The sequence below is a fragment of the Benincasa hispida genome, chromosome 11 (assembly GCF_027475165.1).
Source record: "Benincasa hispida cultivar pf3 chromosome 11, pf3_genome.v1.1, whole genome shotgun sequence".
Taxonomy (NCBI): domain Eukaryota; kingdom Viridiplantae; phylum Streptophyta; class Magnoliopsida; order Cucurbitales; family Cucurbitaceae; genus Benincasa; species Benincasa hispida.
In genome coordinates this window covers 590633-662721 of record NC_143488.1, presented here as the reverse complement: position 1 = coordinate 662721, position 72089 = coordinate 590633, and the positions used below count along the sequence as shown (strand labels likewise).

Genomic DNA, 72089 nt, shown 5'->3' with positions numbered 1-72089 from the left:
TAAAATCGAAAACAAAATTGCAAGGCGATCTCATGCTTCCGCTTGGGATTCGATCCTTCAATATCTAAGGCATTTGTATTAGTCTTAATGTAGAACAACCTACATGTATGTATGTAAGGTTTAAATGAGGAAATATTCTAAGTATTCATGATGATAACACTGTTTATAAGGTTGTGAAAATATGATGAATATGTAGGTGTTTTTAAGGGGGAAGAAAATTTCTAAGTGTTAAAAGTATGACTCTCGGGTACTTCAGAAGGCAGTAAAATATTCTAAGTATGGAAGGATTAAGCTCTCAGTGAGTAAGGAAGAATTAACACTTAGAGGGAAAACAGAGATGCCATGCGATGAAATCATGCCAGTTCATGTGACCAAACCTTCCAAATGACATGCGACCAAGTGTTTAAGAAAGAAAAGGAATTATGTCTAAGAGTGGTCGTGGGGTTTTGAGAAAGTTATGAAGGAAGTTAAGTTAAGGGTTGAGTAAGACTTTGGCTGAAGCGAGACAAAGTGATATACGATCAATTTCTTATTACCATGCGGCTAAAATAATAGTCAAGTATGAAGTAGGTTATAGAAATGGATAAGGGTCAGTTATTCATGGAAGACTTACTAAGGATGTCCAAGGTGTGACAGTACGAAAATGGCCCGGTTACACAATTGAGCAATGAAGGAGCCTAAGTGATCGCAAGCCCCATACGATGGAGATAAGTTGAGAATTTTAGCCTTAATAACTTGTTAGTGAGTGATGACGGGAAATTAGATGTCAATTTACTCGACAACTAAAATCCCTTGGACGCAATATGCGATGCATGTTCTTAGAGTATGCATTGATAATCATGCGTCGATAGACATGCGTTGGAATGACTATGCATTAACAAATGTATGCGATGACCATGCGTCCTGTCACAAGTTTTCTTGCGCTCACGCCAAGTATAACGTGAACGCAAGTTTCTCGGGTGATCCGAGGTCGAACTCAGGGACTTGTAGCAAAATGAATGTGGTAATGTGCATGCGCCGATTGAATAAAAGAATGGATGGGGATGTTTCTGAGTTAATACTACTCCTACTTCTAGCTAACAAACAACGCAATGAGAATATGCATGAGAGGTAGAGACACGACAACTCTTGACATGAAACAAATGAATGGGAAAATAGATAAAATGCGGAGATATTTTCATTGTAACTCTTAAGAGTGACTGAAAGGGCAACCTTAGTCAATGCAAGCCATGCGATCATGCTACACACACTAAAAGCCTAAATCTAGGACGTATGCGGTAGGTACGCATAAATGTTGAGATAACCGCACACAACCACCATATCCTACTTCCTGGACACATGCAATATCCTATCCGTAGGGCGCATACGTTGTGTGAAAGCAAACGGAGCCTATCTCTAAGTTCCCCATTCTTGCTTATGCATTCCAATCCGCTCTCCCGAGTCTTAGATTTGGATGTTAGACTACTCTTCTAAGTATGCCTAAGTGATGAATGATGCGCTCATAAGACAAGGTAACTGTATAAACTTAGTTGACGCAAGATTATTTCTATCTCTAGTGAACAATGACTTACATTGCTTAATGCGACCAACCACTTACCCTCCCGAGCAGTTGGCTGTTGCTGACTTTACTCATAGACAAGTAATGCGTTTCACACTAAGCAAATAAGATTTTCTCACATACTCGCACAACGTACACCTCTCGATGGTTTGCTACATGCTTCATATCCCTAATCCATATGACTAAGTATGTGATACTCAAGCAATCTCACTAAGTGATGCAATAAATGTAAGGATGCTAAGTAAAGAAGATGGAGATGGAATCGAAGGAACACGGAAATGCATTGAAAACATAATGTATTAATCCCTTAATCACAAAATTTCATATAATACAATATAGGAAAAGAAGGGAAAACATAATGCATTGAAAACATAGTGCATCAAGGCTGCCGGTGGTGCCATGGATGGGCGGTGGAGCTAACTCTCCTGAGATCTAGTTCCGGTCGAAGGCTCCGGTCATCACTCGGAATGGAGGAAGGAAGTGAAGAACTCTCAAGCATCTTCTCACGCATTTGTCTAGGTCGCAGAGAAAACCCTGGGTTGCAGGGGTAATCCCAAACAAGTTGGAATTCTGCTCATCGGCTTCTTTATATAGAGCCTGGATCGCTGATAGCATTAATGGACTGCTTTGATTCTGACATTCGATGCATTTAGTCCTTTTTGAACTTCTGCTGCCAACGGCGTGGCAGGTGAAATGTTAACATCATCTTTTGATTTTCTCGAGGTAGATGCGTTGATGCGTTCATTCCACCAACCTTGCATTGATCCCTTTACCATGTGTTATCGTGTAGCCGTAATCATGTAGTGACCGCATTTACTTAATACCGCAACTCTACACATGACCGTAATCGCTTGACGAGCATAACTCCCATGCGATGGATGCATACAGTTGGTTACCACAACATCCATGCATTGATCGAACACGTTCGCCTTTGCGATGGAGAGTTTCTCTGCATTCGGTCATCTATGCGGTGGTCCGGTTTTCGTGTTTGCATCCACTTCCTGCGTTAGATACAAAAATAGAATATTGAACGCATAATAACGCATAATATTGGGTTAGCTGAGATTCTTAATGTTGAACGCCGCAAGCTCAATTTCTCGTGAATTCCTGACATAATTGTCGCATATTTTGCTTAACAGCCCTCATAATTCTAAGTAAAAAAGCCTGAGATGACATGCATTTCTGCATGTCATCACGTCACCCCCAAACTTAAAATCATGCTTGTCCTCAAGCATGCATTATACTCAAGAAATTCTAATTCACCTTCTTTCTTTTCTTTGCGATGACCAGCTTCTCAGAATATAATTTACACACACCTCTGACCATCACTGCAATGCTCTCCTCCACTTTGGCTGCTTCTTCAAAAAGATCTTTTCTAGGCTTATATCCGGCAAGCCTTCGCTCAAAAAATTTTTACTCATTCACTACAACTTTTGTTTAGCTTTTGAGAATGCGTTCGTTCAAAATAGTTCAAAAATTTGTGATGACTTATTCAAATGCGGCGTTGAACCTGGTTACACCCTTCGTTTTGGCTTACCCTCACATGTGTCATGCGGGCATCCAACTTCAGTTGCGTTCCATATTCAAATTAACTCTTGTCTCGCTTGATTTGGCTTACGCCGGACAGAGGAGTTGCACTTATGTGTTGATCCTGGCGACTTACCTTCGTTTTGGCTTGCCCCCACATATGTCATGCGGACATCCAACTACGAGTAAGTACCTTTCACAACTTAACTCTTATCAACATGGGTCTCCCCATTGCGTTGACAGTGGAGTTATTATTCTAAAAAATTCTCAACACCATTTTTTTTTCAAATGATCGCAAAGCAATGAACGCAATTCTCCGAGACCGCTGCCACCCCCAAACTTAGAGGTTGGCAGCATTCTCACCACAAAGCTAAAAACAAAATTAACAGGAATGCGGTAATAAACATTTGGATAAAGGTTTGCACAAAATAAAACTTAAGTTTTTCAAATTTTGAAGAAGCTAATAAAAGTAAGGAGTGTCTTGCGATGATTAATTAGAAGATGCTATGAATTATATGTATCATCATAGAAACATCGCAAAAAAATCGAATCGGGAAAGGAAGAATTTCAAAAGGATAAGGCATATAAGATAACAAGAAAAGAACCTTAGGCGGAATAACGCATGCGATCATGCATTGGAATCCACGCGATCGAAGCCATGCGTTGAAGGATGAAAGGAATTCTTTTGTTGAACTACGCACCGAGGAGACTTATTGTTGCATCTACAAGAGCAAACGTACCATACCCAAGGAAGCAGCCATATATCCAAAATAACAATGAAAATAAAAATAAACTATACTAAGAAAGCAAGTTAAAGATAGAGTAGAAGACGTCCCTAGAAAAATTGGAGTGTTGTCACCGCAAGGAGTCTTCCATGCAGGAGACGAACCTCAATTGCTTGGGTCAAGTTGCCTTGACCATTGGAACTTCCAGCAATTGTTGGGCGCATGCGGCCGTCATGTGCTTAGAATTACCTTCAACTCTTGCGACTGATTGGCCTTCTACCTTGGGGTCAACACTGGCTTTCGGCGCATCGCCTACACTTCAATATTGTTTGCAACCTGATTGCACAAGCTGCAATACTCCCAAGATAGAAAGTTGCCTGCAAAGACACAATACTCAACAAACAATTAGCTGCCAAGTCCCCGGCAACGGCGCCAAAAACTTGATGCGTTATTTTATGATGTGGAATTATGGATGAAATGCGATGATGAAATTGCGTTGAGCACTCAATTTTTCTCAGTGGAATCCAAGTGTAAACCCCACTGAATTCCTGGTAAGTCCAGGGTCGAACTCAAGGACTTGGGAAAACAGGTTACGGTGGTAATTTTCAGAAACTTTGCGGTAACCGGTAACTCAAATAATTGTTTGGTTTTGTTGATTGGGGTAATGAAAAATAAACAAATGCGGCGGATTTGAGGAAAGGTCTTTAGCTAGTGTTACCTGGGAATGCATCAGACTATGCGATCATGCTACAACCATGCACAGTAAGTCATTTTCCAATACAAATGTGGTGCTCCTAAGTCTAGGACGCATGTGTTGAATGCAGAAGTGTCCATAGAGCTTATTCCTAAGTCTCTACTCTTTTCCTATGCGATGATGCAAGATGCACAAAAGCAAGGTGACCGCACACAATCATATCCTATCTCTAGGATGCATGCGACGCGTTAGTAGCAAACAGTGCTTATTCTTAAGCTTCTATCTCTTGATTATGCATTCTAATCTGACTCTCACAAGCCTAGATTCTAACCTGACTTTTCCAAGCCTAGATCATGTCCTTAATCACCCTCCCAAGTATCTCTAATGGGCAAATGAAGCATACATAATACAAGATAATCGCATAGAATGAAGATCCCCAGTTGTGCTAGCTAAGTACTTCTCAACCCATTCAACAGATTTAGCTACTCATGCATAAATAACAGAGAGTGAACAGATATAGAGAAGTAAATTTCATTTCTATAAATGAGTTTGAATACAAAATAATAATGGAAGGTAGAGGTAGAGAGTCTGGTAGCAATCCTTTGCTGACCGAGACTTTTACACTGTCAATCTCTATTCGGTTCAAAAGATATTCCTACTTCCTAGAAGTTGGCCCTCTTTCTGATCTTGAAGCTTCTGGTGCTCTCCCAAGCTTATCGGAACGATCTGTCGGCACAACCTCCTTCTCTCGCTTCTGCCTTAAAACAAAATAAAATCTAAGAACAAGGCTAAACTATCTAAGGAAAAATTCTCTAACTCTCCGAACTGCTGAACCCCTTTTCTGAAAGATGCCTTCGGTATTTATAGAGCTTCCGAGGTGAAAGGTGGCTTCTCTCTTATGATTGCATAGATGAGATGGTTTTAATTTCCTAACTGATGCACCGAATATTTGTTACCAAAAAAAGCTCAATGTACTTGTTATCGTTAGCAGCTGTCAACTTAATTCAGATTCGATCATCATCAGCTTTCTGTCCCATCGTGATTAATTATTCCTTTCACCTAGATATGCCCACCAAGTTGTGTCGACTCTATGCAGAAACCCTTCTTGAGCAGATTTTTGCGAACACAAATCACCGCAAAGCCTTGTGGTGATGTTGCGCTTGTCCGTTGATTTCTTGTGATCGCTCTTTCTGCCTTGCGTCAACGCATATTCTGCATAAAAATACAAAAATCAATGGTTTCTATGCGATGAACGCATGCGACCGCAATGTTATGAATTTAATGCTTTTTGGACGCAATCTAACATATTTTATTAGCGCAATCCAACATTGTTTAAGAACTTAGCACTGTAATAACATGCATTTCTACCCTTTATTAGTGAGCTAAGTGTCAGCTTTAGAATGGGTTAACTAAGAATTAATGAACAGGTGACACTTAATTAAGCAAACTTACCATGAAAATCCTAAATACAAATAGGCTTAACAAAGAAGGAGACTATTTTGCCAAATTTCCTTACGTCCAAGAGAAGTGTGAGTGTTTGTTGAGGCATTGAAGGTGCTGAAGAAATTCTGAGCAAGTTTAAGGAGACTTGAGAAGTTGTTTCAGCTGAATAAAAAGGTTTTGATGCTCAGATTCTAAGGTGAGATAGTTAAGAATTTTTTAGTAAGTTTTATTAAAAGGAGATTTAGTTAATGAATGACTGAAAATAGAATTATGAAGTTTTAAAAGTTGAAATCTGAACTAATGTTATGCATACAAAGAGTAAGCAAGCAACTAACTTGTCCAGGTGTGCGACGATGCACATAGGTGTGAAGTAAGGCATGCGAGGGTTGTTTGACGCATAGGAATAGAAGGGTATGTCTTTACGACCATAGAGCACCCATAGAGAGGGTAGGCAGTCTCTAGTCAGGAAGAGGTAACATGGTTAAGTTTAAGGGATGTGATGAACTCAATAACGATGCGATGAAGATATGTGATAATGTTAAGTTAAGTATTATGTTAAGCTCAAAAGGGAGCTAAGGTAACTAATCAAGGGACCTCTTCTTATTACAAGGCAGACACAAGTAGGAGAGGCTTACAGACCCCTTGGATTAGTAGTTTAAGATTTTGGGAAAGGAAGAGTCATGCATTAGACAAGGGCATATGAATAATGTTATGAGCCTAATAATGTATATGTTATAGGAACGAAGCCACAAGAAGGTGATAGACTTGTTAGGATCTACTAGCATGCAATGGAAGTAAACAGAATCAATAAGCATTCTAATTACATTTAATTTGAGTTCTAAAGGCATGCTTAAACAGAAACTTCATAAAAGGGTTTCTAAACTACATACCTTTGATCAATTCTCCCAATTCCAAATTGCTCTTCACGTGATTCCAGCTCCAATTCAACAATGAACCACCAAAAGATATTCTTTACTATTCTTAACCTTGAATTTGAGTGGTGGAACTCAGATTGGAGTGAATTTGTGAAGGGAAAATGGATTTTGAGATGATGCACAAGCTTTCCTCAGGAAACCTATTTCCAGCAGCCAGCCTCTTGTTCCTCAGCCCAATTGGAGTGAATTTATCCACTCTTTTTGATAAAATGAGTGCAACGTTACTAAAGAAATACAACAGATTTTTATTCGTTTTCTCTGCATTTTTCCTTCTCTGCTTCAGGTTCCACTATTCAGTGGCTAAATGTATATTTTCTCTTTCATGGTTGTTATTATAGACCATTAACAATCTACCATGTGGCTTTTTTATGCTAATAAATAACGTTACATGACGAGCGATACTAGTTGTGAAGGTCGATCGTCTTAATCAATTTCTTCTATCGTTTATGCTCTCTACCAATCGTGTAATGAATCTCTTTTGTCGTCTAAATCCTACCGTGTACTCTCCTTCGTGTACACTTCAACCCTATCGTCTACTTTCTATCGTGTACTTTCTGTCGCCTACACGATCAACCAAATCGTGCAGTCTCCTACCCATCGTCTACATGCTTTCCTTAATCGTGTAGACGCTTATCCTATCGTTCACCTTTTTCCCAACGATCGTATATCTTTTTTTCCCAACAATCATTTAGCCTTCACCTCTCAACGATCGTATAGTCTTTGACAACGATCATCTAGCTACCCTTTCTTCTTCTTCCTTACATGGTATCAAAGATTTAAAGCATCCTGCCCTTTTCTCATGGCGTCAAGCTCAGGCACATCTGAAGAAAATTCTACCCTACCAGTAACATCAAACCTAAGCATACATCCAACTGTGCTACCTCCAACCACCATATCTATATCTTCTCAGTCATTCACCCCGCCCGCTACTCGGCGCGCCCCTCCCCTTGCTCGAAATTCTTTCTACCCTCCGCAACATGGCCCTCCACCATGACCCTTTCACCCTCACTATGCCAGTGTCCCTAACCATCACCTTTTTCAAAATCTGATACCAATTAATCCCTTCCCCACTCTCCTTTCCCCACAACCCCCAGTCGCAAACTTTTCTCACATCTCCCAATCCCTCACCGTCAAGCTAAATGATTCAAACTACCTCCTTTGGAAGAATCAACTTCTCAACCTTATCATAGGCTATGGCCTTGAAAGATTCATTGATGGCACCTATCCTCAGTCGCCGAAGTACCTCGACCCTCAGCAAACTCAACTCAATCCCCATTTCTCCTATTGGCAGAAGTGCAACCAAACAATCATGAGCTGGTTTTATTCCTCTCTCAATGAAGATAAGATGAGAGAAATCGTTGGTTACGAATTTGCACTGGAAATATGGGAAGCACTCCGAATAATCTATGAATCTTCCTCCACATCCCGAATAATGGGGTTTGCATTCTCAACTTCAGAAGATACGAAAGGATGGCATCAACATTTCTCAATACCTTGCCAAGATAAAAGACATTGCCGAATTGCTGCTATCGGAGAACCACTGTCTTACCGTGACCACCTTGCATACATCCTTGAAGGCCTTGGCACTTAATACAATCCATTCGTGACTTCCATTCAGAACAGAACTGATCGCCCATCTATCGCTGATGTCCGCAGCCTCCTCATCACATATGACTGTTGGCTCGAATCCCAGTCTGCTATGGACCAACGCCAACAGATACAAGCCAATGTCGCTCAGCTCTCACTTCAATCTCGATGTCCTCACTGGCCGCAAACTACCAGGTCATCTTTCTGACCTTCTCAAGCTCTTCCAGGTATTCTCCCTAATCCGCCTTTCTCTGCTATGCCTGCTACAAACTATATATCTCATCGACCACCCACCCGAGCTCCATGACCAATAAACCATCAACCATCCCAATCCTCCAATCGACCACAATGCCAAATTTGTAACAACCCCTGCTACAACATCGGCAATCCAAAATAAGAACCATCCAACATCCTCAAGCCCATTTTGCTCAAGCCACACCAACCCCACCTCAGCCGCTATCCTACATTACTACCCCTTGTCCCAACAACAAATCACCCCGATGAAGGCTGGTATATGGATTCTGGATCCACTCATCATATGACCCCTGACCTGCCCAACATCTAACACCCTGTCCCTTATTATGGTGGTGAACAAGTTGTCGTAGGAAATGGTAAGTCCCTTCCCATCTCTCATAATGGTTCCTCTTCTTTCCTTCCATCTACATCGCACACTCCAATTTATCTTCACTCTGTTCTTCACACATCTTTAATATCCTGAAATCCAATTAGCAATAGTCGTTTATGTTATGATAATAATGCTTATGTCGAATTTTTCCATGACTCTTTTATTGTGAAGGACCTTCAAACCAAGAGTCCACTCCTTCAGGGCACACTTGACGTGGCCTATACAAGCTCTTTATCAATCCATCGGCTACACGATCTGTTCATTCCTCATCTCATCCAACTGTCTTCATCTCAACACTCACGGATTTCTCTTTGTGGGATCATCGCTTAGGAAATCCCTCTCCTCCAGTAGTTCACTCTGTGTTGTCCAAATGCAAACTGAAGTACAAAAATAAGTCAAATGTATCAGTTTGTGAGCATTGTCAAATGGCCAAGAGCCATCGTTTACCTTTTCAAGTGTCTAATTCTCGTCCACTCTCTTCTTTTAACTTAGTATATGCCGATGTATGGGGTTCTTCCCTGATCAATTCAGTAAATAGAGATAGATATTTCTTACTATTTATCGATGTTTTCTCTCATTTCACTTGGATCTATACAATGAAAACTAAATATGAAGTTCTACCCTGTATTCTTAAGTTTCAAGCTATGATTTCGAATCAATTTTCCATCACTATTAAATCGATCCAAAATGATGGAGGAGGGGAGTTCAAAGCTCTCTCTCCTATACTAGACAAACTTGGCATAATTCATCGTGTTTCTTGTCCTTACCACCCCAACAAAATGGCACTGTCGAACAAAAGAATAGGCATATGGTTGAAATTGGTCTAGCCATGCTTGCTCACTCCTCTGTTCCACATAGCTTCTGGCCTTTCACTTTTATGGCATTTAATATAAATCATATTTATATTAAACTTAACAACTATGAATCACATTTATAGAAAATATATTTGAATCTCATTCAAATATTTATTTCCTCCAATTAAACTATAGTGTATCAAATACATTATAACAATTATATCATATATAATTGAAACAATTTAATTATATCATATATAATTAAATCCCTCTTATTAATTTGAACAGTTCAAATTAATCCAAGAACTGATTCTCAACTAAATCCTTTTGAGCTACCAATAAAACCTTATGGACCTGTAGCTTGAAGCTTTAACGGTACGTGAATAATTAAGTACGTGAATAATTAATTAAACTCTTTAATTACATTATCCACCATGCGTTAACTATCAGGCACTCCACTAAAGACCAAAAACTACACTCTTTGCACTACAGATATATTTCTGTGTCCATTAGATATAACCAATCAACATTATGATGACCCTTCACAAATTGCTCGTAAGTACAGCTAGGCCAAATTACTATTTTGCCCCTGTAGTTACATCTAACTTCTTAAGTACCACTGATCCCTCTAATGAACAATAGATCATAGTCCTACTATGACTAAACCCCTTTCGGGCCAAAAGAGAGTGTGGCGTCACATTGTTTAAGACCTGACATTAGTTCTTAAGCGAGCAATTTATCTACTTACCCCTACTTTAGGGAAGGAGTGAATTTCATCTTGTATAGTTGTGTTCTCAGCTCCCCAATCAGACGAATCCCCAAAATGGTAGGCTTGTTGAGTCGGCGATCTGGCCACTCTCACCTATACAAATCAAAGGACCATGCTCATAGGCAAGGAGTTCACAACTCATTAAGGATTCATGTCATGTTATCTATGGTCATCTGGTGAAATATAAGTCTCTATTATGAACGGTGTTATATAATGAGACTAAACATTTCGTGGTCCGGTCTTATACAAACTCCTTTAGAATATCCCCACTCGCATGTATAATACATGAATGATTAGGATCAGATCATTTGTAGCACTTTACAACAATTGTAACACTTACAAAACAGGCCATGCTCGTAGTGCCATCAGGATAAGGTACCCAGCCTTATCTATATACTATAGACCATTTAGGTTATCACTTAAACATGATCCACCTGTATGTCTCCACATACATGTTTAAGTTACACTGATAACCTTGGATGTTAGTTTATTGGTTTTGTGGTTAATGTAACTAAAATGTCACATATTTTATAGACAAAGTGAATAAAATATCATATATTATTAATCACATAAGAGTTTGTTCATATAATGTTTACAAACTATAGGACCCTACGAGATTTAAGGCATGAACCCCAACAAGAATATGTTTAACTTTACAAACTATGAGTTTAAGGACATACAATCCAACAATACTCTCACTTGGACTAAAACTCTATTGGATAAATTTATTCAATGTTGAGTACAATGAGAGAAAAACAAAAGTATAAATACAATAAACTAGGGCATCAGATACCCATAAATTCTCCCACTTGCCCTAGTTATGAGTATCTCGTAGACCTAGTCCTACTAGGTGACGCTCGAACACTTTAGCAGAGATGGCCTTTGTAAATGGATCAGCTAAGTTGTCTTGTGAGGCGATCTGTGTGACGATCACGTCCCCTCTGTGTACAATCTCCTTGATAAGATGGTACTTTCGCTCGATGTGCTTTCCACGTTTATGGCTTCATGGTTCCTTTGAGTTTGCAACTGCTCCACTGTTATCACAATATAGGGTGACTGACATGTGCATATTTGGAACCATTTTCAAATCAGTTAGGAACTTTCTGAGCCATACTGCTTCTTTTGTTGCTTCACTTGTAGCTACATACTCAGCTTCTATTGTGGAGTTAGCAATACAACTTTGTTTGATACTCCTCCATACTACTGCTCCTCCATTCAGAGTGAATACTGACCCTGAAGTTAATTTCCTTGAATCAATATCGGTCTGGAAATCAGAATCAGCGTATCCAGTAAGGATCAGATTCTTAGCACCATACACGAGCATATAATTCCTCGTTCTCTGAAGATACTTAAGGATATTTTTAACACCAGTCCAATAATCATATCCTGGATTGGATTGAAATCTGCTGACTATTCCGACTACACAGCATATGTCGAGACGAGTACACAACATGGCATACATTAAGCTCCCTATTGCTAATGCATATGGAATTCGATTCATAATCTCAACATCTTGAGGTGTTGTAGGATTTTGTTCCTTAGATAGATGAATTCCATGTCTGAAAGGCAACATTTCTTTCTTGGAATTTTGTATTTGATATCTAGACAACATCTTGTCTATATAAGATGCCTGAGATAATGATAAAGTTCTTTTCTTTCGGTTCTGAACTATTTGGATCCCAAGAATGTACTGCGTTTCACCCAAATCTTTCATTTGGAATTGTGTAACAAGCCGCCTCTTCAACTAGAAATTCTACTTCATTTCCTATGAGTAGAATATCATCAACATATAGAACCAGAAAAGTGACAATTTTGTTAACGATTTTCTTGTAGACACAAGGTTCGTCAACATTTTGGTCAAAGCTATAAGATTTGATCGCAGTACTTATTGAATTCGAGCATGATTTGAGGCTAAAGTGTAAGAATATAGCTTGGGTTTGTTAGTTTAGTTTGGTTCCAATTCAATTCTTGAGACTCATATTGTAATTCTATGAGTTTTATTATGAATTTATGAGAATTGATCTTGAGCATATTCTTTAATTTTCATATATGGGATAACCTGACAAATAAGCTATGCATGTTTAATTGAATGCTTTGATTGGCCCTAATTTGTAATCGTTAGGTAGTCGTCACCTAGAAGCATGAGTTAAGTAAGTTTGTTGTATTAATTTGGGATTCCAATTTGCAAGCATTTACTTTCTAACATAGATGAATCTCGCTCAATTAATTGGTTAGACGATGAAAATCAATTAATTGGCTTAGCTTTGCCTTGAATCTTAATGCCTGTTGATTGATTGATTGGTTAAGGATTCTCGTTTTTCTGTTAATTAACTTGATTTTATGGACTATCAAGTAGGATTCTAATCGAGTGGGCTAAGTTTTAATTAGAATATTCTCATGCATCTTTTGATTAGTCTGTGATAGAATTGATGAGGAATGAACTAAACTGTAATTACTCAAGCTAAGTATTTGTTCGATTAATAAATTTTTGCATTCGTTTTTTGCATTTATTTACGTTGCGCATTTTTTATTCTCTAGCAATTTATTTCAGAATTTCTCACAAAAATTCCCCCCTTTTGGTTACTTCCTACAAGTTACTGTCTTTGAGAAATCCATATTCGGCTTCTATGGTTCAACCCCGGACTTGCTACTTGTACTACTAATTAGTATAAGGGGTTAGTTTGGTGTATATAAATTTTATTTGTATAGGTGTGGGTTCACAGACGACGGTGAATCTGGTGGCTAACCAGGCACAGTTGAAAAAAAATGTTAAAATCGAAGCATTTTAAACCATGGGGAAGAAACTACGACCTTACTTGAACAGGTTCTATTCTATAGGTTGTACAATTGTGTCGTTGAGTTCCGAAAAAAACAATGGAAAGAAACACTGAGCTGAAACATAAATAACGACAGTAAAACTATGAATTAAGTTCATCACTACTTACAGCAAATTTAGATGTCTCTAGACACATGACAGCGAAGTCAATTCTAATTTTGATGCTTCTGCAGAGTTGCTTCAGCTCCTGGGAAAGTATTATTGACAGGAGGACACCTGATTTTGGAGAGGCCAAATGCTGGTTTGGTACTCAGTTCAAATGCTCGGTCTTATGCAATTGTGAAACCATTTCACCAGCAAACTGAGCCAGAAAGTGGGGATGGGGTATGTTATACGTTCCTTCATGATTGTACCTGGTATTCGTTGATAGTATAGCAAGGTGTTTGAATTCATCTTTTGCTATTCTGATTGCCTTTGCTATGATATACGATTTCTTTATATTTTAGCATCTATCTTGTTGTTGGTTGTGAAGGTTCTTGCTTCACTGAATGTATAAATTCAGAGATGCAGCATGTACACGATTTCTTGAAGTAAAAATCTAAAACTGCTTTTACTGGCTCTACTTTTGCACCATTGACCCTAAACCAATTATTTGGTTATCATCATGCTTGAGTATCATCACATCGCATTATGTTACAACAGTCTATTTTATTCCTCAGGCATTGGTAGATGTGAAGTTGACCTCACCACAGCTCTCTCGAGAAAATCTGTATTAACTATCGCCTGAGAACTTTATGATTCCGCGCGTCTCCTTGAGGTCAGTTTCTTTTCACTTGCCTTCAAGCCACCTGCTCCATGTCCCATCTATCCTGCTAGTCTTTAATCAAATATTTAGTTAGCAATATGCTATAGGATGCATGCAACTTAATCTTAATTCAAGAAGTAAATGTGAGTTGTTCTTTTAATCAACAATTATAATAAAGGACAATTAGAGAAATGAATGATATAAAGGTTAATAAAGGTATTGTAACTGTCAATAATTTCAGTGAGTCAAGGAACCCTTCTATAGAACATGTTGTGTAGTATTCCTTAGCTGCTGCACATGGAATATTTGACAAGAACAAGAAAGATTCACTGCACACAGGTTGCTACTACAAGGTAAAACCAGTATGATTTTCTTCAGTCACTTAAAACCATTAATACTGCAAATTTAGTCGCTAATTTTTAAAATGAGTTAGCTTTTCAGATCTCGATATCACAATCTTAGGATGTAATGATTTCTACTCTTATCGGAATCAGGTGCTTGATAGAGCTTAGATGTTAGCCTATATGGTATCTTTTTCATATATATTAATAAACAATGATATCTCGCATTCTTTTATTCTTTGTTTGTAATTCTCTCCGCTCTCTAAGATATGTAAACATTTAAGTAAAACTAACACTAACTGATGAAGTCAATGAATACCGTTTTTCCCCATGAACAACAATTTATTATTTTCTTCAAAATGTGTTTCTAGGACACTGAGCTTTCATTTTTATGATGGAATCACTGTTTATCGTATGGATGTTAATGAGTTGTTTCCATTTCATAGATTGAAGCACGTGGACTTCCTTTGACACCAGAATCACTGGTTTCTTTTCCACCATTTGCATCAATTACCTTTAATGCTGAACAATCAAATAGTGAAAATTGCAAGCCTGAAGTTGCAAAGACAGGATTAGGATCTTCTGCTGCAATGACAACTGCCGTTGTTGCTACCCTACTTAATTATCTTGGAGTTGTAAATCTTTCCTCATCAAGAGGTCAAGAGAAAGAAAATTATATTAGGGATCTTGATATGGTGCATGCAATTGCCCAAACTGCTCACTGCATTGCACAGGGAAAAGTTGGAAGTGGATTTGATGTCAGTTCTGCTGTCTATGGCAGCCAACGCTATGTTCGTTTCTCACCTGATGTTCTGGCCACTGCTCAGGTAATTCACCGATCTACAACCCATTATTTAGCTTTCCTTCCTCCTTTTCTCTTTATTCTATATTCTTAATTGCTCGTCAGCCTGCCCACAAACTGCACCATCAAACTGAGAAAGACTTGAATCAACGGATTCTATTATTTGTGCACCAATATATTTTCCAGTTCAAGAAACTCCATGAACCTTTGTTTCAATGTTCTGAGCACTTGATGTTTGGTTGCAGGATGCTTTATAAGACAATGGTGCTTCGCATAAAGCACCAGTAATGCTATGATAGTGGCAGCATTGGCTGACCCTAATTTATGTTTTCTATGGAATGAAGTTAGAGCCTTTTTAGTCTCTGAGCTTTTTGCTCGTTTTTATTTGGGCCAAGTAGCTAACGTCTTGGTGATGACAAGTTTGGAATGTGGTTTCTTTTGCTGTTCAAATTTAACTCTGTGGAGGTGTTGGGGGCAAGAAGTGGAGCGGTGAAATCTGAGGAGTTGTGATGTAAAGTTTAAGGAGTTGGCAAGTTCTGAGGCTCATAGTGTAAAGAGTTAATAAAGCATAAAATTGATCTTTTTTAGTCGTGGAGTTCGCGACTCCACATCCCGACTCACCAACTCCGATGGCTTTAGAGTATTAGATATATGTTAATAACTTAGATCATTTTGAAACAATTATGGTATTTCTTTGGAAGTCATCCCTCTTTTCTCAGTGATTGCCATACAGAGACAACTTCAACCGTTTGTGCTCGAAGGGCTAATCTTAATTATTGGGTTTTTAATATTGAGTATAGTACTTCTCAGTGTACATTGTTAAATGAAAGAGTGGGAATGTAGGGAGACTCTTTCAACGAATATAAAATCAAATTTAGAAGGGAAATATTATATTGGGCTTTGTTGTTCTTTCATTCTTAAATTTCTCATGAGCATCTCACTATGAGTTTTCTCCTATTTTGAAATTGCAGTACACATCTTCTGCTTATGAGAATTTCAAACATCGTGAATGTCTTCCTGAACTTGTATTGTCTCTTTTATCTTTTGTATAATTGCAGGCAGCAGTTCAAGGACCACTAGAAGAGGTCGTTGTGGATATCTTAAAAGGAAAGTGGGACCATGAGAGGACTGAGTTTTCCTTGCCTCCATTAATGAATCTTGTGAGCAAAACTTTCTTTATATTATGCAGGTTGTTCTAAAGATATTTAATGGATACCTATCCTCTGAGACTATCTTTCTTCTATGTTCCTTTTTTTTCTTTTCTTTGGATCAGTTATTAGGGGAACCAGGAGCAGGAGGATCATCCACACCATCTATGGTAGGTGCTGTTAAAAAGTGGCAAACGCTTGACCCTCTGAAATCTCAAGAAACATGGAGTAAGTTGTCGGAAGCAAATCTCGCTCTCAAAAAGCTACTAAATTTACTAAGAAAACTTGCAGTAGAACAATGGAATGTGTATAAATGCATCATAAGTAAATGTAGTACACTTCGATCAAAGAAAGTACTTCTCAATCTCCCCTAAATCATTTTAAGGATGCTTATAGAATAGCTTCCGTTGATGCAATGAAGTAAGATAAAATTTGAAGGGGCATTTGGGGCAAAGAGTGGAGTCGTGAACTCTAAGAAGTTGTGAAATCTGTGTTGCTAATTAACTAGCAACAATAATAATAACACAAGCAATTTTAACGTGGAAAAACCTCATTAATGTGAGGAGTAAAAAACTACGGATCGAAGTCAACATCTCCACTATAATCAATACTGGGTTACAATGGGTTTTCCTTAATCACAACTAGAGGCATACACAGCAAATATCTCAAGATTAACAATCTTGGCAACAAACAGCAACAAATTGAGAAGAATAAAATTAGAAACGTCTCACTTGAAGTAGCAATCAATTACCCATGGTATCTAACCGTAGGTAGCTCTAAACAAAACCTCCACCGTCCAAATTGAAGTCTCTCATGTCAAGAACACACTGTCAAAATTTCAGCTCGATTGGACCACAGATCGATCCCCAAATGGCTGAAAAACACTGCTGGTCGAAATGCCAAAAACTCTAATTTTCTTTTGCGGTTTTAATCTCTTGGTTTGCGTAATACCATCACAAAACCAGGGGATGCAAGGTTTTTTTTTCCAAAAATAATAATAATAATAATTTAGCCCTAATGGGCCTTGGGCCTTCACAAAGTAAATAACCCAACAAAACTCCCCTTATTTCACTTTGTGAAGGAACTTGTCATTCCTGCGACAGAATGACAAAACTCTAGCTTCTCTCTCGGTAGATTCTTCGTCAACATATCGGATCCATTATGATCAACATATATCTTCTCAAGCTCAAACAATTCATCATTCAAAGCATCTCTCATCCAGTGATACCTCACATCTATATGCTTTGTTCTGGAATGAAATGTAGCATTCTTACCAAGATGAATAACACTCTGATTATCGTTGTATATCACATATCTTTGTTGCTTGAAGCCAAGCTCCTGAATAAAGCACTTCATCCACAACATCACTTTACAAGCCTCTGTTGCTGCTGCAATATACTCTGCTTCAGTTTTAAAAAGTACAACACACTTCTGCAACATTGACTGCCAAGACACTGCACCACCTACAAATGTCATTAGGTAACAAGAAGTAGACTTTCTATTGTTTAGATCTCCTACCATATCTAAATCAGTGTACCCAACAAGTACTTGCTTTCCACCTTCAAATGTGAGCTTCAAACTGGAAGTGCCTCTCAAATATCTCATAATACACTTGACTGCCTCCCAATGTTGTTTTCTTAGATTGGACATAAAACGGTTAACAACACCAACAACGTGAACAATATCAGGTCTAGTACATACCATGACATACATCAAGCTCCCAACTACTGAAGCATAAGGGATCTTGCTCATATCTTCCTTATCTTTATTTGTAGAAGGACTCTGTTTGCTACTCGGTTTAAAGTGACTGGATAAAGGAAAACTATCGATTTCGCTTTACTCATGTTGAAACGTTCAAGCACCTTCTCCAAGTATTGCTCCTGTGACATATACAATTTCTTGGAAGCTTTATCTCGAATTATTCAAATTCCAAGAATTTTCTTTGTTGACCCCAAATCCTTCATGGCAAAGGATTTGCTCAATTTTTTTTTCAACCTGTCAATTTTTGATACATTCCTGCCAACAATCAAAATGTCATCAATATAAAGCAATAATACAAAAAAATCATCATCAGAAAATTTTTGGACAAAAACACAATGATTATAAGTAGTCTTTTTGTAGCCTTATTCCCCCATAATTGACTCAAACTTCTTGTACCACTACTTCGGTGTCTGTTTCAACCCATAAAGGCTTTTCTTCAATTTACACACCAGATGCTCTTTGTCTTTCTGCTAAACCATCTGGTTGTTCCATGTAGATTTCTTTATTTAAGTCTCATGAAGAAATGCAGTCTTAGCATTTATCTGCTCAACCTCTAAGTCAAGACTAATTATCAGATCCAGAACTACACGTATATAAGACATCTTAACAACTGGAGCAAAAATTTCATCAAAGTCGACACCTTTCTTCTTACTGAACCCTTTGACAACCAATCTCGCTTTGTAACACGGATTTGAGGTATGTTCTTCCTGTTTCACTCTACAAACCCACTTATTTTTCAGTGCAGATTTTCCTTTAGGCAATTTCACAAGCTCAAAAGTGTGGTTTTTTATGTAAAGACTTCATCTCATCTTTCATGGCATCAATCCACTCTCTTTTATGCTCATCTTCTATGGCCTCTTCATAACTCCCAAGCTCTTCCCCATCAGTCGATAATAAATATTCATTAGCTGAATATCTTGTTAATGGACGTTGATCTTTGACAGATCTTCTGAGTGAAACATCTGTAGGAACTTCTGTTTCTAACAACTATTCCTCAACACTGTTATCTGCCTCAACCTGTTTAGAACTCTCATCTGTATCAATAAATTGATCATTATGGACCTCATTTTCTATCTGTATAAAAGGCGGTGTCAAAGAAACTGAACTAAATCAATCAGATCATCACTGTGCTCAGACTCTGTTTTATTTGTCTTCTCAATATCTAGTGTCGTTTGGTCTTCAACAAACACAACATCTGGACTTCTTATGAGCTTTTTCTGTACTGGATCATACAATCTATAACCAAACTCATCTTGTCCATAGCCAAGAAATACACATGGTCTAGTCTTTTCATCAAGTTTCGATCTTTCATCTTTAGGAACATGAACAAAAGCTTTACAGCCAAAGACACGTAGGTAGAATGAACAGAACACTAGTTGAGAGAATGAGATGCTTGCTATTAGAGTCACAGTTATCACAATCATTCTGGGATGAAGCATTGAATACAGTTGTACATATTTTGAACCTCATACCATGTGTTCCTTTGGGATCAGAAGTTTCGAATAGAATATGGTCAAATAAAGATACCACCATAGAGCCTTTAGTGAGCTTCCATTTACCATCATAAAAGGTATTGCAGTAACCTTCATTATCAAGCTTACCTATAGAAATCAAGTTCATGTGAATATCAGGAATGTGCCTCATATTCTTCAAAATCAGCTTAGAACCATTCTTGTTTTCCAAGTGTACATCTTCGATGCCAACTACTTTTGTTGATTTATCATTTCCCATCCTAACACTGCCGAAATCACCAGATGTATAGGATACAAAGAAATCTCTCTTTGATGTAGCATGAACTGAGGCACCACTGTCAATCATCCAACTGCTCTATTGTATAGCAAGATTTATAGCATCACCGTCGAATAAGATGTAAAAATCTTCAGTGGCTACAATAATTGTGTTTGCATTATTGTCATCATCATTCTTCTTTTCTTTGCCTTTATCATTTTTATTATCCCTTTTAAATTTTCGACAATGCTTCTTTATATGCCCTTTCACATGACAATAATGACACCCAACATTTGCAAACTGACCACTCTTACTTTTGCTCCTGTCTTTCTCCGTCGGACCTTTACTCTTACTCCTCCCCCTTCTTTCAGTAACAAGAACATTTTATTGTAAAGAAGAGCCTTGTGAATTTCTTCTCATCTCCTCGTTCAATATGCTACTTTTTACGAAGTCCATACTTAGTACACTAATTGGGGCTGAGTTCGATAAGGAAGTTTTAAATGTCTCCCACGAGCCCAACAATGTACCAAGGATCCATAACCCATGTATCTCATCCTCAAACTTGATATTCATCCTAGATGACTGATTAATGATCCCTTGGAATGTATTCACGTGATCTAACATGGGTGTTCCATCTTGATACTTCAACGCCATCATTTGTTTGATCATAAACATTTTATTATTATCGGTTTTAGGGGCACATAGCGACTCAAGCTTGTTCCACATAGTTCGTGCATGAGTTTCTTCACCAATATGGTTTAGAAAATTATCTTCTACCCATAGTCTCATAATCCCACACATTTTTCTATGACATAATTCCCATTCTTTATCAGTTTATCATTGGGCTCAGAAAAAACTCGAAGATGCAAATCATTTACATATAAAATATCTTCCATCTTTCTTTTCCAAACTTAATAATTTGACCTATTAAGGGTAACCATCTTAGTCGAACTAGTATACATATTCAACACAAGGCAAACCCAATTAACTCAACCTGCCTCTGATATCACTTTGTTGGGATAAACACTATATTTTCGGATCAATTATCTCATTCTTGTGTAAATCTAATAGAATAAAAATAACTACCAACAATAATAATAACACAAGCAATTTTCGTGTGGAAAACCTCCCTCAATGTGAGGAATAAAAAACTACCGACGAAGTCAAAATCTTCACTATAATCAATAATGGGTTACAATGAGTTCTCCCTAATCACAACTAGAGGCATACACAATAAATATCTCAAGATTAGCAATCTTGACAACAAACGGTAACAAATTGAGAAGAATAAAATTAGAAACGTCTCACTTGAAGTGGTAACCTATTATCTACGGTATCTGACTGTAGGTAGCTCCAAACAAATCTCCACCATCCAGAATGAAGACTCACGTACACGTTTTCAAAATTCAGCTCCATGGGACCACGGATCGATCCCCAAATGGCTGAAAAATGCTACTGGTCGGAAGGTCAAAAACTCTAATTTTCTTCTGATGTTTTAATATCTCGGTTTGCGTAATACCATCATAAAACTGGTGGCCGCAAGATTATTTAAAAAAAGTTTGATTTAGCCCTAATGGGCCTTGGGCCTTCACAAAGTAAATAATCCAACAGTCTAAGTAGTTGTAAACTACTCGACCCACAAGTTAACGAGATATAAAATTAATATTTTTTTATTTGTGGTGTCCACAAACTCTATGGGACAAATAAGAACTCCTACCTCCTGGACGATAGAAGGTTGTTTGTTTTTGTATTGTTTTTGTCTGTGTATACGAATTTACTACTTTTATCCATGATTCTGTTGATTGGCCTTAAAATGTTAAAACTTGATATATGTAGTGGATAGAACAAGCCACTGAACCAAGCCAACAACCAATTGTTAAATCATTGTTAGGAGCAAGAGATGCCATGCTCAAAATACGAAATTGTATGAAGCAAATGGGGAAAGCTGCAGGTGTTCCAGTAAGTCCCTTTCACTTTCTTTTTCCAGAAAAACATTTTATCTCCATTACTCTTCATAGATGGAGAGTCTTCAAAGCAACAAATAGGACTTCGTACTCTCAACGTATCAAAACATTTCGGTTCAAATAGTACAAATTAAAGGAATACTAGATTCAATTGTTGGGTATATGCAGATTGAACCAAAGTCGCAAACTGAGCTTTTGAATGCAACCATGGAAACAGAAGGAGTTTTGTTGGCTGAGTGCCAGGGGCAGGTGGGTTTGATGCTGTACTTGCTATTACATTGGGTGATTCTAGTAGCCATGTGATTAAGTCATGGACTTCACTCAATGTTCTTGCCCTCTTACTTAGAGAAGACCCCAATGGAGTTGCACTTGAAAGTGATGATCCTAGAGCTAAGAGCTGTACACCTTCTGTTTAAATCCATTTTTTCTGCTGTGTTTTATGCAGGGTAGGTTTCCATCTCACAGATGGATGGAACATGGATTGTAGTTTTATCATTTAACTGCCCTGACCTTCATGTTTTCTTTAAAATATATATATATATATATATATATATATATATATATATATATACTTTTTGCCTAGTGTCTAACTAGCTTGCGCACAACTATTCTTAAAGTTCATTAATCTATCAAGAATTTTTATGAAGGTACAACTTGGAAGAATTGAAAGACTTAGGTTTTATTTTTAATTAAACCAAATATGAACGACAAAACAAATGTGTATTAAATATCGATATATAATGCACAATGCTAATGGTTGAATGAAGCGAAAAAAAATTGTCAAAAATAACACTCAAAGTTTTTAATTCACAAATAGCACCATTTTTTGTCAATTATTTTAATAGTTCATCCATCCTGGTACATCTCGGCTAAAGATCGATATCGAGACCAAGAAACTATTGATTTTTTTCTTTCTCGATGGAATACCAACAAGGCAAAGATCTAGATCGACTATTGTTCTTACGAAATCTTTCTCAAATCTTACATAAACTTATGACAAAAAGGAAAATCGTAGTCAAAACTGAGACCATAAAGTGTATATTTTTTCTTTACTTATATTTATTTAGCATTTAAACTACAAAAATCCAATGGAGGTATTATGCTTAAATTTAGAAGAAAGAGAGAGAGGATAAATGAAAAAGAAGAGAGAAAGTGGAATTGGCTGGGGAAAAATGGACAGAAAGCTTTATACAATAGAAGATAGGAGCAATTGGCAATAAATAAGCTAATAAGTTTTAGACCAAACCCAATAATTCTACTCTTCCACTCCCCCACTTTTTTGAAAATAATAATAAATACAAAAAGGAAAATAAAAACTTTTTATTTTGCTTTTAACTCATTCTCTCTTTATCTCTCTTGTGTTCTGTCTTAACCTCAGACCTAGTGGGTCCCACCTCCACGCTTAATTACTGCCTTCCACGTGGTTATCATTAAAATCACCTTCCCGTGGGCTCCTACCCCACCCTTGATCATTCAAACATTTCCAAAATATTCGAATTTACCGATCCCTAAATCAAGGTTAAAATCGATGTCAACGAAAATGTGGAAATATTAATTTTATAAAAAAATTTATGGAAATATCGATAAAATTTTTATTCTTATGAATATTTTGGAAAATATTATAAAAACAAAAAAATAAAAAAATAAATTTAAATTAGTAAATAAACGTTTTATAATTTTTAAACAAGATAACATATCTACTATCTATATTATAATTATATAAGGGAAATTTTGTTGCTTAATTAGTATGGTTCGTGGAAATGTAATCACAAAAAAACAAACACACATACGGAAATATGAAATTCAAACTGGTTCGTGGAAATGTAATCACAAAAAAACAAACACACACGTGCATAAAGATTGAGAAATAGAACCATCTGATTTGATCCGTTCTCAATAGTCATGTGACGATTATCTCATATAAGATACTTAAATGAAAAACTGTAATGGGATTCTAAAACCAAAAATAGACAAAGCACATAAACTATAAGATAAGTAAGCTTATTCATAATTTAAATAATAATTTTTTTTATTTATCAAAAAAGTTAGTGGAATTGCTTAATGTTTGTTCTCTCTTTCACAAGAAAAGAAGAGATGAATTTCATGCCAACTATTAAACAACTTATTAGAAACACAAGACAACGACACTCCATGCATGATTTACAACTTGTATCATTCCAGTTAATCCATAAGGATCAAACGCACTTCAAATATTTGTTCTACTTTTGGAAGACCATGCGTTATATCACCCGTTCTATTTTTCCATTGAGGGTGAACCCAAACCTGTGCTCGAAAGGAAGAAGGTGAGTCAATATGCTAATGTTGCATCCTCAAATCAATCCTTTCCTTAAGTTATTGTCCCAATTTTTGGGAAAACTCCATAGATTTAGGAAATTAGTTACTTTTCCCGCCCGCTTCTGATATTATTTTTGAGATGTTCCGTATACGAGTCTCTCCTATGTAATAGGGTGGATCCGCTACGATATTGAGCAGCTCATTTCATCAGAATGAATACTATGATTCGCATTTTGAACATGGAATAACTTGCGTCTTGAAAATTATTTGGTGTTTCTATACGATATATGTGATTACTCTCAATCTTTAATTCGATACATATGCAAGCATGATAACTTATATGTTATTCTATATCACCATGAATGTAGGAAGCAACCGACCAGATCATTCAATACAACCGTATGAACATGATACCAAGGCAAACTCAACTCCTTTGGGAATATTGCTGGAATGGTATTTCTTTCTCATTACTAATCGAAATGTTCTCTGGATTAATTAGAATAATTATTTGTTATCCACGTCAGTCAAATCAAATAAAAGGGATAATTTCTTAGTGGAGAAAGGTATATACGTGATATGCAATCTACTAATTAAATTCATCCAAATACTATAACTATCTCACCAAACACTATGCTTATATTTATTGGATTTGTTTAAAATATCGGTATTAAATCTGAAACCTTCAATTCTCTTTTCTAGGCTGATCAATATTGAATTAATCAAAAGCACATCTATTTCAATTTTCTTTACTGCTCTCGTCTTAGTAGAAAGGCACAATATTCTAGATAGAAAGAAAACGAGCTCATAGGATTAGAGCACGTGGCTGTGAACCACTGTATCAGGGTAGGAAAGGACCATAAAAAATGATTTTAAATTTAAAATGGATCAGTCGACCCCGTCTTCGAATATATTCTAACTATCCACAAATTCCTAGAATTCGAAATAGAGTGGCTCTAGGGTGGGGAACAACACCTTTAATGTACCAAAAAGTTTGCGGTTCTTACGAAATGGATAAAAAAGTAGCTTTGCAATACAAAAATGAAACAACCCTCCCTTAATTCTTTCGAATTGTGTCTTCATGTCTGGTTACTTGATGCTATGGAGGGTTCTACCCCATTTCAACTCTTATACATGCTGCTACAACCCCTAATTTAGAAATCTAATAAAATGGAAATGTTCGCCCACTTTATGAAGATCTCTTCCCTCTCTGGGATCGAAAATCAAATCTAGATTTTTGGATTTTTCGAACAAAGTATCAATTTACGGTTGAGTTTGATCGACAAACTCAACACCATTATTCTTGAACAACTTGGAATTTGGCCTTCCTTATTTTCAATGATTCTCTTTGATAACTTGTAGAAATACAAGTTATTTATGCTGCCTTGTCTAGATATTGCAGCCAAAAGAGAAGGAATATGCGTCGATTGTATGAAAATTAGCTCTGAAATACAATAATTATGAATTATCGCAATTACACCCACTAGCATCATTAAGATGGTAGAAGTAGATATTTTTACTCTGTTTTGTAGGAAACCAAGTCATCACTTGCGATCAAGACTCAACGAGAAACTGAACAACGCATCTCTGTTACATTGTGCCCGTCAATCAACGATGAAGAGACGATTAACGCAATGACGGTGCAATGCGACAGTCGATTCAGAGCTGAATTTCAACCGCATGCGGTAATAAAAACAACACCGCATGCGAGCAACCAATCGAAAGATGCAACTGAGCAACGTAAATGCGGAGGATTGTGACACGTGTACAATTAACCATTGTACATATTTGATGGTCTGATTGCATAACAAAAGGAATATTTATTTCTCCATCTTCGGAATTTCCATAACAAGAAGTGGGGTCTATAGCCAAGAGTCAAAGCTTTTCACCTATAAATACCCCCCATAGATTTCAGAAAAGATATACTTGATACGGGTATAATTGATACGAGGGCTAATTGCTGCTAGATTATTGAGAGAAAAGGCTAAGCTGAGTACTGAACGGAAGAAATCCGGGGAGAGAAGAGACAAGGCCGAGAGGTAAGTATCAGTGCGAATCTGCCATATCCCTGTCGTGAAGCTCTGTGCTTAGATCCCTGCTACCGGTTGAGCAAGCCTGAGATGGAAGCTCATCCATTCGTTCACTTTATCCACACCGGTAAGCAAATCTCCATCCAGATTGGCGCTAAGACGTTGGCACTTGTTTATATTTGTTTCTAACTCTATTTCATCAAGTGTATTCCATCTTCTTAATCTCTTCATTCACAAATCATGTATCAGACGCTTAATAGTTTATTAAATGTCTCGATCACTTTCATTACCACTTTCCTGTCTATTTCCGTTCCTCCATTAATCGATTTCTCCATGAAGTTTTCTTAATACCTTGGTAATTAATATGGATTAAACGAGTAACTTAATCTGTGCTAAAGGGATAAATGCATTTAGCTAAGGCATGCTATACAACATCTTCACCTATGAGAGCAGAAGTGAAGATGTCATTTTGATCTGTTGAGAGAAGGTTAGAATAATGCATTAACTAAAGCAAGTAGTACTTCCAGAGATGGAAGCAACCTTGTGTTCATTACGTTCATCCCTATACACAAATCCTTTATAAATTGAAAAAGCCCTGGTCGCATATATCACAAGCATAACGCAATAACCTAAAACAATCCCTGTGTTCGACCTCAGATCACACCGAGAAACTTGCGGTGAAATTATACTTGGTTTCAACGTAAGGAAACTTATGACAACATACAGCATACTACAAGAACATTTGTTAATAAAGCATATCTAAAAGTAGTATCACATATCATCATCGCATAGAATCTATGTCACAACAAGTGTTTATGGCATGGACATGCATTGCATTGTATAATCTAAGTCGTTACAAGTTTATGGCACCGTTGTCGGGGATTGGTAAACGGTTTATTATTTGAGTGTGTTTGTGGTATTTGCAGGACATATCTCATTGTACTGGCTGTTCAACGTGGAGAGCAGCTTGACGGTTTATGAGTACTGGTGTTGAACCAGAATTCGAAGCTGACCCTGAGATCGAGTGTACCTTTCGTGCACGAACACGTCAGAATCGGATAAGGTGAAAGAAAGCAGCGAGTATGGCAGATAATAACAACAATGCGGTTCAAGTACTAAATCAAAAGGTTGTTAGGCCAATGCAGGATCCTGTTTTCCTGGCTGCTGATCGCAACATCCCCATGAGGAATTATGGCACCCAACCTGTATGATTTTTCGCCTGGGATTTCGAGGCCTACTGTTAAAGAGAACGCAAGGTTCGAAATAAAGTCGGTCATGCTACAAATGATCCAAAATGCAGGGCAATTTGGGGGTCTGCAAAGTGAAGACCTGCATGCCCACTTGACCAGCTTTGTCGAAATGTGCGGCAACTTCTCATTACCTGGCGTAACCTCAAAGAGTATTAGGCTGTATCTGTTCCCTTACACCTTAAAGGACGAAGCCAAGAGGTGGGCTCACTCACTGGAGCCGAACGAGATCACATCATGGGATTAACTGGTGGAGCAATTCGTGAAGAAGTTCTTCCCACCGGCCATTAACGCAAGGCAACGAAAGGATGTTTTGAACTTTGAGCAAATGGAAAATGAGACCCTGAGCACCGCCTGGGAGCAATTTAGAAGATTGGTGAAAAACTGCCTGCATATTGGGATACCCAATTGCATGTTGATGGAGACCTTTTATAACGACCTGAATAGATCGACGCAGGCTGTTGCTGACGCCTCCGCGGCAGGAGGTTTATGGACAAAATGTATACTGAGGCTAAAGTCATCCTTGATCGCATATCGCGGAACATGGATGACTGGATTGATGATGGCTATGGAGGCCGAAGCGCTGAAAGAAAAAAGAATGAAACTACCATTGTCCCTACGGAGACAATGACAACGTTGGCCGCTCAGATGGTCATGGTGATCTCGATCCTTCAATCGATGGCAATCAATCAAGGAGCCATCTCCCAACAATCAGCGCAACCTACTGCACAGGCTTAAGTGGCCGCAATAAGTTGCGTTAATTATGGAGGGGCTCATGTAGCAGAAATGTGCCCATCGAATCTCCAGCAAGTATGCGCCATCCAGAACAACCCCTTCAGCAACACTTTCAATCCTGGCTGGAGGAGTCATCCTAACTTCGGTTGGGGAGACAATCCTAACCAAGGGGGGCCAATCAACGATCAGAGTGGCAGTCGAGGAAATCCTCTTTTTTCACTATAACTCAAACCATGGGCAACCAAGGCAATTGCATAACCAACAACCCTCATCATCAAACACCTCTGGAAGCTCATTGAAGGCCCTGCTGAAATAATACATGGATAAAAATGATGCAGTAATGCAAGCGCAGGCGTCTTCAATTCAAAACTTGGAGATCCAAGTGGGCCAGCTGGCATCTGAGCTAAGAAATAGAGCACCAAGAGTGTTGCCCAGCAACTCAGAAGCCCTGGGATCCAATGGAAAGGAACAATGTTCCTAGGACATTGAGCAGGCAAGCCGAACCGCCTACAGGGATGTGGATTGCGCTCATTCGAAGAAACGCATTCTTTCGGTCCATATCTCACTATTATGTTTAATGCTTTCTTTAATTTCTGTTTTATTGAATCCTTGAATTTTGTCTTTACTTCTGCATTTGATTTGTATCTTGACTTTATGAATTTAATTCTTCATTTATTTCCTTTGCATTTATTTTTATACCGTCTTTAATTCTTTGAACTTTTTTATAATTAATGTGTTAGTCTTTAAATGGTGAATGATTGAGAAATAAAGAGAAATTTATTGCCGCAAGTCTTAGCAACTTGCGTTGATGAAAAAAATAATAAAATGAAACAATCAATATTTATTATGCAAGGTGATAATGGACGCATCTTAAACCAAGCAAGACGCGCTTTCGTTCATCCAACTCAAATGCGTTGAAACCGAGGGGTGTGTTGTGCGCGTATATGTCCTTTGTCCGTCTTTAGCTAAATGCACTATGTTGAGGTATCCTCCAAAAATGTGTTAGTTAAGGGGTGTGTTGCGGGGGTCTATGCGTTGTTGCCCGTCCTCTGCGAAGATGCCTTTGCGTTAGTGAGCACATTGCATTAATCCTTATCTTGTGTCCATTTGAATAAAATATTAAAGAAAAATTCTTTTTGCATTTGAGAAGTCCAATCGTTTCGTATCCCAAAGCAATGATGATTCTGCAGACGAAAGAACGTTTTTCTGAAAATTCATAAATGAGGGAAGTTCGAACGATGGGCCTTTTGAGTTTCTCGAGGCCCGTCACCACAAAAATCGCGTTGGCCCACTGCGACTCAACCTATAAATAGAAACACTTCCCCGTTTGTGAGATTTTTACCTCATTTGCACTCTGAAAAATCCTAGCACCAGCATACAGAGCTTTCTTCTTCCCCCAGCACCCCAACGATTTTCCAGTTCTCCCGAGCTTATCATCCATGGCTGACCAAGCTTCCAACCAATCTACCTCACCATCAACCCCTTCATCTGACCAAATCGCCATGCGAGAGGCAACATTCCTTGCTGCCAGTCGCAGGCTTGCTGCCCAACCCCATACCGTCTCGATGATCGCCGGTAGAACCCGGAGAAACCCATTGTCCGTCCAGCCTCCTTTGTTCAAGAGGGGGGAAAAGCACTGAAAGTACCCCTGTTCCAACCCCACTGTCTCAACCGAGAGCAAGAAGAAGAAGCGTGATGACAAGGAAGTGTTTGGCAACATTCTGAGTCATTTGGAGCAAGGATGAGGATTACCCGAGGCATGGGTTATAAATCAACCACTGTCCATGGAGGAGGTGATGGCGGTGGTGACTGAAGAGGCGGCGGTGGCTGAAGAAATGGTGGTGGCGGAGGCAGTGGTGAACGAAGAAGAGATGGAACGAGGCATTCTAGCCTTAGAGGCTCCTGAGGTAACTGCCAACGTAGAAACCTATGACAGAACCTCCAAAGTTATGGTGGAGGAGATTGCGGTGGCTGAAGTTGCGATGGATGAGGTTACAGTGGAGATGCAACCGGAAGTAGTTGAAGAGGAAAAAAAGAATAAGAAAAGCAAAGGGAGGAAGGTTGGAGAAGCTGAGTCATCTCATCGTCGCAAGGAAAAAAAGAACAAAGAAAAGAAGGATGATGATGAAGATGAGGAAAAGAAGAAGGAAAGGAAGAAGAAAGAGAAGAAAGAAAGAAGATTGCGCCGACGTGAAGAAAGATGCCTAAAATAGGAAGAAGAAAAGAAGCAGAGGGCTGCGAGTCCAGAAAATGATGGAGAATCAACTTCTATAAGGGAGGAAAGGGGGAAACAGTGCAATTAATGGAATCGGCGCAACCTGAAACAACGCAAATTGTTGCGACCGACGAAGGTGAAGAAGGAGAAGATACCTTTCTGATGCGGCGTCGCAAGGAGAATGCGCCGCAAGGGTCTATCGTTGACCCTTCAATTTTGATCAAAGCAATAGAAGAAAAGGAAATGAGGAGGAAGAGAAACATGAGAAAATGGAGCGCGCAAAGCTCATCATGATAGAAGGAAATCGCAAAAGAAGGCTGCAAGATAAGGAAATGCGCAATAATAACGAGATTCAAGGCTTGAAGGGATAAGGAGGTGCGAGGAGGAATAACGTCTGCTGCTGACCTCTGAGCAGTTTGTAGAAGAGTTTGAGAGAGACAAAAGAGAAGAAGAAGAGGAAGAGAAAAAGAAGAAGGAAGAAGAGAAAAAGAGATTGGAAGAGAAGAAGAAGAAGAAGCGCGAAGCCAATAGGAGGCGCTTACAAGAGAAGAAGGGCAAGAACCTTGTGGAGCGAGAGAATGAGGAACAACGCAAGGAACGGGAAAGAAAAAAAAGGCAACAATCACGCCTTGTGTTGGCCAAAGAAAAGGGCAAAGCGGTCGCAGAAAGCAGCAAACCCGCGTTGGCCAAGGCACGTCCATCCAAAAAGAAAGAAAATGACGACTTATTGATAGAGATGGGCTTTTACCTTGCGCCAACGCCACTACCTGACCTCATCACGAGCGTGATCGTGAAGCATGGTTGGGACACATTTTTCCAGTGCCCAGCCATTGTTGTTCCAAAGGTAGTGTGTGACTTTTACCATGGACGGCTACATGGCATCAAGGATGTGGTGACCATAAAAGGGCAAGTGGTGCCTTTCAGCGCAAAAGACATCAATGAACTATACCAAATGAAGGATAACCCGGATGCACCAGGTAACAAAATCATTGATGATCCCATGGAACAATAGTTGGAAGATGTTCTACGAGTATTAACGCAACCGGGCACGAAGTGGTTAATTTCTTTAAAAGGCATCAAGACCCTGGCGTCCAAAACTCTGCTTCTGGAGGCAAGGCTTTGGGTTTATTTGGTTAAAAAGCGACTGATCCCAACTTCTCATGAGAAGACCATTTCAACGAATCGAGTCATGGCCACTTACTGCATTGCGCGCGGCATTCCAATCGATATGGGCCGGTTGATCGCAAGTCAAATTCGAGGCTTTGTGGGGCACATTAGAGGACAATACTTCTTTCCATAGACTGTTTCAAGTATGTGTCTGTCAATGGTCGTAAGCATTGAGGAGGAACCCATGGAAGAAGTCCATGGCCTCATCAATATCAAAATCCTGAGGCTGCTCCTCAAAGACTCCCCATATTATCCAGAGTTACCTTTAAAGAGACCCGCAATCGATCTCAATGCGCCGCAAGAACCCAGGCCAAAGAGACAACGCAAAGATGATAAGGGAAAAGGGAAAGTCCAAGAAGAAACAACGTAAGATCCAGAACCTTTGGACCCTTTACCCTTAGTAATCCGCCATTCAAACCCTTTGAGCCCACCTGCACAACCTTCTTCTCTGCTCCATGAGCATTTTACCAACATTCTTCTCACTCCAAATTCTCCAACCGCATACCCGCCAATTTACTCACTTGCAACTTCATCACTGCAACCTTCCATTCCATTGCTGCATATTAATGACCCACACGATTTGGGTGAAGGTACCTCTGCCCAACCCTAAAACGATGCTGGCGAGACATCGCAGGCACAACCTTCCATCCCCTTCTTGGTTGCAGAGTTAGCTGAAATGTGGTCCCTCTTATCCCAACAACAACAACTCTTCGTACAACAACAAACCTTCTTCAACCAGAGGTTTGATGTGGTAATGGAGCAAATTGATGATATACAGCGCAGTGCTGCTATGTCAAGGGAGCCGTTGATCAATATTCAGCACAATATTTATAAAGTCCATCGCAACTAAAGACAGATTGCGGAGCGCAACCATGAATACTTTAATTTTCTCACAGCTTATCTTCATGGTCCCATGATGCCTCCGTATCTCAGGCAGCAACTGAATTTTGAAGAAGCTCCTGCAGTACCACCTCAAAATCCTCCTCCAGACCCTTCTGCTCCTCAACAATAATCTTTACATTTTTTTTTACGGACATTCTATATTTTTATTCAATTCATTATTTTTCTAAGTTAATGGTATTCTTTGATTCTTTGTATAGGCAACAATTTTGTATTGCGTTAATTTTTAATTATTTGTATAGTTGTTAATATTCAATACAAATGAGTACATATTCACTCCTTTTTGCTTGTGCCTTTCTCTTTATCATCCTTTGTTAATATTTGCGATGTTCTGATCTTTTACTTTTGCATTATTCATTGCGATGTCATGATGTAATATATGTTTATACTTAGAAAAATTTCTCATATTGTGTAATTTCTTACCAACACTTAGTTAATTCTTAGTTTAGTAGTACTTTACCTTTTATCTTTCAAAGTTCTGCTCAAACCTTCTTTTTGAAATTTTTATTCTAAGTGTTTGTCTAGTCTATCTAAACAACGCAAAAATTTGAGGGTGAGGAAGGTCTGAGCAGATAAGATCAAGAATATGCGATCTATAAGAAAATGCGTTCATAACCAAAAAAAAATGCCAAACTCCAATGTCAACGCAAGGAAAAACCTAAAAAATGTTTCCAACCTGATAAGAGTTTAGTTGTGAAAGAAGCCTCTCGTAGTTGGATGTTCGTATGACACCCGTAGGAGCAAGCCAAAACGAAGGTGGATTTCTAAGAACAATACAATATGAAAAGAAAAAAAAAGATAACAGAGAAGAAAAAAAAGAAACTAAAAGAATGCAAGGAACAACTCCTCTGAATATCATGAGTTAAAGTTGAAATTGGCACACAATCGTAGTTGGATGTTCACATAACACCCGTGGGAACAAACTAAAACGAAGAGTGTAACCATGACCAATCGTCTCTAATAAATAACGTAAAGTTTGACCACCGCATATAGATATATCAAATTGTTTTGACAAAGAAGAGATGAACATTCTATTTTGAAAACTAGAAAGGCATCTTTGAGCAGAATTTTGTTATATAGAAGAATAAATTAGGGCTTTGTTAAGAATTAGCAAGGATAGAAGGAAATTGTGTTGTTAAGAAATGTGCCCAAATGTAACATTCGGAGTAGCCAATCGACGCAAAAATATAGGAGAGGAATTTAGTTTTATTACCTTAGTAGAAGATATGCTTGAGGACAAGCATATATATAAATTTGGGGGTGTGATAACTTGTAGAAATACAAGTTATTTATGCTGCCTTATCTAGATATTGCGGCCAAAAGAGAAGGAATATGCGTCGATTGTATGAAAAATAGCTCAGAAATAAAATAATTATGAATTATCGCAATTATACCCACTAACATCATTAAGATAGTAGAAGAAGATATTTTTACTCTGTTTTGCAGGAAACCAAGTCACCGCTTGCGATCAAGGCTCAACGAGAAACTGAACAACGCATCTCTATTACATTACGCCCGTCAATCAACAATGAAGAGACGATTAATGCAATGACGGTGCAATGCGACAGTCGATTCAGAGCTGAATTTCAATCGCATACGGTAATAATAAAAACAACACCGCATGCGAGCAACCAATCGAAAGATGTAATTGAGCAACGCAAACGCGGAGGATTATGACACGTGTACAACTAACCATTGTGCAGATTTGATGGTCTGATCACATAACAGAAGGAATATTTATTCCTCCATCTTTGGAATTTCCATAACAAGAAGTGGGGCCACAGCCAAGAGTCAAAGCTTTTCACCTATAAATACCCCCATAGATTTCAGAAAAGATATACTTGATACGGGTATAATTGATACGAGGGCTAATTGCTGCTAGATTATTGAGAGAAAAGGCTGAGCTGAGTACTGAATGGAAAAAATCTGGGGAGAGAAGAGATAAGGTCGAGAGGTGAGTCCTAGTACGAATCTGCCATATCCCCGCTGTGAAGCTCTGTGCTTAGATCCCTGCTATCGGTTGAGCAAGCCTGAGAGGGAAGCTCATCCATTCGTTCACTTCATCCACACCGGCAAGCAAATCTCCATCCAGATCGGTGCTACGACGTTGGCGCTTGTTTGTATTTGTTTCTAACTCTATTTCATTAAGTGTATTCCATCTTCTTAATCTCTTCATTCACAAACCATGTATCAGACGGTTAATAGTTTTATTGAATGTCTCGATCACTTTCATTACCACTTTCCTGTCTATTTTCGTTCCTCCATTAATCGATTTCTCCATGAAGTTTTCTTAATACCTTGGTAATTAATATGGATTAAACGAGTAACTTAATCTGTGCTAAAGGGATAAATGTGTTTAGCTAAGGCATGCTAGACGACATCTTCATCTGTGAGAGCAGAAGTGAAGATGTCATTCTGATCTGTCGAGTGAAGGTTAGAAGAATGTGTTAACTAAAGCAAGTAGTACTTCCAGAGATGAAAGCCACCTTGCATTCACTACGTTCATCCCTGTTTCACCACAAAGATGTGGGAACGTGGCCAATCACTGAGAGGTGTACGCCAAGGGAAAAGCGGAACAGTACTTATATCTTTAACGCAATTAAGGAACTTGCGTTGTTTATATTAGTTATCTTTTCTGTTTCTTCTTCGTACATAAGACTTGTCACCGCATTACACGATCTTTGCATAATCTTCACAGCCAGCCTTGACCTTAGTATCTTGTATCATGAATCTTGTATTTTGTATCATCTTAGCTTAGATTTACTTTATCGCAATTTATGTATTATTGCATTTTTACCGCTTTACTTTACTTTATCGCATATTTAATTAGTTGTACACAAATCCTTTATAAATTGAAAAACCCCTGGTCGCATATATCACAAGCATAACGCAATAACCTAATCCCTATGTTCGACCTCGGATCACACCGAGAAACTTGCGGTGAAATTATACTTGGTTTCAACGCAAGGAAACTTGTGACAATGCACAACATACTACAAGAACATTTGTTAATAACGCATATCGAAAAGTAGTATCACATATCATCATCGCATAGAATCTATCACAACAAGTGTTTATAGCATAGACATGCATTGCATTGTATAATCTAAGTCGTTAAACTCTTCAAGTGAACTAGTCTATCCTCTGTATGTAGATTTTGCAGTATTTGGAATTGAATTAAAAAAAAACGTAGGCCTCGGGCAAAAAAAATAAGAATTTTGAGTATTAAAAAGCTTGTATAATAATTCTCGAACGAACAATCGAAAGGTTTCTAAAGTATCCTTTTTTCTCTTCAAATAATTATTATAAGTCTCAATTGATTCAACAATTAGATCAACGAAATCTTTCAATTTTTTATTTTACTATGTTCAACAAATATTTTATTTATTTCACATTTGAATCAATTTAAAGAAGACCTGAAGTTAGGGATTTATCAAACGGTAGACCTAGGATGTAGAAGATCATAATATGAGTGATTCGACAGATTTGGTCGAAATGTATCGAAGCCTTGGGTAGTAAAGAAAAGTGGGATGCTATATTCTAGGATTGGATTTCATATCCGAATGATTCTCATAGAGTGGATCTCGAAAGATATGAAAGATCTCCCTCCAAGTCGTACATACGACACTTATATATATATATATATATATTTGTTAAATTACATCGAGTAAAAATATTCTCATATTTGAACTTAGTTCTTATTGAAATCTTATGTTTTTAAACATTATTAGCTGAGATTTGAATTCAGCATTTATGTGGTATTTGAGTTTCAAAAATTACATGTTGAAACTCATAAACTTTGAATTTGATCTCTAGTTAGATCCTAAAGTTTGAAACTCTTTTTTAAATATTCATCGAGTAGTGTTGATGTTAATTGACCTACTAAAATGATGATGTGGTAATTAACATGTCAACAATATTTTATAAAAATGTACGTTTTAAAAAATTGAAATTATATATATATATATAGCGAGAAATTTCACGTATAGAAAAAATGTTAAACTATTTACAGAAATAGCAAAAAAAAATATTGATAGACTTCTATCAGCGTCTATCAGTGATAGACTTCTATCAGATGAACATCGATAGACTTCTATCAGCCTTTATCAAAGAAGAATAAAATTTTACTATTTTGTGTAAATAATTTTTCTTATTTTTCTATTTTTAAAATTTTTCTTATACATTGGTCAAGGAAAAATTAGAAATTAATTTTAGATTTAAAGGAGAGTTAAAAACTAAATTCAAAGATTAAATAAAAAATTAAAATTGCTATACAACTGTCCGATTGGTACATGTTGGATTTTTTTTTTTTTCTTAATCTCTTTTAGGTTTTTTTGTTCTTCCAATTCTAAAGTATTTGAAGAGGGGTTGGGAAGCCATGTTATTAATGATGACTTTTTTCATTTGTTTTCTCTGAAGTTGTTGCCAAAAAAGCTATTATTCAAATATATAAAAGCTAAATTTTAATTTCAATAATAAAAGTGTTGATTTAAAATATTGTTTCAAATATAGAAAAATAAATTAAAATATTTACAAATATAACAAAATTTCACTACAATATCTATAATAAACTGTGATAAACTACTATTATGTCTATCTGTGTCATGATAGATATAGATAATAGTTTATCGCGATCTATCATGATCTATCGTAGATAGACTGCGATATTTGATATTATTTATAAATATTTTAATAATTTTATCATTTAAAATAATTTCCTTACTTAAAAAAAAGTTAAACAAAATCTAGGTTAAAAAAAATATGATTTACCCTTTTTAACGTCTCCCAATTTTGTCATTTTCATCATAATTCGCCTGCTCACGTTTCTTAATGATGAGGTGTCAAGTGTGAGCAGTTTTGATTATCTGATTTTTTTTTCTTTAAAATAAGATTAAATAATTTTCTTTTATTAGAGAGAACGTTGATTATTGAATCTTTTCAATATGTATGTATAGCATTTATGGAATCAAACTATTAATTTAAAACATAAAAAACTTTTCTTAAGGTACATTTGCCAAATTATGTTGAAAAATAACCTAATTAATTATAATTTATGATACTCTACATTTGTTTTAAATGTTAAATATTTAAAACATTGTTAATATGTTATTGAAAGAAAATATAACAATAACTTAATTATCTAAGTATTCTCGAAAAAGACAATTAACATCTTAAAAATGCAGGTTTAAATTCAAATTCATTTTACAATTTCATTAACTCTTAGAGTTGAGTTAGATGAAAATTGAAATTTATGTATACAATTGAATCAATAAAAATTAGTGTAAGAATAAAATAATAAGTCATCATAATTTTAGTGATAAAACAAGACAAATATTATGTTTGAAAAACTTATTTGCCCCAAATAGGGATCGCATCACATGTCTCCAATTTGATCAAAATAAGGATTTAATTTGAGCTCGAGATCCTTGCTTAGTCTCTGTCTTCAGGTCTTGAACCTGTCCTAAACTATTTATTATTAATTATTTGTATTTTTATTAATATTCACTTGCTTTTTAAAAAAAAATAATGTATGCCTATATCATATATAATGACCAATTACCAAACCAACTAAAAAAAATATCCAACATGATGAAGATCATAGACTCTCACCAAAAAAAAAAAAAAAAAAAATCTTATCTAGCTAAAATAATGCTCATATGTAGGCACAATTATTATTTTAAATATTAACATCTATCGTTTATATTAGGTTCAGCCCCATAAATATTAGAAAAAATTTGTTGGAACAATAGTTTTTGGTCATTTGAATTTGGTAAAAGTAGCAATTTAGTCGGTGAAAGAGTAGTTCTTGTATTTACTCGGGTAGAAATTTAGTTCATATACCTAAATTCTATGATTATTTAAATTCTTAGCGATGAAGGGTCCATTTGAATTAACTTAAAAAATAAATGTTTTTCAATAATTCATTTTTCGTTTAAATACGATAAGAATTATTTAAAATAAAGATACTAATGACTATGGCTTCCAAAATCTATTTTGAATGGTTGTCAGTCATTTATATTTATTTCAAAATGTCTTTTTTTTTTTTTAAAAAAAAAATGAACACTTTGAAAGGTATTCCAAGCACACTCGAAAATATTTTGTTGAGATTTAATAAAATTTATTTTATTACGTATATATACAAACTAACTAGAGACCAAATATCTTTTATAGACCGCAAAAGATTAATTCATTGTATGTTGAAAATTGATACTTGATTTTGATGAGATTTTTCAAATATAAATTAAATTGTTACAAGTTTTAAAATACAAATGATTAAAATGATGAAAATTTTAAATATATACAATAAATTGTTACGTACTAAAATATAAAGCTTTATTATAAAACACTTGAAAGTATATAGACCAAATTACTGTCCATTAAATTTTATAAACTAAATGGTCACTTAAATTAAAATTAGTGAAAAATGTTGGGTTATTTTCAAATATATCAAAATGAATTAAAATATTTACAAATATAGCAAATTTCATAGTCTATCAATGATAAATACTGCTAAATTTCTATCGGTATTTCAGAGACATTGATAAACATCGATAGAAACCTATTAGTATCTCCGTATTTATTATCTATAGATTCTAAAATTTTGCTATAAATATAAATATTTTCAGTATTTTTGTAATTTGAAATAATTTTCTAAAAAAAATATATAAAGTATTTACTAAAATAAAAATGTTATTAAAATGAAGTCAAATTACAATAACGAAGAATGGTGGGGTGCAAATTAATTAAAAAAAGAAAAATATGGCGTCAAAGTTAACGAAACCGTTACCGTCAAAATCGAGATGATTGCCCACGCTCTTCGAAGTGCTTTGAAACAGCAATTCCATGTTACAAATATCTTGGTCGTGTCTGCATTTATTTCCACGCGCTTCATAAGCGCGTGGATCAAGAGGTCCAGCAGAAACGCCTCTCCCAGTAATGTGTTATTATCCATCACCAACTCAATATTATTAGAAATTTGGAATCAAACCCAAAGGCTTATTTTGTGGGACCCACCTCATTCATTTTCTCTCTCTACTCGATCAAATTTTTCACTCCTTCTTAGTCAACATATTTTTACCACTATTTTCAAATATAAAAAAATGGTCAAACTTATTATAAATATAGTAAAATATTATTGTCTACTAAAATTAGTGGTAAATAGTGATAAATGTCTATCAATGTCTACAATAACATTTTGTTTTATCTAAAAATATTTTCACCAATTTTATCATTTAAGATAATTAACCGTATCATTAAAATAATGTTACTAATAATCGAATGTACAAATGAAAATATAAAATGTTATTCCTAAGTTTTGATGAAATACTTATATTAAATTAGACAGCATATTCCCAAAATGTTGGAATATGTTTCAATTATATTTATAGAGTTTCATTCTAAACTTTTAAAGTTTGAAATTGTTCGGAAAAAAAAAACTATTTCGTTAAATTTAGTGACAAAAACTAACATATCAATTGATTGTAAAAATTTAAAAGTGTATATGGTATACTTTTGGCTTGATTTCGATTTTATAGAAAATTAAAATGGTTTTATAATAATACTTTTTGGAATAGTTTTAAAGTTTAATGGTTTATATGGAAACCTTTCAAAATTTGGGAGCTTAGTTGATTTTTTCAACATAATTGAAATATACACCAATTTTTTAAGGGTGTCTTGTATGATTATCACGAATTACATAGATTTAGAGTTTATAAATATATATATTTATTTATTTATTAGAAGGAAACATACGTCATAGTTATATTAAGAAATAACCAAATTGACACATCCATATAATCATAGCTTAACTAGTATATATAAATAGGTTAAAATTTTAAATATTCACCCATTAAAAAATATTTATTTCTTTTTTTTAAGAAAAAAAATGATAAATAACATAAATTTTGGATTATTTTCAAATATAGAAAAATGAACTAAATATTTATAAATATAATAAAATATCATAGTCTATCTATAATATCTATTTGTGATAGACTACTGACGAATAGTAGTCTATCGCAATTATACTGTGATATTTTGCTATTATTTTTTAAAATATTTTTAGTAGATTTTTCATTTAAAATAATTTTCATAATTTTTCTATGAGTTCAATAATTGTAAAGTGAGAGATCAAATCATCGACTTTTCAACTTGTAATCGATATATTATTTATTAAGTTGGACTCGAAACGACAATAACCAAGACAATTTGATAGAGATTAGATATTTTAGTAGGATAAAGACTAAATATCTATGAGCACATCAATATATCTACACATCTGAAAATTCGAAAACAATATTTATACCTTAATTTGAAAGAAAAACAACTTCATACTAATTTAATTATTATTTTATAACTTTTTGTATTCATAAAAATATTCACCCATCCAAATATTCTATCAATATATCCGTAAAATTGGAAGTTTTGGACCATTAGTGTAAAAAACCTTGATTTAGACATCTGGCAATTTGGCAAAGCGGCTCAGATTTCTGACTCGTCTTACTCCTATTGCTCTCTGCTTGAATTTCACCATTTTTGTTATCTCTCTCTCTCTCTCTCTCTCTCTTTCTCTCTGTACTGTATTTTATCTGTTTCTCTCTCTTAAAGGGGCCTCGTCTTTTCTCTCGTCCATGGTGGTGGGTTTCGCAGAGGCTTTGGCTTTGCCTTTTGGGTTCCAAAAGCCCCAATCAAACCTCAAAAGCCATCTCTCTGCTGGGGGCTTTGCAATCTCTACGATTCGCTTTCATTTTGTCACTTTCTTAATCTATTTGCTATTTGACTCTCTCTAAAAGCGTAACTCGTTTACTCTTCAAAAGGGTATTTCTCTATCTCGCTCCTTTTCCCCTTTTTTCATCTCCTATGTTTATCTATTTTTTTTTTCTGCTAAAATAGTCTTCGCTTTGAATATTTGATTCTTGCGGTTTTGTTGCCTCTGTTCTGCTGTGTCATTCTTTATCTTTTTGTTTGTTTATAATTTGTTTGACTCTGATTTTTTCAACTCTTGTATTCTAGAGGTGGGTTCGTTTGCTTTTTTCAAGCTTTTGAAAAATATTGTTTGATTTGCGGTTTGGGTGTACTGATTTTGACTGCAAACCTTTTGATCGAACACCTTGATAAATGGGGCCTTCTGATTTTGAACCTTTCTTAGTATCCTAAAAGTTTGGTCAAGTTTTTCCTGTTGAAATTTTGAGTTTGATGTCTGCCATTGCTGTGATTTGGTTGAACTTGGAACCATCAGTCCAGGGCTCTGATGAGTTCTTTTGTTGGAGTCTTCTTCGTATTTGTATCTCTTGCTGAGAATTTCTGCGATTATCTATGTTGATTGTGAAGATGATTAAGCTTTACTTGTGGATGCTGTTTTAGGGAAACTATACATAAATCTAGAGTTCTTCTATCTCAAAAGTGTTCAGAAGTTGGATTTAGTACTCTGGTTTATCTAGCAATATCAATATGGCTGCCGAAACTGAAAGAAGGGAGGAAGAAAACTGGAGGGAATTGGTGAAGAAGATGCTCCCACCTGGAGCATCTCTCCCTGAAAGTGCTAGCGATCTGGATTACTCTATAGCTATGGAGTATGAGGGACCACCAGTTGTCTATGACGTTCCAAGAGTAGAACCCCTTGACGTGCATCCTCATTCAATTCCAGTTGCTGAACCTTTATCTGAATCCCAAAGGTCCATTGCAAATAATGGTCCCCCGACAATTGAACCAATTCCTTTGCCAGTCTCTCGTATTGTTGGACTCACAAGTTCGCCTGCTCAGAGTCCAAGGGTATCAGGAAGTTCAGAGTCTGTAGTATCTGTCTTGCAAAACCATGATTTTTCTTCAGCTTCACCTTCTGCCTCCCCAGCTTCAGTTCACAACCCTCCTAGCAACCAACCTAAACCAGTAGTTATTGATGCAAGGAGGGCACCTGTTGTCACGTTTAATACTGTTGATCACTCCCATCGAAAAGAACTTAGTGTCGAGAAGCAAGTGTATCCAGAATATGTAGGAGTTTCAAAAGAGAAAAAGAAAAAGAAAAGTAGGGTGTGTTATAGGTGTGGGAAAGGAAAGTGGGAAACAAAGGAGTCATGTCTAGTTTGTGATGCCAAATATTGCAGCAATTGTGTGCTTAGGGCTATGGGATCAATGCCTGAAGGGCGTAAATGTGTCACTTGCATCGGCGATCCAATAGACGAATCTAAGAGGTCAAAATTGGGTAAGCATTCGAGGGTCTTGTCTCGACTACTTAGTCCTTTGGAAGTGAAGCAAATTATGAAAGCAGAGAGAGAATGTCCTGCTAATCAACTTCGTCCAGAACAGCTGATAGTAAATGGATTACCGCTAAGGTCCGAAGAGATGGCAGAATTACTTGGATGCCCTCTTCCTCCACAGAAATTGAAACCTGGAAGATATTGGTATGACAAAGAATCTGGTCTCTGGGGAAAGGTAATTATAATTTACTGGCATTAGTTCTTTTTTATGTGTATTTAGTGTATGGCCATTTGACCTTTGCCTCTGCAACTAGAACTTCATGAAGTACTTTTGTGTTGGTCTGACAGGAAGGAGAAAAACCAGATAGAATCATTAGTTCAAATTTAAGTTTCACTGGCAAACTTAGCCCCCATGCAAGCAATGGAAACACTGAAGTTTACATCAACGGTCGAGAAATCACTAGACTTGAATTAAGGGTGCTTAAGGTATGCAATTTGGCTTGATAAACTTTTTTTTTTTTAAAAAAAAAAAAATATATTCGTGAGTGTCCGGGTCAACTTACGCGCACCTCAACTAATCTCACTTGACAACCCGCTTGACCCAACAATATTTGGGTGTCAAGGAAATTCATAGGAAATTAATTCCTAAGTGGTCACCATGGATTCAACCCTTGACGTTGTAGCCATTTATTGAGACTATGTTTCCCTTTTTACCACTAGGCCAACCCATGATGGTTTTTTGGCTTCATAAACTGGAACATAGACATTCTAATTCTCTTTCTTTTTTGCTTCTGAAACTGTAACTAATGATTTCTTGATATCACATATAGTGCCCCACATCATAGGACGCTCACCAATATACTGGGTTGATCAGAAGTTATCAAATAAATAGGGCACCTCCCAATTTTTGTAGACTTCACTTGAATATCCAAATTCCATAGAATGTATGTCATAATGCGAGGGAAACAAATGATTCTCGCAAGAGTCCTATGGGGTGATGCAAAGAGGAGGAGGAGGAGGAGGAAGAAGAAGAGTTGACACAATTTAAAGTACCTCACTAAAAGTATTTTGGTGTCTACTCAAATAAAATAAAAAGTTTTCTATTATGAATTTGATTCCCTTTAGATGTATAATGGCTTGTGTTCAATGCTGTTGTTTTTTCAGTTGGCAAATGTACAATGCCCACGTGACACCCATTTTTGGGTCTACGACGATGGTCGCTATGAGGAAGAAGGTCAAAACAATATCAGAGGAAATATTTGGGAGAAGGTGAACATAAAATCTTTTGAATGAAGTCTAACCTATGTCAAATTTATCCTTTTGATGTAAAGAACCTTACTTATGCTTGGATTAAGGCAGGCTTCAACACGCTTTGTTTGTGCTTTGTTCTCATTGCCTGTGCCACATGGTCAACCACCTCATGGAGTGAGAGAAGAGGCTAGCAATTATACAACAGTTCCCAACTACTTTGAGCAACAAAAGAGGATTCAGAAACTTCTTCTCATTGGGATCGAAGGCTCTGGAACTAGCACCATCTTTAAGCAGGTAAACATGTCATCATTATTGTTGTTATGTCTCAGATCGTCACTTCCTTAGGCATTTCAATCTTTCCCAATTTTATGCTGCAAGTTTGGAACCATGTAAAGTAACTTAATGTAGGAACAACCTTGTAACATAACTTGTTTGAGTGTAGGGAAAATTACTCATGCCTTCTAAAGAGTTCTGAGAAAGATCTAAGTTTAGACTATTTTTTAATTTTGGAATAGAGTTAACTTCTTTTTATGTCAATTAATCTACGAATGTGGATGTTTTTCTGTTGGCTACTGGTTTCTACTATTATTTTCATGGGCCATTAAGCTTAGAAGGTAAGAGGCCTGTTTTGTTGTTGTTGTTATTATTATTATTATTATTTTCATTGGAGTAAGATTTTATCCTGCAATTGTGAGGTAGTCATTGAATCTTTCTCTGGGAAGGTTGTGGCTGTTGCAGAGGAAATGGCCCCGAATGTGTTGTTTAAAATCTATTAGAAATGAAACAATTCAATCCAATCCACTATCTTCAATCTTCAATCTTTACCTTCTTTTGTGCAGGGAAAATTTTTGTATGGGAACAGATTTAATGAAGAAGAACTTCAAGACATCAAGCTAATGATTCAGAGTAATATGTACAAGTATCTTAGCATCTTACTCGATGGTCGAGAACGCTTTGAGGAGGAATTCCTAAATCGGAAGAAAGCTCCAAGTTCCCAGGGGGATCAAGCTCTTGAAACTGGTAATTTTTGCAATGCCAAATTCATTGGGCTCTATGTGAGGTTCTGGCAAGGGTAGAATTTGGGAAAGTGCAAAAACTGTAAACCCTTTTTGAAAAATTCCTTTAGATAATAGAGAGAAGTCCTTCCCTAAAACAATGTCTTTTTCACTCTTTAAATGAGACTTTATCTCCCATGTAACAGATACCCGACTCTGATAGTTGAAGGTTTATTTTCTACGATTATGAATTGATGGGTGAAATTATATGATGAGTGGTTTATGTAATGTGGCCTTTTAATTTTCAAGTTGTTAGAATTCCTTTCCACCCTCTTTCATGGTCTCTTTTAATTAAAATTTATTCATGCTTCTCTAAATTCAAATTTTTATTTCCGCAGATGGAGAGAGGGAAGCTAGTGAAAGTATATACTCTATCAACCCAAGGTTGAAACATTTTTCTGATTGGCTCCTCGATATCATTGCCACTGGAGATTTGGATGCATTCTTTCCTGCTGCAACTCGTGAGTATGCTCCATTAGTCGAAGAGCTATGGAAGGACCCTGCAATCCAGGAAACTTACAAGAGAAAAGATGAGCTCCACTTTCTTCCTGATGTTGCCGAGTACTTCTTAAGCAGGGTAATCAGTCACACCCTCATCTGATATGCTTAATTTTCGAAACCAGAATGTCTTTTTAAGATAACATCATCTGCCATCATGTGTCATCTTTTCTGTTTAGGAATGATTGATTTATCTAGGGAAAGTGCTTAGAATTTGTGCTTGTTTGCAGGCAGTTGAGGTTTCAAGCAATGAATATGAACCTTCTGATCGAGATATCCTGTACGCAGAAGGGGTAACCCAAGGGAATGGATTGGCTTTCATGGAATTTTCCCTTGATGATCGGAGTCCAATGTCCGAGACCTATACTGATAATCTCGAAGCTCCGCCCCCACCTCTCACTAGGTAATATATTCTCTCATTCTGCGTATTGATTGGTTGGATGAGAGATTTTATGTAGATTTATTATCTATCTCGGATGTGGGAGTAATTTAAAACAAGTCAAAAGCTCTAATCTTCCCTTATTTCAATAATGATTATAAAACATTTTTCTGTCTGTTTTTGGGAGGAATGTTGCATGCTTTCGATAGAGTTTCTTCGTGAGGGAAGCAGATAAATTATCGAGAGAAGTTAGTTGAGAGAATTTGGGGAAATAAATTGTGTATAGAGTGGAATTAGGGAATGAATGAATGTCTAAGCCAAGAACCTATCAATTCCTTGTTTGAAAGTACTTACAAGTGTTTTGACTCCTTGAAAATGCTTCTAAATTTGTAGCCAAATATAAATACTTGAGTTATAAAGTATTTTTAACCATCCAAGTCATTGACAAAAACCACTCCCCAACATTTTCCATAAGAGTTTTCTGCTAGGGGCAAGTTATGTACCAGACACTGTTCTTTGGTTTGTGATAATTTCTTTGAACCTCAAATCATTTATTATTGATGGGATTTTTTTCCATTTTCAACATGTATGTATTTTTTTCAGCAATCTGAATCTAGCTTGTATCTATTGTACAGATACCAACTTATAAGGGTGAGTGCCAAGGGGATGAATGAAGGGTGCAAGTGGGTAGAGATGTTTGAAGATGTTCGAGTCGTCGTCTTTTGCGTTGCTCTTAGTGATTTTGATCAGATGTCTGTTGCCCCAGAAGGTAGTGGGAGTGGAAACCTATTACAAAACAAGATGATGCAGAGCAAAGAGCTTTTTGAGACGATGGTCCGACACCCTTGCTTCAGAAATACCCCATTTGTGTTGATACTCAACAAGTACGATCTCTTTGAAGAGAAAGTAAATCGGGGGTCATTGAACGTTTGTGAATGGTTTAACGATTTCAGCCCCGTGCGACCGCTGCATAGCAACCAGTCACTCTCTCATCAAGCTTACTACTATGTAGCTATGAAATTCAAAGACCTTTATCAATCTATCACGGGTCGTAAGCTTTTCGTGTGGCAAGCTAGAGCGAGGGACCGAGTGACTATTGATGAGGCATTCAAGTATATAAGAGAAGTTGTCAAGTGGGATGAGGAGAAAGAGGAGAACTACTATGGTGGACCTGAAGATTCCTTCTATAGCACAGATGTTAGCTCATCTCCATTTGTTAGACAACAATGATATTTATTGTACTAGTTTCATAGATAATGTCAAAAGGAAGCCCAAAAAAGGAAAGAAAGAAAAAAAAACAAGCGCTTCACTTTCCTCTGTTCTCTTGAATAAGGTGAGATTCTTGCATTTTTTTTTCGAAGTTTTGATTTGAACTTGGGCAATAGCAAGCCTGTTCTTCATTATGTTAGAAAGTGAAATTGTTGGATTGATGTTGTAGAAGGATGTCTTGTAACTTTGTATAGAGAACTCCTTAGGCTCTCAGTGGCATTTTGTTGCTTCCCATATTTGAGGCATGAACAAATGAGATTGTCTGTGTTATATGAAGTCTAGTTTATAAGATTTAAACTTATCATGAAATCGATTCTCATGGAGCTCATCAAAACTCAATTGTATGCAACAAAAGTAACAAATACAGAAGTCTAATAATCACTCTAAGTCCATTTCTCAACTCCTCCAATCCATGCTCACTTTTAAAACTAACTAGACTGAAGTAGAGGCTCTGCTTCCTAGAAAATAGTTCAAGAAAGCAGTAGGCAAGATGAAAAGACAGCTTGAAAACCAGCCAGCCAGCCAGCAAAAATCATATAAAGGATCAGTTGTTTCTCCTGGCCTTTGTTTCGTCCCTCTGCTAAGTTGTTTAAAGATGAAATTAAGAGGATCATGATGCAACTAGATCAGGGGTCTCAGCCTCGACCGAAAGCAAAGTTGAATGCACTTTATCCACCCAATTGTCCAGCCAGTCTCGCAGGGACTTGATCTGTTGAATGCCCAGAACCCTAGGTTGCACCCAGGAAACGTGTACTGTACCCTCGACTTGATCGATTATTCCCTCTATAAGGTGGACCTGCAATAAAAAAACACCCAGTTTTCTGTTACCAATTGCGCATTGGTAGAATCCCCCCCCTTCAATCATGGCAATTATCAAATCAGTAAGAAAGGTTAAATGAGAAGGAAAAAAAAAAGTGAAATTAAACTGTGGAAGACGAGGATTTCGTCTGAACAGGTTGGGATTTAAGACTACCCAAGAGATGAAACATCAGGTCAGCTTATAATGGTAACCTAGAAACAGATAATCAAGCGGGTGAATGGTTGCTGGTTTTTCTCAAACGCCGTGAAAGTCATGATAAAATGATTTATCCATTTCAACATCCAAGTTTTTCATTCATTCAACTTGCAACTTTTTTAACACATTCAATCAAGATGGAATTTCTATGCCTTTCAAAATTTATATCACTGCTGCTTTTCCTCTTGGTTAAAACTGAATTCTTCCAGCATCACAATTTATCTTGGCCCTATTTTAATTTGAAGTGACCAAGTCCATGAACAAATTTGAAAGAAATTTTCTTGTGAAAAAATAAGTACAAGTGAAACTTACAGAGAGACTCTTCATTAGTAGATGCTCCACATCCTCTATAGAAAGTTTTGTCCGTTCTGCTATAATCTTCAATGGAATGGTCCGATCTTCAGATGGCCGGCTGCAACAAAACAAAATTAGCACAAAAATGATATAGAAAAGTTTAGTTATTTGGGACAAAGGAGCAAAGCCTGCATGCCTGAAGATAATTTCCATGAGGCAGAGAATGTTGATTTTCTCTAATAGTTTCTTCTCATTCTCAACTAAAGCTGGTTGAGCCCTCAAAGCTGCATTATGGACTTGGCATAATTCTTGATAGCGAACTAAATCGCCTGAATTGAATGCCTGAAGAATGTAGTAAAGCCACTCGACCTTTGTGCCCAACAGACTTTTGATCTGAAGTGACAAGAAATTACACACACACATCAGGTTCGAAGTCCAAAATACAGAGGCATGAAAAGATTAAACACTGACTACAATATCTACACAGAGATACCAAGTGTTGCAGTCATCATTCATCGTGTTATAAGTATGAAGACAGCTGCACTTGCCCTCAAGCCCTCAATGTTTTAAAAGGGTAAATACGGCCTTGAGACTTTTTCTCTTGCAGAGGCAAGGCGGCACAAGGTATAAGCCTCAAATTGAATTATAAATATTTTACAAATCCTAAATTGGTATGACCAAGTATTGCTAAACGTGACGGACATATAGATAAAAGAAACATTTTATTGATAAATGAAATTAGGGGATAACCCCAAACGCTTAAAGGTGATTACATAATAGAGTGTCAATTAATGACAAAAAGGATAAGGAAAGGAGAAGAAGGGTGCTTTGCATCACAAGGTCCATAAAACAATTAAGGGGGGAGAGTTGCACCCCACAAACACCAAAAGAAAGACCACAGCCAACTAAATCATCTTCTTTGTACCATCAAAAAGGCCCACCAACAAGGAAATCAAGAACGTGACAGTAAAACCATTATTGGTGAGCTGTTGCATCCTCCCTAATAGCCAAGCTGACTGATTTGTTGTAGTGAACCTGTGTAAATGCCTTGTAGTTCTCTCTGGAGCTTCATCTTTTTGCCAGCTGTTTGTGGCTTTTTAGGTTGGGAGGGAAGAGGGATGGATGGGATTGCCATAACACAAAGTCCATGATCTGACAATAAGGAAGCTAAATCCCGAAGACTAAATGGCAATGATGATGAAACTAAAGATGGCTGTGGGGTGAAAGTCTGTGTAGATGAATTAGGATTCTCCTCAAATGTCGAAGGGATTGTGTGGCTAGAACTAAGGTCAGATGGGAGAGTGCAAGGTGCCAGTTGGTGAGATTCATCTAGTTGGTCTCCAAAGGCATCTCTGTGAAAAATTTCACCCCCATAATTTTCACTTAATAAAAAATTTTAAAAGGATATGTTTAGCATCACAATCATCACAACTCAAACCTTTATATCTTTGAAGAATGAGGCAAATCACTATTAGTTTTCTAATCACTAGTGAGGCGTAGAGATTTTAAGTTACAGTGCGCTATTACAAAGGTGTAAGCCTCTCATGGTTCAACAAAGGTACAATTCTTGCCTCGAGCGAACCTCAATGCGAAGGACCTAACAGCTTTTTAAAACATTATTTGCCCACAGTCTAAATTACATATTGGAAAGGCTGAGTGATATTTATGTTTACTCCATCTTGAGAAGAAAAGACCAATAAGGTGGTTTTAAAGAAAATTTGAAGGACAATATAAGCTCTCAAAAGTAATATAAAATATTATACAAACAGACAACGCAAAATATTAAGGAACTATGGTGCAAATTCTTACAATAGGATGTGCAAGAAGCTCTCCGAAGTTGTAGATGTTGTCTCCCAGAAGTGCAGAAAGAGACAAATCAAAGGCCAAATCCTATGGGCACAACAGAAAAAAAAAATTGATAACGAAAAAAGGGAAAAAAAAAAAAACAAGTATGGATAGAGGATAAGTACTCATCATGCATTGGATATTATGAAATGAGCTTGCTTGTTTCTTATTTGAAAGGGAAAGAAATGTTAATCAGTATATAAAGAAAGAAAAAACATTTCATCATACCAATTTAAATGAGTCTGACAGTGATTCCACTGAAGTGTATGCCAGATAAAGAAGAGCAGTTTTATAGAACTCAGCAAATTCTTGGCGGAACTTGTAAAATTGAGATGAAACCCAATAATAGCTAGCATACACAGATGGATCGATGTCAGTCATGCTGTCAAGAGTGCTCTTTCCATCTTCCAAAAGTTTCTTGCACTCTTTACGGTCACCTTGCTCAAGCTTAAAGATGGCTATTTGCATCTTAATATAGAGGATAGGCTCCTCTATGCGCTGCTCTTTAGTACTCCTTAGTTTCTCAATTATCCCTTCAAGATAACTAATGGCAGCTTCTTTCTCTGCATATTGCCGAGAAACAATCACAGCAAAATGTGCAAGCTTGAGAAGATTGATTTTTGTCTCAAAATCAGTGATGAAGTTGTGATACAACTGAATCAGCGCATCACCAGCCTGAACATTTAACCACAAAAAAAAAATTAATTGAATAAGAGGTTTCTGCATAAAGACGTGTAGATAAAGCATGACAACTCAGTAAATCTCAACCGAGAATTAAAATATACAAGGATTCACGATGGGCCAAATTCAGTACCCAATGAATGCCTATCCACTCCTCAGTCCAAATATCTAGAGATCGTATGCTTTAAAAAAAGGGTGAAGTCAGGGAAGTCAAACCTAGGTATTAACAAAGACCCCAGTTCATGCTTACTATCTTATTCTCCAATCTACAATGTCAATTTAATCTAGATAGAGCACGTTAGATTAACAAGCCCCAAAGCCTAAGATGTTGATGGGGGCTAAGGTCATTTTGACCTTTAGATTGATGCCTCAACACTTCTCTCGCAAATAGAACTAACATGCAGGTTACGAACATGAAATGAAGAGGTTTTTTGGATAGGATTTCCTTTTTTTTTTTTTGTGGGGGGAGTTGGGGGGATAAGAAATGGAGAGAAAATTACTAAGCAAAGATTGGAATACTCAACTTCTTGCTCTACTACAGTGCAAGAACTCAATCTATTATCTACTCAATCCAGTCTTTAGAAATGAGTAAATTAGGCACGACCTCAGACAAATCACTAATCTCCAACTAACCCACCCCACATTCAATCGATCTGTTCAACTTGTTCGCTCATACAAGCAGGGGAAAATTTCTACCGTACGTTACATTTCAACAACTTTGAATCCAACGAAGAGTTGAATACAAAATCCAGTAAGTTAAATCAACCCCTTCAGCAAAAGCCCCCAAGTTTCAAACCCCACGATCTTCTCCACCCAAAAACCCTAAGTTTTCGGTACGTTTCGCTATCACAAATTCAATCCCAACAGACCCAGACCAAAACCCTAACAGTATCCATCTAAAAATCAAAGCATCTAAAGCTGAAATACTAGCACGTACTCAAGGAATCAAAATGCCGACACATTCATCGAAAACGAGGTAAGTTGGAAAAAACCGACCTGGAAGACCGTCAGAGCGACGAATTGTTCAAGCTTGAGTGTGAGCTGATGCCAAAGCTTCTTCTGGTACAGATCTGCGAGCGTATTGTACCATTCAGCGAGCTCAGGATGCGAGTTACGAAGGGAATCGAGGTACTGTAAAGCGGCCATGGTTGCTCCGGCTAAGGATTCTCGAAGGGGAAAAGGAAAAAGAGAAGTTCGATTTATATAATTTGTGCCTCTTCCTCTGTTCTTTTTCTTGTTCTCAAAGAAAAGAATAGAAAAGCTGAAGAAGATTCATTAGGGAGGGGCTTTATTGTCATTTCACACGGTCGCTTATGGAGTCGGGTTGGGAATAATCCGACCCGATTAGGTAATGGGTCGCATACACTTTTACCATCTAAATTTGAGGATATGTTTTTATTTACCCCTAAATTTCAAAATTGATAATTTAATCTGTGACCCGTTAATTAGGAAACGTTCATAGATAACTCATAGGGGTGAACACAGATATACCGAAAATTCAATCGACCGAATTGAGGTCAGTTAGTTGATTTTAGTGTAGTCACACATAGTTTTAAATTTCTGTCCATGTATCAATATTTCTATATTTTAATGGATTCGACATCGATATTTTTATTATACTATAAAAATCCCCAAAACATAAAAGATAAATATCAAAATACCACTAATATATATAATATAAATCTTAGATATTTTAATTTGTTTGAAAATCATAAAATATTTATTTACTATTAAATTTAAATTTTGGATATTTTGGTTTCATAATTTTTCTATAAATATTTATCCAAATTGGTATTTTATCGATATTTTCATCGAAATTTTGGTAAAATTAAGATTTTTATATTTTTGTTGATATCAATGTTTTAAACCTTTGTTAGTCAATAATGGTTCATTTAATTAAAAGAAAATCGCCTGGTCGGTCAGTCTAAATAAAAGTGAAAAAACCGACCAAACCACCAATATATATATCAAGTTTTATTATTTATTTGAGAAAAAAAAACAAAGTAAACTCCACCCCACATTACCCTGACTCAATCCACTTTCCCCAGCCAAACCCATATCTCTTTCAGACTTTCTCCAAATTGGCCCTCGAAATAGAAACCCTTAACATTATTTTTTTTAAAGAGAGAGAGAGAACCGTCAAAATCGATCACTAGTTGGTCGACTGCCACACAAAGGAACATGCGAGTAAGTTCTGGTATCGATTTTCCTCCAAAATCAATACTGACAGACCGATAAACACTTGTTAAGTCTTAAAACCCAAAGAGTTGGCCCAAAGAAAATTTCTATGAAGATAACACTACCATGTAGTCTTTTTTTTCTCCACACACGTGTTTTTGCACTTAGAAAGAAGATAATCAGAAAATGAATTCCCTTCTACTGCCAGTACATGCAACATTTGGGATTCTTAACTTTCCTCTCTCGTTCTCTCAGGAGCTTGAAGAAGAAGACGAAGATGGAGGCAAAATCAATGTTGTAAATGATGAAGATCGTGAAGAAAGGTAGGAGATGATGATCATCCAAGTTAAAGAAGAAGAATCAACACACAATTTTTAAGCGGTTCAACATAATTGTCTACATCCATTGTGCAAAAGAGGGTGAATTTACTTATTGCTTTTTGTTGAAAGGAAAAGGGGAGAAGAAAAATGCACGTCTTATGCTATGTGTTAATCTCCATGTGTCGATGGTCATGCGTTGGACTGGAAATATGCAATATGCGTTTAAGCTCGTATACAATGACCATGCGTTCCTATCACAAGTTTTCTTGCTTTCTCGCCAAGTATAACAAGAACACAAGTTTCTTGGGATGATCTGAGGTCAAACACAGGGACTTGAAACTAAATAATGTTTGTGAAGTAATGCGTTTGAGGCGATGAATAAAAGTAAAAAGACAGAAGTTAAAGGATTATGCGCTATTTCTACTCCTAACTAAACAGATTGAGCAATGGAAGTTTAACTAAGAAAATTGATAGAGATGTAACAACTGTTAACACATATTAAGATGACTTAATTATGTTTAGTCACTCGAGTAATCCTAGCTCGCCACACTAACGCATCGCACACCTCTCGGTGGCCAGCCCACATGCTTATATCTCTATAATGCATGGTTGCATCGAGCATAAGAGCGTTCCTATCTCTAGGAACAAAGCTTACCTTGCTTTAGTGTGTTCCACTACTTACCCTTTCGGACAGTTAGTTGCAGCTAATCAGCTCATAGACAAGCATTGCGACAACCTCACACCAAGTGCAAAGAATTAACTCACTATACTCCCGCAACGCACACCTCTCGGTGGGTTGCTACATGCGTCATATCTCTAAGCCGCATGACTAAGTATGCAACGGTCTTCTATACTCAACTAAATGATGAATGTAGACGATGATAAAGACGAAGAAGATGATGAAGATGGTGCTGAAGGAAGTAATAGATGCATTGATTACAAAATGTATTAATGTTTTAAGCCAAAATGTAATACAATACAGAGATAAGAGGAGAGATGGAAGGCTAGATGTGGGCAATCTCTTGCTTTTCATTCGAAATGCGTCAAGACTGTTGGTGGTGCCATAGATGGATGGTGGAGAAGTCTCTCTCGAGCTCTATCTCCGGTGAAACTTCAATCGTCACTTGGAAGGGGCTGTGGAGGTGGAGAATCCTCAAAAGAAGTCTTGCTCGTGCTCTCATCTGTGATAACAAGAATATGCCTTAAGGTAGAAACTCAGATGATTTGAAGTGAAAATCCAAGGCTCTATTTATAGAGCTTAAACTCCGACAACTTTGATACCCCATTCTGAATCATTGTTGCTTCTGTCGCGGTATGAGAAATGTCAGTATCACCTTATCTGGTTGATACTCCCAAGGTATGTGTTCATGCTTGTTTCTTATGAAGTACCAACACATTCCACCTATCTCGCATTCAACCTTCTATCACGATTATCATCCTGTGGACGCAGCATTCCATGCGACGAACTAGTCTTCATAACTATCAACGCATGCGGTCACCCTTGCGGCGGTCTGGGACCAACACATGCGATTAATTTCTGTAATAGCTGTAAAAATAGACACTTTGATGCAGAATAATGCATGATATAAGGGTTAGTGAAGATTTTTGATGTTGGTCGACGCAAGCTCACTTTTCCATATGAATTATTGGTATTATTGACACATATTCTACTTAGTAGCCCTCATAATTCTAAATAAAAGGCTACAATAGCCTGTATTTCTACAAGCTATCACTTTTCAATTCTTGTAGCGATATACAAAATGAACTCTTACCCCTCTCAACTCACTTCTATTCTTATTTATTTGTAGAATTTACAAGAGTTAAAATGAGTTGATGGTGAGCTTGGAGGTTACAACAGAAAATAGGTATGCTCTTTTTATTTTCTGAACAATTTCCATCTTTGTAAGCAACAAGCAAACTCCCTACATGAGCTGACTTTCTAACCATTTTCAGGTACCTCGAACCCAAGAAGCTTGAGACAACAAATGAGCTTGATTTGAAGCACAGGTTTAGTCAACATGTCAACTGCGTTGTCGGAGGTATGTAAAGGAACTCTTATTCAAGAGTACCTATGAGCGGAAGCGGATCATTCCAATTCATTGTGACAAAATTACCGCATATACATTCAAACATACTTTCATAATGCTAAAGGGATCAAGAAATCATATCAGATGAAGATTTCTTCTTCACAGCGAGTCTGAAGCCCAACCGTCTACCTCGAACAGTCACCACTCGGACAGCAGGAAAAGGATAAGGCAACACCACTCAGAGCCCTCAATATTCTTGGAGTGAGAATCCAAAGTGTGGGCTTTGTTCGGATTTGGTAGAGGGAAGGAGAAAGAGCGACCGTACACAATGATCAAGCAAGTAGGAGATAATTGCTAGACAAAATGCTTGATCATTTAGGTGAAGTATACGATCGTGTAGTAAAAATAATCTATCGTCTAAACGATCGTGTAGGAAAAGGTAAACGATCGTGTAGGAAAAGGGTGAGCGATCGTCCAAACGATCGCGTAGAAAAAACTAAGCGATCGTCTATACGATCATTTAATAAATATCGAGAGCTAAACGATCGCTTAGGAAAAAGGTAAATGATCATTTAGTTAATAGCGTGCGACAGTGTAATTGGTATGCGATCGCTTAGCAATATCGTATATGTAAGCGATCGTGCAGTCACTATCGTACAGACACTGATTTTCTAAACGATGACACTATCTTTTTCATAATATCTGCGCACCCCGAGATCAACACACCGTCTACTATTTATAATGCACTCATCCGTTATTTAGAACGAAGAGGCACCTTCCCATTTCCTTTATAACCGTCCAATGAATGTGATCTTATCACATTCATAACTTATAAATTAATATCATATATTAATTATAATATTTTTCCTCTACTAGATATAAATCATATTTATATCCAATTTCCTCCAAATTAATGGTTAATTATATCATATTTAATTAACTCGTTCAACTATATCATATATAATCGAACTCCCTCTTGTCAATTTGAACATTTCAAATTGACCCAAAAATTGACTCTCAACTTGTATCCAAGCTACCAAAGGGACCTTATGGACCTATGGCTCGAAGCTCTAACGGTACATGAATAGCTGACTAAACTCTTTAGTCACGATATCCACCATCCGTTAATTGTTAGGCATTCCACTAAAGATCGACAGTTGAACTCTTCTTGTCATAGATATATTTCTCTGTCTATTGGATATAACCAATCATCAGTACGATGACCCTTCACAGATGCTCGTAATTACAGAAGGCCAATTTACCGTTTTGCCCATGTAATTACATCTTCCTCCTTAAGTACCGCTGATCCCTCTAATGAACAATACAACATAGTCCTACTATGTGTGAACACCTCTCGGGCCATGAGAAGATGCGTGGCGCCACATCGTTCAAGCCCTGGAATCAGCCCTTAAGGGAGTTATCTATCTACTTACCCCTGCCTCGGGGAAGGAGTGAATTCCATCTTGTGTAGCTGAGTTCCCAGCTCCCAAATTAGACGAATCCCCAAAATGGTAGGTTTGAGTCGGTATTCTGGCCACTCGCACCCGTGCAAATCAAAGGACCGCCCTTAATGGCAGGAGTTCCCAACTCACTCAGGATTGAGGTCATATTACCTATGGTCATCCTAGTGAAGTGAAGTCTTAGTTATGAATGGTGTTATATAACGAGATGTTAACACTTCGTGGTCAGGTCTTATACAAACTCTTTTTATAGGACGCCCCCGCTCGCATGCCCCCTACACAAATGATCAGAATCAGACCATCTGTGGCAAGTCACAACAATTGTGTCCATTCCACAAAGCAGGTCACATCCGTAGCGTTACCAGGATAAGGTTTCCTTCCTATATCCATATACTACAGACCATTTTGGTTATCACTCAAGACATGATCCACTTGTATGTCACCACATACATGCTTAAGTTACATACAGATAACCAGGGATATTAAGTTTATTGGTTTGTGGTAAAATCTAAATGTGCAAAGTCAAGTAGTGAAGTAAATATCATTTATATTATACATCACAAGTGTTCGTACAATGTTGTTTATAAACTACTGGACACGAGACTTTAGGGCATAAACTCCAACAGTATGTATCTTAATTATCACACTAGATCCTTATAGTAGGTTGATTGATTCCAAAATAATTGAGTAAGCCTTTCAATCACAAACCTTCTTTTACTACCTCTGATAATGCGATGAACTTTGCTTCTATTGTGGATAGAGCCACAACTAATTGTGGACTTTCCTTCCAGCTTATCAGGTTATTTTCCCATAGGAAATTGTATCCTGATAATGAGTGTTTTTTGTGTAAATCTTCAGCGTAGTCAGCATCCACATAGCCATAGATTTCATCATTCATTGGTTCGTTTTATTTGTACAGAATTCTGACATCTTTAGAAAGACATAGATACCTTAGTATCCACTTGATTGCCTCCCAATGATGTTTGCTTGGATTAGACACATACCTACTATCCAAGCTTGTAGCATACGATAGGTCAGGTCTAGTAGAAGTCATTAGATACATTAAGAATCCCACTGCTTGAGAGTAAAGGATTGATTTCATGAAGTTTAAATGTTTTTCATCAGTAGGTTTAGGGCTATTAGCTTATGATAGTTTAAAATGATGTGCTAAAGGTGTCTTTACTAGTTTTGCACCACTCATATTAAACCCCTGAAGAACTTTGCCACAGTAGTCAGATTGACTCATATAGAAATGACTTACTTTTGTTTCTGATGATTTCAACCCCTAGGATTCTTCTTGATTCCCCTAAATCTTTCATGTTGAACTCTTTCTTTAAAAGGTTCTTGACTTGTTTAAAGACTTCCTGAGAGCTCCCTGCAAGTAACATATAATCTACATGTAGAAGTAGATACACAACATCTCCAAAACTCTTAGTGTTAGTGTAAACACACCAATCATAGGATATTCCCTTGAATCCAATTTTGGATACCACCTCATCAAAACTGTCATACCAGCACCTAGGGAATGCTTAAGACCATAGATTGACTTATTTAATAATCAAACTAGATCTTTCTTCTTCCTTCTTTACATATCCCTGAGGTTGCTTCATGTAGATGGTTTCACTCAAATATCCATGTAGAAAGGCAGCCTTCACATCCAATTGGTCTAACTCCAAGTCCTTTTGTACAATTAGGAGAGGAGTAGCCTAATGGATGCTTGTTTTACAACAGGAGAGAAAACTTCAATGTAATCTATGACTTCTTTCTGTGTGAACCCTTTAGCTACAAGTATTGCCTTGAATCTAGACTTTTGGACCCCTGGATTCTCTTTTTTAAATCTGTAGATCCATTTACATGAAATAGGTTTGTATCATTTAGGTAAGGGTACTAACTTCCATGTATCATTTAGATTGTGTGGCCTCATCTAATCATTCATGGTCTCAATCCATTGTCTAGCATCAAGACTATTGACAGCTTCTTCAGAACTTGTAGGTTCATCATTGCTTAGTGAAATGGTAGCACCCAAAGCAACACTAGCAAAATCTGATTCAACAATATCTTACTGCAAGGCTTATGCTCCCTTATGTGGTCCTATTCTAGAAAGGTAACGTTTGTTGACACAAACACTTTATATCTCTAGGATTTAGAAGTAACCATCCCTCATTCCTTTAGGGTAACCTACAAATAGGCACGATTTTGAATAAGGTTCCAATTTCTTAGGATTTTTCTCAAGCACATGTTCTGGACAATCTCAGATCTTGAAATAGCGTAAACTATCTTTACAACCATTCTACAGTTCCAAATGTGTTCCAATAACACTTTTAGAAGGAACACAATTCAAAATGTAATCTGCAGTTTGTACTACAGAATCCTAAAACGAGTCAGGTAAGGAAACATAACTCATCATAGACCGAACCGTATCCAATAAGGTTTAATTTCTTCTGCCTGATATACCATTCTGTTGAGGTGTACTAGGTGCCGAGGGTTGAGATACAATTCCATATTCTATCAAATAGTCTTGGAATTTTAGATCCACATACCCTTCACCTCGATCAGATCGAAATGTTTTAATGGTTTTATTCAATGCATTTTCAACTTCAGCCTTGTACTCCTTGAACTTTTCAAGGGCTTCAGACTTAAGTTGCATTAAATAAACATACCCATATCTAAAATAATAATTAGTAAAAGTGATGAAATATTCACACCTTTCTTTTGCCTTAACATTCATCGGACCACAGAGGTCTGAATGTACAAGTTCTAAGGGTTCTTTGGCCCTGTGACCTTTTCCAATAAAAGATCTTTTAGTCATTTTGTTCAAGGTATGACTCATATATAGGTAAAGAATTTCCTTCTAACTCACTTAGAAATCCATTCTCAACCAATCTCTCAATCCTATTGAGATTTATGTGTCTTAATCTTAGGTGCCAAAGATGAAAAATTTTTTTAGGAGAAATTTTTTATCTTTTATTATGAGTTACCGCAATTTTAAACAGTTCATGTCACACCCCGTCCCAAACTACTTTCTGAGCCAAGGAAAGGACATGACTGCAGCAGTTATCAACCCTTTTGTTGACACTTACTGCCTAATAGCTCTTGCGGAAATAACTCTGATACCAATGTACAAATTCAACAACCAATTAATTAAGTCAAAGAGGCAAACAACAACTGATTATTACAATAATGTAATGTTCATACAACTCCAAGATTTAACTACAAAGTTTACAACAACAATTGTAAAACCCTCCGGAAGTGTAATTGTGGCTTGTGGCAGACCTTGACCTTAGCAACACCCTGGAACTCCTCACCTTCCGCTACCTTGGAAGAAAACATTTGAAAAATGGGATGAGCTTGCTAGCCCAGTGAGTGACAAGAAAACCGATTCTTATGAAAAAGAAGTACCCCGACTAATTATTTTTACTAAGTGATTGTTTAAATTTGTCCAAAAGTATCGCTTACTTTGGATAGTTAAATAATTTTGATTAATGTTCATTAAACATTTTAACAAACTTTAATCAACAATTGCATGCTTGCAACAAATTTATCTAATTCACTTTTTAGGTCAGTTCCCACGTCGGGGTGTTTCGTTTCCATTATCATAAATACCCCAGCTTAGACAGAACTCGCCTTAGACAAAGGTCCCTTATAGACATATTTGCTACAATTTTAATCTTTTAAGAAGACCAATTTAATCATATTAAACTGATTAAAAAGATTAAACTAATTTCTAATCTCATTAGAAATGTTGTGAACTTAGGTCTATGTGAATTATATTTTAAACTATTTAAAAAATAATTTGAACCTAGTTTGCATGCAATTCTGGATTATTGATTTTAATTTTCAATTTCATTTAATTATAACGATTATAAAATAAATGAAACAAATTAAAATCATACATTGCATTCTATATCATACTTAGGAAAAACATATAACCATTGTAATATTACCTAAAGTAATGACATACTTCATGCAATTTTCATTTCATTACTCAACATATATAACACTTATATACTAAAGTAATGAAATTCAAACAATAACATTCGTACATACATTCATCTATATATTACAACTCTTATAATATAAATGATGCATGATAATGTTATTTTGCATGCAAACATATATTATAACACTTATATTATATGATGCATGAGCATGCTATAAAATAAATCATGCAACTATATTATAACATTTATAATATACATGATGCATAAAAAATGCATAACCTATGGTGGGATTTTACTATATGACATATAAAACAATAAAATTAAACCATACATCAAATGCATAATTTAAAGAACAATTTATGAATCGGGATTGGACTCCTAAACTATTAATTAAATTAATATAAACTTTATATTAATTTAATTAATGGAAAAACTAACTATTACATAAAAAAGAATAGTTGAACGGTTCAAAACAGGTGAACCGGACCTTGAACCTACGAACTAGACCATTCAACACTCGAACTGCCTGCGAACCGGTTGCTGAACCATGCCTTCTTTCCTTCTCATAGTGTTGGGACGTTGTGTCCTAGCATCGTGACGCTACGGAAGAACAAGTTCGCCAGCCGCATCGTAACGTCGCGATGCTATTGCACAATCGCTTACTGTGCTGACGCGAACTCCTTCATTTCAACACGAATGACACAAGACAACGAATTACAGACTCGATTGCTTAATTATGCTAAAAAAACAAAAAGATCCTCAACCAAATTTGTAAATTTAAAGTAATAAATCTAAAGCCAATCTCGAAAACATCCATAATTGCAAACCAATCATTCATCGTCATGAACAAACTTACAAAATGCAACTCATCATTAAACTGTGATTCAATTCTAGAAAATTAAAATTGGGAACCAAAAACCACCACTCTGATACCAGTTGAAGGACTGTGAGGTCCAATACGGAAGCGGGGAAGCCAATAATCTTCACAAATTCCCTCTTCGATTTGGTCACGAACTCTCCAAAGAAGCTTGAACAAAAACCATAACCCAACTTTGGACACCACCAAAAGGTAATCCTCTGTATTCTTCTTAGGGGTGGGAATTACAGGAGGTGTGGACTCTGTATATTTTGGGAAGAGGGAGAGGAGAATTGAGAGGAAGATATTTTTTTTTTTGAGAAAAAACACACAGACACACTATAACCACCATTCTTTGAAGAAGATGAAGAAGATGTAAAAACCACTCCCATTACCACAATAAAACCTGAGAGAAAATAGGGGGAGGGAGTTATAACTCCCTTCTCGATTAAATTAAAAAAATTAATTTAATTTAATTCAAAATAATGTAATGAATAACAAATTATTTAATAAATTATTATATATATGTTATCAAATTATTTAACCACCTTATCATATAGTATATATTAAACTATATGCTATATCGAATATAACACATAACCTATAACTTAATATTGTATCAAATACAATGTAATCTATAGTTTGTATTTGTTTCAATAATGCATGACATTTAATATAAATCAAATTTATATTAAATTTAATTATATGAATCTTATCCACACAATTAGTATTTGAATCATATTCAAATATTTAATTCCTCTCAAAATAAACTTTACCTTATAATTTATCAAATACATTATATTAATTATATCATATATAATTAATTCCCTTAATTAATTTGAACAATTTAAATTAATCCAAAATTAATTCTAAATAATCCCTGTTGGGCTAAATAGGGGATCTTATGGATCTGTAGATTGAAATTCCAATGACACTTGAATAATTAATTAAACTTCTTTAATTAAATTACTCAACATCTATTAATTGCCGCTCACTCTACTAAAGACTGACAGCTACATTCTTCACACTACATATATATTTATGTGTCCACTGCATATAACCAGTCAACAGTGCAATGACCCTTCACACATTGCTCGTAAGTACAATTGGGCCAAAATTATTGTTTTGCCCATGTTGTTACATCTAACTCCTTAAGTACCACTTATCCCTCTAATGAATAATAAATCACAGTCCAACTATGGCTAAACCCCTCTCGGCCCAAGAGAGGGTCTGGAGCCACATTGTTCAAACCTCGAAATCAGCCTTACGAGAGCAATTTATCTACTTACCCCGACATTAGGGAAGGAGTGTATTCCGTCTTGTGTAATTGTATTTCCAGCTCCTCAATCAGACGAATCTCTAAAATGGTAGGCTTATTGAGTCGGCGATTTGGCCACTCTCACCCACACAAATCAACGAATCGCCTTCATGGACAGGATTTCACAACTCACTCAGGATTCAGGTCATGTCATCTGTGGTCATCCTAGTGAAATGTAAGTCTCTACTATTAACTGATAACTTGTAGAAATACAAATTATTTATGCCACCTTATTAAGATATTGCGGCCAAAAGTTAGTAAATATGCGTCGATTGTATGAAAATTAGCCTAGTATTACAATAATTAAAAATATTTGCAAGTACACCCACTAACACCATAAAGATGGAAGACAAGCCGAATTTTACTCTGTTTTGCAGGAGATCAAGTCACCGCTTGCGCTCAAGGCTCACGAGAAACTGATCAACGCATCTCTATCACATTGCACCCATCAATCAACAATGAAGAGACGATTACCGCAATGCGATAATCGATCCAGAGCTGTGTTTCAACCGCATGCGGTAATAAAAACAACACCGCATGCAAATCCATGATCAAAAGATGAAGCTAAGCAATGCAAAAGCGGAAGATTGAGACACGTGTACAACTAACTGTTGTGCAGAATTGACGGTCTGATTGCATAACAAAAGGAATAATATCCCTCCATCTTCGGAATTACCATGACAATCAAGTGGGGACCACAAGGCTGGAGTCAAAGACCTACATCTATAAATACCCCATTAATTTCAGAGAAAAAGTATGCTACGGGATACGGGGTAAATGCTGCAAAACTGTTGAGACAAAAGGCTGAGCTGAGTGCTTGAGTGAAGAAATCCGGAAAGAAGACAAGATAAGGCCGAAAGGTGAATCTCAGATCTAACCTGCCAAACACCCGATTGAAAGCTCTGTGCAAAGATCCCTGCTATCGGTAGAGCAAGCCTGAGAGGGAAGCTCTTCGTACCATCAAATCCATCATATCTGGCAAGCAGATCTCCATCGAATCAGTGCCAAGACATTGGCACTTGTTTGTATCTGTTCTATCTTTTTCATCGTTGTATTTCATGTTTCCTTTATCTTTTCATTCACACACCATGTATCAAACGCTTAATAGACATATTAAATGTTTCGATAGCTTTCGTTTACCATTTTCTGTCTATTTCCGTTCACCCATCAATCACTTTCTTCATGATGCCTTCTTAATTCCCTGATAAGCAATATGAATTAACTAAGTACTTAATCTGTGTTAAAGATATAAAATGATTTTAGCTAAGGCATGCTAGATGACATCTTCACCTATGAGAGCAGAAGTGAAGATGCCATTTTGATCTATCGAGAGAAGGTCAGAAGAATGCGTTAACTAAAGCGAGTAGTACTTCCAGACATGGAAGCAACCTTGCGTTCATGACATTAGTCTCTGTTTCACCACAAACATGTGGGAGCGCGGCCGACCACTGAAAGGTGTACGCCAAAAGAAGAGCGGAACAACATTTGTAGCTTCAACACAATTGAGAACTTGCGTTGTTTATATTATTTGTCTTTCTCTTTCTATTCTGTTCATAAGACTTGCCGCCGCATTCCACGTCTTTGCACAACTTTCACAGCCAGCCTTGACCCCAGCATCTTGTACATGAAGCTTGTATCTTGTATCATCTAGCTTAGGTTTATTGTATTTCATTTTATTATCGCATCTTTACCGCTTGACTTTATTTTATCGCAATTTATATACCTGTACAAACACATTTTTAAAGATTGAAAACCTGGTCGCATATATCATGAACATACCACAATAACCTAAACCAGTCCCCGTGTTCGACCTCGGATCACACCGAGAAACTTGCGATGGAATTACACTTGATTCTATCGTAAGGAAACTTGTTACAACGCATGGCATACTACGTGAACACCCATCATTAACGCATATCTAGTGGTAGTATTGCATTATTTCGAGCATAGAACATCAATATCTTAATTACATGTGTTACAAGTTTATGGCGCCGTTACCGGGGACTTAGTTAACGGTTTATTGTTTGAGTGTGTTTTTGGTATTTTGCAAGATAGATCTGATTGTACTAGCTGTTCAATATGGAGAGCAGCCTGACGGTTTATGAGTCTGGGTGCTGAACCGAAATTTGTAACTAACCTTGAGATCGAGCGAACTTTCCGCGCAATGGTACGTCAGAACCAAATTAGGTGAAAGTAGGCAGCCAACATGGTGGACAATAACGATAATGCGGTGCCAGTTGTGAACCAAGGGGCTGTTCGACCGGCTCAGGATCCTGTCTTCTTGGAGGTTGATCGCAACATCCTGATGCGTAATTGTGCGACACCCAATTTGTATGATTTTTCGCTTGGAATCTCGAGGCCGATTGTGGAGGAGAATGCGCGTTTTGAGATTAAGCAGGTCATGTTGCAGATGATTCAAAATGGCGGACAGTTTGAGGGTCTACAAGGTGAAGACCCACATGCCCATCTGACCAGCTTTGTCGAGATGTGCGGCAATTTTTCCTTACCTAGCGCGACCCTAGAAAATGTATGATTGTATCTGTTCCCTTACACCATGAGGGACGAGGCTAAGGGGTGGGCTTATTCACTGGAGCTAAATGAGATCACTTCATGGGAGCAATTGGTAGAGTGGTTCATGAAGAAGTTCTTCCCACCTGCCGTCAACGCAAGGCGACGAAAGGATGTGTTGAACTTTGAACAGAAGGAGAATAAGACCCTGAGCACCACCTGGGTGCGATTCAGGAGACTAGTGAAAAACTGCCCGCATATCGAGATTCCCAATTGCGTATTGATGGAAACATTTTACAATGGCCTGAACAGAGCAACACATGTTGTTGCTGATGCCTCCGCGGCAGGAGGTTTTATAGATAAGACATACACAGAGGCCAAAGTTATCCTCAACCGCATTTCGCAGAATATGGATGATTGGATAGACGATGGTTATGAAGGTTGAGGCGTTGATAAAAGGAAAACTGAAACAGCCGTTGTCCCTGTGGAGACAATGACCACGTTGGCCGCGCAGATGGCCACGGTGACCTCGATTCTTCAGTCAATGGCAATTAACCAAGGAGCCATTGCTCCACGATCAGCGCAACCCGCTACATCGGCTCAAGTGGCCGCAATCAGTTGCGTCAATTGTGGAAGGGCTCACGGAGCTAATGTGTGTCCATTGAACCTTCAGCAAGTGTGTGCTATCCAGAACAACCCCTTCAGCAACACCTATAATCCAGGCTAGAGGAGCAATCTTAAATTCGGTTGGGAGGCAATCCCAACCTAGGGGGCCAGTGAACCATCAAGGGGGCAGTAGAGGAAATCCTCCTTTTTACCACAACCAAAGGCAATCAAAACCACATAACAAATAACCATCATTGTCTAACACCTCGGGAGGCTCATTAGAGATGCTGTTGAAGCAGTATATGGATAAAAATGATGCAGTGATGTAAGCACAAACGTCCTCTATAAGGAATCTGGAGATCCAAGTGGGCCAGTTGGCCTCTGAGCTAAGAAGTCGAACACCAGAAACATTGCCCAGCAATTCAGAAGCCCAGGGATCTACAGGGAAGGAGCAATGTCCTTAAGACATTGAGCAGGCAAGCCTGACCGCCAGCGGAGATGTGGATTGCGATCGCCCAGGATAACGCAATTTTCGGTCCATATCTCAATACTATGTTTGATGCTTTATTGAATTTCTGTCTCTTTAAATTCTGAATTTTGTCTTCAACTCTTCATTTAATTCAATTTCAACTTTATGAATTTATTTCCTCATTCACTTCTCTGCATTTAATTCTATCTCGTCTTTAATCCTTTGACTTTTTTTGTAATCAATGCGTTGTGCTTTAAATTGTGAATGATTGAGTAATAAAGGAAAATCTATTGCCGCAAGCCACAAAACTTGCGCTGATGAAAATTGTAAAATAAAAATTAAAAAAATAAAAAAAATTAACAACAAGAAAGCAAGACGACCATGGACGCATATCAAACCAATCAGGAATTCTTTGCGTTCACCTAACTCAACTGTATTGAGTTGAGGGGTGTATTGCGCTCGCATATGTCCTTTGCCTATCCTTAGCCAAATGCACTATGTTGAGGTATCCTCCAGAAATACGTTAGTTAAGGGGTGTGTTGCAGGGATATATGCACTGTTGCCCGTCCTCTGCAAAGATACAGTTGCATTGGTGAGCACAATGCGTTATTCTTTTTCATGCGTCCATTCAAATAATATTAAAGAAAAATTCGTTTGGCAATTTAGGAAGAAGTCCAATCGATTCGTTTTCCCAAGCAATTATGACTTGGCAGATGAAAGGACACTTTCTGAAATTCCATAAATGAAGGAGGTGGAACGACGCGCCTGTTGAGCTACTTGAGGCCAGTCACCGCAAAAATCACATTGGACCCCACCACAACCCAACCTATAAATACGACCTCCTCCTTCATTTGAAAGTTTTTACCTCACTTTGGCAAACCAGAAACCCTAAGCGTCTTGCATCCTAAACCTTTCTTTCTCCCCAGTAGCTCGAGTTTTTATCAGACCTTCCAAGCTCGTATCCATGGCTGACCAAACCCCAAACCAATCCGCTTCACCTTCCACCCCTGATCAAGTAGCCATGCGAGAGGCAGCATTCCTGGCTGCCAGTCGCAAGCTTGCCGCCCAAGCCCACACCATCCCCAGAATCGTCAGAAGATCCCGAAGAAATCCTTTGGCCGTTGGCCTCCTGTGTTCAAGAGAGGAGGAAGCACCGAGAGCATGCCTACGCCAACACCTGCCGTCTCCACTGAAAGCGAGAGGAAGAGATGAGATGATATTGAGGTGTTTGGCAACATCCTAAGTACCTTGGAGCAAGGAGGTGGACTGCCCAAGGCAGGGGTTGTAAACCAACCACTGCCTACGGAGGAGGAGGCGGCGGTAGTGGCGGATGAACTAGTGAAGGATGAGTAGTGGTGGTGGAAGAAGTGGTGGTTGAAGAAGAAGAAAAGAGGAATGATGTTCTAGTCCCGGAGACTCAGGAGACAACTGTTATCGCAGAAATTTATGATGAACCTCCAAAAAGAAAAGAAGAGGAAATTGCGATCAAGGAAAGAGAAGAAGAAGAGATCGCAGTCTAGAAGGCCAAGGAAGCAGAGGTTGCATTAGTGACCCTTGACATTGCGATGGGGGAGGTTGCAGGGGATGCGCGGCCAGGCCGAGAAGGAAGATAGGAAGAGAGAGAAGCAACCAGAAGAGGTTGAGAAGGAAGATAAGAAGAAGAAGAAAAAGAAGGGAAAGAAGGCTGGAGAGGTAGAGTCTTCACATCATCGCAAGGCAAGAAAGAACAAAGAGCAAAAAGATGATGATGAAGATGAAGAGGCCAAGAAGGAGAGGAAGAAGAAGAAGAAAGAGGAGAGAATATTGTGCCGATGTGAGAAGAGGCGCCTGAGAGAAAAAGAAGAAGCAAGGCAGAGGGCTGTGAGCCCTGAGAAGGATGGAGAATCAACCTCCGTAAGGGAGGATAAGGGGGAAACGACGCAGTTGATAGAACCAGCGCAACTTGAAGCAATGCAATTGGTTGCAATGGACAAAGGAGAAGAAGCAGAGGGAACCCCCTAATGCAGCGTCGCAGGGAGAATGCATCGCAAGGGTCCATAATTGACCCTCAAAGATTAATTTTGGCATTGGAAGAGAAAGAGAGGAAAATAAAAGAAAAAGAAAAGAAGCAAGAAATGATGGAGAGGGGCAAGCTCCTCATCGCAAAGGGGAATAGAAGAAGAAGATTGAAGTTTGAGGAGATGTGACACAACAATGAGCTTGCCAGACTTGAAGGGATCCGGAAGCGCGAGGAGGAACAACGCCTGTTGCTGGCCTCTGAGCAATTCGAAGAAGAGTTTGTGAGAGAAGAAAAAGAAGAAGAGGAAGAAGAGGACAAATTTTTGTTGGATGAGAAGAGAAAGAAGCGCTTATATAAGAGCAAGGGCAAAGAGCTCGCTAAGCGTGAGAAAGAAGAGCAACGTAGAGAGCGAGAAAAGAGAGAACGACAAGCAGCCCACCTTGCGTTGGCAAAAGGCAAGGCCATAGCAGAAAGCAACGAACCAGTGGCGGTCAAGAAGCGATCATCAAAGAAAAAGGAGAACGATGATATGTTGATCGAGATAGGCTTCTACCTTACACCGACCCCACTACCTGACCTCATCACGATCGTAATTGTGGAGCATGGGTGGGACACATTCTGCCAGTGCCCATCCATCATAGTGTCTCAGGTAGTGCGAAGATTTTATCGTGGGCGCTTACATGAAAATAGGGATGCGGTGACCTTTAAGGGAGAGACAGTATCCTTCAACGCAAGGGACATCAATGAAATTTATCAAATGAAGGACAACCCTGATGCACCAGGGAACAAGATTATTGATGATCCCACAGAAGAGCAGATGGAGGACATGTTGAAGTTACTAACGCAATTGAGCACGAAGTGGTCGGTCTTGCTCAAAAGCATCCGTACCTTAGAGTCCAAGTCCTTACTGCCAGAGGGAAGGCTCTGGGTTTATTTGGTCAAGAAGCGGCTGATCCCAACAATGCACGACAGAACTATATCAAGGGATCGGGTCATGGCCGCATACTACTATCAACGTATGACAGTTGATCGCGGGGCAGATCAGAGCATTAGTGGGGCATGTTCGGGGGCAGTACTTCTTCCCATGGATCGTTTCAAGTCTATGTCTGTCTATGGGTGTAGGCATTGATGAGGAGCCCATGCCAGAAGTCTACGACCTCATCAATATAAAAATCTTGAGGATGCTCCTCAAAGATTCTCCACACTGCCCCGAGCTACCAGCAAAGAGGCATGCGATCGATTTGAATGCGCCGCTGGAACCCAGATAAAAAAGAAGACGAAGAGAGGATAAGGGAAAAGAGAAGGTCCAGGAGTCACCAATGCAAAATATTGAACCTATGGACCCTCTTCCCTTAGTCATCCGGCCTCTAAACCCTCCGAGCCAGCAAGCGCAACCCTCTTCCCCCTTACATGAGCATTTTACAAACCTTCTTCTTGTCCCTAACTCTCATGTTTACCCAGCAGCCCCAACTTCACCATTAGCATCATCACTGCAACTTACCATTCCACCACCGCAAATTGATGACCCACACGGTTTGGGTGAAGGCACCTCTGCCTAACCCCAAAACGATGCTGGCGAGACATCGCAGGCACAACCCTCCATCACCTCCATGGCTGATGAGTTAGCAGAAATGAGATCCCTCTTCTCCCAGCAACAACAACTCTTTTCTCAACAGCAACACTTCTTCAATCAACGATTTGAGGTAGTAATGGAGCGCATTGATGATATTCAACACAGTGCCACCACATCAAGAGAGGCGTTAATCAACATGCAGCACAACATTTATAAAGTCCATATGCACCAGAGAATGATTGCGGAGCGTAATCATGAGCACTTCAACTTTCTTACCGCATATCTTCATGGTCCAATAGTGCCCCTACATCTCCGGCAACACTTAAATTTTGAAGAAGCACCTCCTGCACCACCTCAAAATCCGCCAGATCCCCCTGCTCCTCAACCTTAGTATTTACACTTTCTTCCAATACGATTTTTTTTATGCGGCCATTCTTTATTTGTATTTAATTCATTTATTACTTGTAAAGTAATCAAATTATTTGACTCTTGTACAGGCAGTAGAAAATGTTGTAATGCGTTCATTTGTAATTTATTTGTAGACCTTGTTAATAGTCAATACAATCAGAGTATATATTCACTCCACTTTTTGCCTGTGCCTCTTTCTTTATCTTCCTTTGTCAATTTTTGTGACATTCTAAATCTCTTATTTTTACGATCTTCATTGCGTTGCTATGATGTATTACATGTTTATACTTAGAAACATTTCCTATACTTAGTAAATTCTGACTAACACTTAGTTAATTCTTAGTTTAGCAATACTTTACCTTTTATCTTGCAAAGTTCTGCTTACACCTTTTTTTTGAAATTTTCTTCTAAGTGTTTGTCTAGTCTCTCCAAACAACGCAATGAGAACCTTGCTCATCTTTAAATTTGGGGGTGGGGAAGGTCTGAGTAGATGAGATCAAGATTATGCTGTAGTTAAGAAAATGTGTCCATTTTCATTTATATATATATATATATATATATGTGCAAAACTCCAATGTCAGTACAAGGGAAAACCTCAAAACTGTCCCAACCTGATAAGAGTTTAGTTGTGAAAGGAGCCTGCTCGTAGTTGGATGTTCGTATGACACCCGTAGGAGGAATCCAAAACAAAGGTGGGTTTCCAAGAACAACGCAGTATGAAAAAAAGAAACAAAAAAAGAAACAAAAACAAAAATAAAAGAATACAAGAGACAACTCCTTTGATCCTCATGAGTTGAAGTTGAAATTGGCACACAATCGTAGTTGGATGTCCGCATGACACCCGTGGACAAGCCAAAACGAAGAGTGAAACCATGATCAGCAGTCTCTAAGTGAATAAATGACGTAAAGTTTTGCTCACCTCATATAGACACATCAAGTTGTTTTGACAAAGAAGAGATAAATATTCTATTTTGAAAACTAGAAAAGCATCTTTGAGCAAAATTTTGTCATATAGAAGAATAAAGTAGGGCTTACTAAGAATTAGTAAGGATAGAAAGAAATTGCGATGTCAAGTAATGTGCCTAAGTGTAACATTTGGAGCAACCAATCGTCATAAAAATAGAGGATAGGAATTGAGCATGATTGCCTTAGTAGAAGATATGCTTGAGGACAAGCATATATTTAAATTTGGGGGTGTGATAACTTATAGAAACACAAGTTATTTATGCCACCCTATCTAGATATTACGGCCAAAAGTTAGTAAATATGCGTCGATTGTATGACAATTAGCCTAGTATTACAATAATTATAAATGTTTGCAATTACACGCATTAACACCATAAAGATGGAAGACAAGCCGGATTTTACTCTGTTT

At 37.4% G+C, this 72089-nt stretch overlaps 2 protein-coding genes and 1 pseudogene across 3 annotated transcripts; 2 read left to right on the top strand and 1 right to left on the bottom strand.

Annotated features, from left to right (window-relative positions):
- The first annotated feature begins 13449 nt into the window (after positions 1-13449).
- Positions 13450-22398, top strand: LOC120081060 (phosphomevalonate kinase, peroxisomal-like; annotated as a pseudogene). Its single transcript, XR_016524313.1, has 10 exons — positions 13450-13481; positions 13667-13817; positions 14153-14250; positions 14480-14577; positions 14668-14732; positions 15026-15406; positions 16440-16541; positions 16655-16882; positions 21855-21977; positions 22151-22398. The product of XR_016524313.1 is annotated as a phosphomevalonate kinase, peroxisomal-like (transcript).
- An 18500-nt stretch (positions 22399-40898) lies between these two features.
- On the top strand, positions 40899-47525 carry XLG3 (extra-large GTP-binding protein 3). The gene is made up of 9 exons (XM_039036613.2): positions 40899-41385; positions 41932-42999; positions 43113-43250; positions 43929-44033; positions 44124-44309; positions 44855-45035; positions 45409-45647; positions 45799-45971; positions 46583-47525. The coding sequence occupies exons 2-9, from the start codon at positions 42019-42021 to the stop codon at positions 47175-47177; spliced, it is 2598 nt and encodes an 865-aa protein (XP_038892541.1). The 5' UTR covers positions 40899-41385; positions 41932-42018; the 3' UTR covers positions 47178-47525.
- Positions 47484-52319, bottom strand: LOC120081591 (26S proteasome non-ATPase regulatory subunit 13 homolog A). The gene is made up of 6 exons (XM_039036615.2): positions 52048-52319; positions 50599-51045; positions 50335-50415; positions 48722-48918; positions 48544-48643; positions 47484-48012 (listed from the first exon to the last, which is right to left on the bottom strand). Exons 1-6 carry the CDS (start codon positions 52195-52197, stop codon positions 47827-47829), a joined length of 1161 nt encoding a protein of 386 aa, XP_038892543.2. The 5' UTR covers positions 52198-52319; the 3' UTR covers positions 47484-47826.
- Between the last annotated feature and the right edge of the window lie 19770 nt (positions 52320-72089).

Bases quoted from the DNA above. Each gene is read 5' to 3' on its own strand.
- XLG3 (XM_039036613.2), top strand. From the start codon at position 42,019: ATGGCTGCCGAAACTGAAAGAAGGGAGGAAGAAAACTGGAGGGAATTG. The intron at 43,000-43,112 runs GTAATTATAATT...TTGGTCTGACAG, and splicing joins AATCTGGTCTCTGGGGAAAG to GAAGGAGAAAAACCAGATAG. The intron at 44,310-44,854 runs GTAAACATGTCA...TCTTTTGTGCAG, and splicing joins CTAGCACCATCTTTAAGCAG to GGAAAATTTTTGTATGGGAA.
- LOC120081591 (XM_039036615.2), bottom strand. From the start codon at position 52,197: ATGGCCGCTTTACAGTACCTCGATTCCCTTCGTAACTCGCATCCTGAG. The intron at 51,046-52,047 runs GTCGGTTTTTTC...TTAAATGTTCAG, and splicing joins TCGCTCTGACGGTCTTCCAG to GCTGGTGATGCGCTGATTCA. The intron at 50,416-50,598 runs GTATGATGAAAT...TTGTGCCCATAG, and splicing joins TGTCAGACTCATTTAAATTG to GATTTGGCCTTTGATTTGTC.